General features: G+C 48.9%; 5 protein-coding genes across 17 annotated transcripts; 1 reads left to right on the forward strand and 4 right to left on the reverse strand.

Annotated features, from left to right (window-relative positions):
- Nucleotides 1-4,092: 4,092 nt before the first annotated feature.
- On the reverse strand, nucleotides 4,093-8,009 carry TIMM17B (translocase of inner mitochondrial membrane 17B). Of its 2 annotated transcripts, none has more exons than XM_005887667.3 (6): nucleotides 7,862-8,009; nucleotides 6,897-6,996; nucleotides 5,817-5,880; nucleotides 4,757-4,885; nucleotides 4,555-4,665; nucleotides 4,093-4,463 (listed from the first exon to the last, which is right to left on the reverse strand). In XM_005887667.3, the coding sequence occupies exons 1-6, from the start codon at nucleotides 7,885-7,887 to the stop codon at nucleotides 4,375-4,377; spliced, it is 519 nt and encodes a 172-aa protein (XP_005887729.1). In that variant the 5' UTR covers nucleotides 7,888-8,009; the 3' UTR covers nucleotides 4,093-4,374. The 2 variants fall into 2 exon arrangements, with proteins under 2 accessions (XP_005887729.1, XP_014334157.1); XM_014478671.2 differs by having other exon boundaries at nucleotides 7,880-7,902.
- Nucleotides 8,010-8,045: 36 nt separating this feature from the next.
- On the forward strand, nucleotides 8,046-13,858 carry PQBP1 (polyglutamine binding protein 1). Of its 5 annotated transcripts, none has more exons than XM_070365692.1 (7): nucleotides 8,046-8,175; nucleotides 8,635-8,719; nucleotides 10,777-10,888; nucleotides 12,646-12,758; nucleotides 12,929-13,207; nucleotides 13,397-13,460; nucleotides 13,633-13,858. In XM_070365692.1, exons 2-7 carry the CDS (start codon nucleotides 8,653-8,655, stop codon nucleotides 13,787-13,789), a joined length of 792 nt encoding a protein of 263 aa, XP_070221793.1. In that variant the 5' UTR covers nucleotides 8,046-8,175; nucleotides 8,635-8,652; the 3' UTR covers nucleotides 13,790-13,858. The 5 variants fall into 5 exon arrangements, with proteins under 5 accessions (XP_070221793.1, XP_070221794.1, XP_005887724.1 ...); XM_070365693.1 differs by having other exon boundaries at nucleotides 8,071-8,218; nucleotides 13,400-13,460; XM_005887662.3 differs by having other exon boundaries at nucleotides 8,073-8,218.
- Nucleotides 13,859-13,917: 59 nt separating this feature from the next.
- Nucleotides 13,918-21,389, reverse strand: SLC35A2 (solute carrier family 35 member A2). Of its 5 annotated transcripts, XM_070365687.1 has the most exons (6): nucleotides 21,154-21,276; nucleotides 20,548-20,629; nucleotides 19,573-19,755; nucleotides 17,177-17,328; nucleotides 15,473-16,209; nucleotides 14,029-14,203 (listed from the first exon to the last, which is right to left on the reverse strand). In XM_070365687.1, exons 2-6 carry the CDS (start codon nucleotides 20,606-20,608, stop codon nucleotides 14,176-14,178), a joined length of 1,161 nt encoding a protein of 386 aa, XP_070221788.1. In that variant the 5' UTR covers nucleotides 20,609-20,629; nucleotides 21,154-21,276; the 3' UTR covers nucleotides 14,029-14,175. The 5 variants fall into 5 exon arrangements, with proteins under 5 accessions (XP_070221791.1, XP_070221788.1, XP_005887723.2 ...); XM_070365690.1 differs by lacking the exon at nucleotides 20,548-20,629 and having other exon boundaries at nucleotides 13,918-14,203; nucleotides 15,473-15,619; nucleotides 21,154-21,389; XM_005887661.3 differs by lacking the exon at nucleotides 20,548-20,629 and having other exon boundaries at nucleotides 21,154-21,389.
- Nucleotides 21,390-23,077: 1,688 nt separating this feature from the next.
- Nucleotides 23,078-28,767, reverse strand: PIM2 (Pim-2 proto-oncogene, serine/threonine kinase). Its single transcript, XM_005887660.2, has 6 exons — nucleotides 28,427-28,767; nucleotides 28,167-28,276; nucleotides 27,402-27,452; nucleotides 24,852-25,224; nucleotides 24,234-24,410; nucleotides 23,078-24,137 (listed from the first exon to the last, which is right to left on the reverse strand). Exons 1-6 carry the CDS (start codon nucleotides 28,485-28,487, stop codon nucleotides 23,974-23,976), a joined length of 936 nt encoding a protein of 311 aa, XP_005887722.1. The 5' UTR covers nucleotides 28,488-28,767; the 3' UTR covers nucleotides 23,078-23,973.
- A 1,554-nt stretch (nucleotides 28,768-30,321) lies between these two features.
- On the reverse strand, nucleotides 30,322-59,625 carry OTUD5 (OTU deubiquitinase 5). Of its 4 annotated transcripts, none has more exons than XM_070365685.1 (10): nucleotides 58,504-59,625; nucleotides 58,262-58,335; nucleotides 48,934-49,024; nucleotides 39,799-39,863; nucleotides 39,556-39,712; nucleotides 39,312-39,460; nucleotides 34,874-35,077; nucleotides 33,174-33,375; nucleotides 32,972-33,085; nucleotides 30,322-32,664 (listed from the first exon to the last, which is right to left on the reverse strand). In XM_070365685.1, exons 1-10 carry the CDS (start codon nucleotides 58,853-58,855, stop codon nucleotides 32,540-32,542), a joined length of 1,533 nt encoding a protein of 510 aa, XP_070221786.1. In that variant the 5' UTR covers nucleotides 58,856-59,625; the 3' UTR covers nucleotides 30,322-32,539. The 4 variants fall into 4 exon arrangements, with proteins under 4 accessions (XP_070221786.1, XP_070221785.1, XP_005887720.2 ...); XM_070365684.1 differs by having other exon boundaries at nucleotides 48,934-49,027; nucleotides 58,504-59,624; XM_005887658.3 differs by having other exon boundaries at nucleotides 30,322-32,661; nucleotides 48,934-49,027; nucleotides 58,262-59,625.
- Nucleotides 59,626-61,007: the final 1,382 nt, after the last annotated feature.

Below are 61,007 nucleotides of genomic sequence, written 5' to 3' on the forward strand. Positions count from 1 at the left end.
ATTCATGTTGATGTATGGCAAAACCAATACAATATTGTAAAATAATTAGCCTCCAATTAAAATAAATAAATTTAAATTTTAAAAAATGGGCCAAAGAACTAAACAGACATTTCTCCAAAGACATACAGATGGCTAACAAACACATGAAAAGATGCTCAACATCACTCGTTATCAGAGAAATGCAAATCAAAACCACAATGAGGTAGCATCTCACGCCGATCAGAATGGCTGCTACCCAAAAATCTACAAGCAATAAATGCTGGAGAGGGTGTGGAGAAAAGGGAACCCTCTTACAGTGTTGGTGGGAATGCAAACTAGTACAGCATTCTGGAGAGACAGAATGGAGAACAGTGTGGAGATTCCTTAAAAAACTGGAAATAGAACTGCCTTATGACCCAGCAATCCCACTGCTGGGCATGCACACCAAGGAAACCAGAATTGAAAGAGACACATGTACCCCAATGTTCATCACAGCACTGTTTACAATAGCCAGGACATGGAAGCAACCTAGATGTCCATCAGCAGATGAATGGATTAAGAAAGCTGTGGTACATACACACAATGGAATTACTCAACCATTAAAAAGAACACATTTGAATAAGTTCTAATGAGGTGGATGAAACTGGAGCCTATGATACAAAGTAAGTCAGAAAGAAAAACACCAATACAGTATACTAATACATATATATGGAATTTAGAAAGATGGTAACAATAACCCTATGTGCGAGACAGCAAAAGAGACACAGATGTATAGAACAGTCTTTTGGACTCTGTGGGAGAAGGCGAGGGTGGGATGATCTGAGAGAATAGCATTGAAACATGTATATTATCATATGTGAAACAGATCGCCAGTCCAGGTTTGATGCATGAGACAGGGTGCTCAGGGCTGGTGCACTGGGATGACCCAGAGGGATGGAATGGGGAGGGAGGTGGGAGGGGGGTTCAGGATGGGGAATACATGTACACCCATGACTGATTCATGTCAAGGTATGGCAAAAACCACTACAATATTATGAAGTAATTAGCCTCAATTAAATAAATTTTTTAAAAAATTGAATTAAACGAAGAGTTATACAAAAAAGATCCTAATGACCCAGATAACCACAGTACTGTGATCACTCACCTAGAACCAGACATCCTGGAATGTGAAGTCACGTGGGCCTTAGGAAGCATCACTACGAACAAAGTTAGTGGAGGTGATGGAATTCCAGTTGAGCTATTTCAAATCCTAAAAGATGATGTTGTTAAAGTTTTACACTCAATACACCAGCAAATTTGGAAAGCTCAGCAATGGCCACAGGACTGGAAAAGATCAGTTTTTATTCCAATCCCAAAGGGCAATGCCAAAGAATGTTCAAACTACTGCACAATTGCACTCATCTCACACGCTAGTAAAGTAATCCTCAAAATTCTCCAAGTGAGGCTTTAACAATACGTGAAGTGAGAACTTCCAAATGTTCAAGCTGGATTTAGACCCCATGGACTATACAGTCCATGGAATTCCACAGGTCAGAATACTGGAGTGGATAGCCTTTCCCTTCTTCAGGGGATCTTCCCAACCTAGGGATCAAACCCAGGTCTCCTGCATTGCAGGTGGATTCTTTACCAGCTGACCCACAAAGGGAAGCCCAAAGGCAGAGGAACCAGAGATCAAATTGCTAACATCCATTGCATCATAGAAAAAGCAAGAGATTTCCAGAAAAACATCTATTTCTGGTTTATTGACTACGCTAAAGCCTTTGCCTGTGTGGATCACAACTGTGGAAGATTCTTGGAAGAGACCACCTTACCTGCCTCCTGAGAAATATGTATGCAGGTCAAGAAGCAAGTTAGAACTGGACATGGAACTATGGGCTGGTTCCAAATTGGGAAAGGAGTATGTCAATGCTATATATTGTCACACTGATTAAACTTATATGCAGAGTACATCATGCGAAATGCCGGCCTGGATGAAGCACAAGCTGGAATCAAGATTGTCAGGAGAAATATCAATAGCCTCAGATAGGCAGATGATACCACGCTTATGGCAGAAAGCAAAGATGAAAGTGAAAAAGGAGTGAAAGAGCTGGCTTAAAACTCAACATTCAAAAAACTAAGATCATGGCATCTGGTCCCCATCACTTCATGGCAAACAGATGGGGAAACAATGGAAACAGTTAGAGACTTTATTTTCTTGGGCTCCAAAATCACTGCAGATGGTGACTGCAGCCATGAAATTAAGATGCTTGCTCCTTGGAAGAAAAGCTATGACCCACCTACACAGCATATTAAAAAGCAGAGACATTACTTTGCTGACAGAGGTCTGTTTAGTCAAAGCAGTGGTTTTTCCAGTAGTCATGCACAGAAGTGAGAGGTGGACCATAAACAAAGCTGAGCACCAAAGAATTGATGCTTTTGAACTGTGGTGTTGGAGAAGACTCTTGAGAGTCCCTTGGACTGCAAGATCAAACTAGTCAATCCTAAAGGAAATCAGTCCTGCATATGCATTAGAAGGACTGATGCTAAAGGTGAAGCTCTAATACTTGGGCCACCTGATGCCAAGAACTGACTCATTGGAAAAGACCCTGATGCTGGGAAAGATTGAAGGCAAGAGAAGGGGACAGCAGAGGATGAGATGTTTGCATGGCATCACCAACTCGAGGGACACGAGTTTGAGCAAGCTCCCGGAGTTGGTGATGGACAGGGAAGCCTGGGGTCACAAAGAGTTGGATATGACTGAGTGACTGAACTGAAATGTACTAAGGGAGACACAGCAGGGGCAGGGTCTCGGGAGAGCTGGAGTTGATAGAGGGCCTGCAGGAGGCTAAGAGGGCTGGGTGGGAGAGAGGGTGGACCAGAGCGGGAAGATCCTGGAGACGTCTGTGGATGTTACAGAGGGCTGAGGATGGTGGAAACAGAGGGCTGACAGGAGAACAATGCTTAGAAGAGCTAGGGCATGCCTGTTTGATAGGAGGAGGGTGGGGTCTGGAAACAGTGGGGAATGGGGTCTGGAAGTCAGGAAGTGTGAGGCCTAGGTGCACTGAATGGGCGGGACCAACGGAAGTGGCCTATAAATACAAGGGCTGCAGACCGAGATACCCTGGGTCTGGCTGGAGACCAGGTCCTGAACTGGCAGCTGTGTTGCTGCTGGTGGCGTGATGGTGGAGTCTCTAAATTCAAGGCTAGAGCCCTGCTGTGACATTGAGAGCTACAGGCACTGGGCTGGCTGCCCATACCTGGCACTGAGTCCATCAAGGAGTGCTGCAGTTCTACCACCATCAAGGATCACTAGGTCCTTGTTGAGGCCTTGGGAGGCCTGAGAACTCAGCATTTGCACCCCCAGGGAGTGACTCTGTATAAGAGAGAGAGTATTTCCACCTCTGTGCAAGGGACAGTTTGTGTGTCTCCCATGAGGCCATCTGCACCCCAGTGGAGGCGTCTGCCCCACACATGTAGGTGTTTGCACACAAGAGACAGTGTTTGGGGCCAATGTCTATCCAGGAAGTTCTCTTTCCCATAATCCCCACCCCACCCTCAAATGAAAACTAATTTTCTGGTTTTTCTGTGGTACTCTTAAATACTGACAACACTGAGCATCGCAGAGCACAAATATGGCTGTGGTGCAGAAGAGGAAACTAAAGGTACCTTCTTCAAGGAAGCTGGGTCTCCTGGATCCCTACTTCCATCCCAGGTCCCTGATGAAGCCACATGGAGGGGGGAATTATCTTCACAAATGCGGGGACTGCTATCTAGGCAGACTGTTCATTGTGAGGTCAGATTTCTCAGCCTTGGCAATGGGGACGTAGGGGAGAGGGATCAGAGGTGCCACATGCTGAACCACCCCCTCCACCCCAGCAACCTGTGTTTACTCCTTTTCTAAGCCCGTTCCTCTTCTGTCTGCTTGTGATCACCACTTGGCCCCCACACATCCTTATTCATGTACTATTCCCATCTTGATTCATAGACCCCTTCCTACTCACTCATCCACAAACCTTTATTAGAGACGACTCTCTGTGTGACTCCAAATGCGATGGTTCCCACATCCCTGAAGAGGGCTCTGCCCCCTGTTCTAGGAGCGGCTCCTATGGGTGGCTCAAGGAGTACATACACAGGCATTTTCAAAACTGGCTTTAAATACTCATCAGAGCGCCATGCAAAGGGATTGGGGTGAGAGCATGTTACATATGAGTGGGGGTTGGGGTGCCCTGAGAGAAAAGGGACCCATCCATCAGGGCAGCTGGGGTGCCCCACCCCCAACCTGGGATAAGGGAACAGATAGAGGCCCTCTCGAGGGTCCCATGGGCCAACTGGGAGCCAGCCCTCCCTTCGAGGTAGATCATCGGGGAGGGGACCGAGGAGGAGCTCCCACAGTGGCGGTGATAGGTGGTCACTTCCTCAGTGGTACTGCTGATAGCTGGGGTAGCCTGGGCCTGGGGTACCCTCCTTAGAGGGCAGCTGGCCAGGGTCCTCCAGGAATGGGGGTGCTGGAAAGGAAATAAACAGGTAAACGTTGAGTGGAGGAGACAAGACAGAGCATTTCCCACCTCTCCCTGACCAGCTTCACTGGGTACTCACCATTGCGGAACTGCTGGGCAGTATAGCGAGTGAGAAGGATGCCAACACCCTCGATGAGGGCCAACAGGATGCCCCCCATCATTGCCGAGCCCACCATGGCCAATGGGCCACCTGGAGAAAGGAGGGGGCGGGGGAAGTGGAGAGCGGTGAGAACAGGCAGAGCAGGGTGGAAGGGGCTGGGGCCTAGGGTTGGGGCACTCACTGCGGGCAGCCAGCACAGCCCCGGTCAGTGCTCCACTGGTGATGGAGTTCCAGGGATCTTCCTTGCCCCGAAGCCGCACCAGACCGCAGTCGATGGTGGAAAATAGGCCCCCCCACACAGCGAAGCTACCTGTGGGGGAACCAAAGCCTAATCAGTGTCCGTGGGTAGTCCTGAGAAACCATGGCTCAGGGACTCCCAGGGCCTGAATACTGTGGCAAAGAATGGGGAGAATAACCAGACATAAAGGCAGATGGCAAACTCCTAGAGGACAATCTCCATCTGTCCCTGTGGTAGCTCCTTCAAGCTCTTTATAATCCCCATCAGCACTCCCTTCACCTTCATAGGGAGCAGATACATGGTTACAAGCAGACTTGTGTGCCTCAATGTGGCTTTTTTTTTTTTTTTGGGGGGGGCCCTGTCACGGGACTTTCAAGATCTCAGTTCCCCAACCTGGGACTGAACCCAGGTCACAGCAATGAAAGCCCAGAATCCTAACCACTAGGCAACCAGGGAACTCCTGTCTATACGGCTTTTAACAGAGCAACTCTGACCTTCATAACTACCACATAGAATTGGAATCTGACCTGGGTTTTGGAGAGAAGGAAATGGGTGAGGAGAGCCAGTTAACAATGATAGTTAAAATATTTACAGAAGTCTTACCATGTGCCATGACCTGATCTATACAGTGCATGTTACTGACTTCTGAAAATTTATATTAGTTAATATTAAAGTGCTTAACAAGCAACCAGCACTTAGTAAGTACTATGTAAGTTACATAAACTACAAAACTGATTGAGGTGCTTTTTATCATTCCCATGTTACAGGTGAGGTTCAGAGAGGTTCAGCCACTAGCCCAAAGTCACACAGACATCAGGGAAGAGCCAGGGCCTGGATTTAAACTCCAGAACTCACCTGTATGAAACTGCCGAGAAATATCACTCCCCCCAGGAAGCCCCAGGCAGAGTTGGGGCTAGAATCTGGACCCTCAAGTTACAGTCTAGACTCCAAGGAGCAAGCATTCCCAACTCTGTTATCACACTTGTCTCCCCAAACCTCTCACCTCCAATCTGAGGGGCTCTGATCCTTACAGCATTGACACTGCCTCTCAATCGGTGCCGCATTCCCTGAGGGAAAGTGAGGAGTAAGGGAGTTAGAGCAGGGTTCAGGTCACTGGCAGATAAGGTTTCTAGTTTTTAAGAGAGAAATGGAGGGAGGAAACCTGTTAGGAGCCTCAAGGGTACAGATGTGGAGAAGTGGCCAAGAACTAGGGCCCATTACAAGTGCTCTCAGAGCTAGGATAGGAAGTTATTCATTCATTCAGTACTTAGCACCGATGTGCCAGGCACCATGGTATATGCAGGGATACAGCAGTGAACAAGGTAGACCTGGCCCCTACCCTCTCAGAGCTCACATTATAGTGGGAGAGACAGATCCTGAATAAGGATACAGATAAACAAGATAGCTTCAGGCAGCAATCGGGACCCTAGAGGAAATGAGATAAAGCACTATGACAGTGGCTGAGAGGTCAGGAAAGGCCTCTTAAAGGAAGGGGGCATTTGCTCTGAGACCTTGAGGATGAGAGGGAGAAACGTGGACAAAGATTCAGGAAATAGAGTGCCAGGAGTTGAGAGGAAGTACAGGGCTAGATAGAGAAATTGCAGAGACCTTGGCAAGTGGATGGCATTTAAAGTCATGACATTTGATGAGATGTCCCAAGAAGGGAAAAGGGGAGAGTTGTCAGACAGAGAGAACTGATTATATTACATTAAAAGCATTTGCTCAACTTTAAGGCTGTCCTCCTCCTGCCAGTTAAACTCCTGTCACTTCCCTTTTCCCAGGCTTCCCACCCAGAATCTGACTCTAGGTAAAATCTGACTGACTTTGCACACAATTAAGTTTTGGTTTTATGACCCTTTTGACAGCACAGTATTTCCGAGGAGATCCAGCAGGGTGAGGGTCAGAGGTCATGTTTGCAGTTCCCCCAAACTCCCAGATCCTGGAGCTAGGCCTGGCACACAGTAGGTAAGCAGACACCAGAATGAATAAGTGCACGTGACTGGCAGTTCCAAGCAGTTTCAGAACAGTATCCCATGTGGTCAGGGCAGGACCTCAGCAGCACTCAGGGAAGGCTAGGACTCACGACAGGGGCATTGCGGAAGCCCTTAATGGCCTGGAAGACTCCACCGCCGATAACACCCATAGTGAAGGCTCCACCGCAATCATCCACAATTCTCCATGGGCTGCAAGTGGGAAGGGGAGGATGAGGTTAATGTGAGCGCTCCCTCATGCCAAGTCACAAGATCTCTTTCCAACTGGGAGCAATACGTCACCCAAATGAGAACTAGCACTTCAGATAATACTGGGATTATTTCCCCCCTCATTTAAGCAAAAAATAATGCGAAGAGTGGAAAACATCAGTCTTGGCCCTGTCCGCCCCTCCCCTTCACAGCCAACCAGGGAATCAACCAACTGCTTGACTACTATCAAAGATTAAATGAATTAATGAGAGGGAAAGAAGTGGCACGTTTGAATTACGCTACAGGTGTTGCAGGCACTGTTCCTTAAGCAGAATGGGGTAGCACCCCTTTTTCCGACAATGAGCACGTCCAACAAAGTCACGCCCTCTTCCCTTCTCACCCTCGCACAATTGGGAAAAATCAAGCGCATACAGTGCGGAGGACCCATCACCCCTCCGTGACCACAATCATGGTCAGGCTCATCCAGGCCCCGACGGCATTAACCAAAGCGACCTGGGAAAAACCATGCGTTTTTCCAGGGGATTTCCGCTCAACACCGCACCACCCCCTGGCTGGAATGGATTCGACCAGCGTGTCTTTAACAGAGGGACTGGGAAGTACGGAATCAAGGGAAACGTGGAGTGGTCCGTCCTGCACCGCACCTTCTTCTGCAGGCACACAATTTTGGCCCCTTTTAACGGAGCCCGAGTAAGAGAAACCAAGTGGAGAGGAGCAGAAGACAACAAAAGTCTAAATGTCTTCCGAGTCTGGGACGTGGCGCTGTGTGGCCCGTGCCTCCCCCACCCGCCTCCCACCGCTGGCCGTGGCGCCGCAGTAACAGTCCCGACACCTATGCCCCTCGCTGTACCAAGGTTCCCGAGCATACTCCTCCATGGCGCCGGCGTCCGGCCGCGCAGTATCGCTAAACCCTGGCCAGGCCACACCTCCACTGGAAACGTAAACAGGCGCCCGAGTATTCTACCTATCCCAGGGCAACGGTTCGGTTGTTTCGCCAGACTTCAGACCAAAGCGCACACTCATTGGCTAGGCAGGTTTGCGTCATCTTTTCACTGCGTGAGTGTCGTCCAGTTACCTCTAAGCTCGGGGAGAGAGAAACTCATTCTGTGCTTTGGGAGAAGAGAGTCGTGTGGTCCTGGCGCTCATAGAGACGACGAGAGAGAGGTGGCCAGTTGGACAGTCGTCCACTACTTGCGTGACTGTATTGGTAATGTCGGGGTGGGCGCATTTTTTGGAGCTGGAGGAGGTGGTACACTGTGCTCCCCCATCCCAACGCTTTGGTTCCTCCCACCCAGCAGTCTTTGGGGGACGTTGGGTGAAACCATTTTGGGTCGCGGGGGAGCCGCGCTTGGCCTCTTGGGCGATGGGCGGAGCCTGGGCCTAGGACGGGAACCCGGTGCTGGAGCCACTGGCCTGGAAGAGCAGAGTTGGTGAGAGTGTTGGTGATATTGCTGTTTACAACCCCTTCCACCTTTCAGCGGGTAGGGTCTGTCTCCCTTATAGTGTAGATGGGTAGGTGGGGGGTCCAGATTGAGTACATGCTGCGGGGAGGCGCTTGATTACTCTTGTAACCAGATTCAGTCCTCATCTGAGCTGTTTTTCAGTCTGTCTGTCCTTCCCTAGGCCTGTCTGCCATCGGCTATGCCGCTGCCCGTTGCGTTGCAGACCCGCTTGGCCAAGAGAGGCATCCTCAAACATTTGGAGCCTGGTGAGAGAACTAAGAGAAGAGAGGCCTACCATGTGCCAGGCTTGACAGGCACTTTGTTGTGGATACTGCACTTGATATCTAGCATGGGCCTATTGTGCACCAAGCATTGGGGTGGCAGGCATTTCCTTGTTAACAATACGTATTACTGACCCCTATTCCTATCCTCGGAGAAGGCAATGGCACCCTACTCCAGTACTCTTGCCTGGAAAATCCCATGGACGGAGGAGCCTGGTAGGCTGCAGTCCTTGGGGTTGCTAAGAGTTGGACACGACTGAGCGACTTCACTTTCTCTTTTCACTTTCATGCATTGGAGAAGGAAATGGCAACCCACTCCAGTGTTCTTGCCTGGAGAATCCCAGGGACGGGGAAGCCTGGTGGGCTGCCATCTATGGGGTCACACAGAGTCGGACACGACTGAAGTGACTTAGCATAGCATATTCCTATCCTATGAGGAGGAGGGGAGGTGGGGTGTGGAATAGACATTTCGTCCTTGATACTGACAGTTGATGTGTATTTTGGGGTCTTCTGTAGCCAAAGTTTAACCCATCAGTTAATTCCTGGAAGTGTAATAAGGATAGTAATAGTAAGCTGACACCTATGGCAGCCTCCTGTCGGCCAAGTATGGTCGCAGGGTGCTGATACTTTGTTCTGTACCATACTAGTAGATAACATTATTTCAGACCTGCTGTGGAACTAGGCACTGTGTGAGTTGTCCATACCTTATTGTTCACCATATCAGTAGTTGATATGTATTTTGAGTCTACTTAAGTGCTTATCATACACACTGTGGTTAACAGTATATAAAGTAATGATAGGATCTATCATTTAGGCCTACTGTGCTGCTGTTGCTAGTATTTATACCTTATTTATCAATAATAGTAAAAGCTGGCATCTATTTTGGGCTAAGGTGTGCCAGGTACTAGAAAACTCATCTTATTTTCACTTTATTGATAAGTGACATCTATTACAAGCCTGTTGTGTGCCAAACAAAGATCTTTGGTTAATAATACTGATAATGATATTGATACGGTATTTATTTTAAGGCTGTTTGCTACCAGGCCCTGTACTAACTGCATATATCTTACTAACAATGTTCATGATTGTAGCTGACATCTATTTGGGGCCTATTGTGTGACAGGCACTATGCTGTTGCTGACATATACATTTCATTGTTAACTATATCCATGGGTGAAATCTGTGATAGGACTACTGAGGTCCAAGTACTCATACACCTTTCTTTATTCTGTTGATAGTAGCTGACAATTATTGCAGGCATCAGGAACTGAACAGATTCAGAGAAGTGTTTGGATAAATCCCTTGCTGTCCAAACTTGCTAGTCAATATATAGGAGTCTGCTGCTGCTAAGTCGCTTCAGTCGTGTCTGACTCTGTGCGACCCCATAGACGGCAGCCCACCAGGCTCCCCCATCCCTGGGATTCTCCAGGCAAGAACACTGGAGTGGGTTGCCATTTCCTTCTCCAATGCATGAAAGTGAAAAGTGAAAGTGAAGTCGCTCAGTCGTGTCCGACCCTCAGTGACCCCATGGACTGCAGCCTTCCAGGCTCCTCCGTCCGTGGGATATTCCAGGCAAGAGTACTGGAGTGGGGTGCCATTGCCTTCTCCAATATAGGAGTCAGAAACCCCATATTTGCCAGCCGTGGAAGCTGAATAGATTTGGACATATTTTTAGGTAAACCCCTTGCTGTTGAAACTCATTTTATTCAAATTTGCATAATACATTGTCACATACTATTTGAACTCAGAAGCTGAATAAATATGGATACTTTTTTTAAAAAATGTATCCCTTTCTAAAGTCTGAAACCAGATAAGTTTGGGTAGCAGTACCTGTAAACAGATTTGAATAAATTTTTTGGTAAATCCTGATATTCAGATACTTGGATTTGGAACATGAGCATTATTTGCTCTGGCATGTGAGACCTGGAGTGCACACACACACACGCAGTCCACGTGAATGTGACTGTGTTTCTCCAGGCCCTGATTGAATGGGAATCTCCCTGGTTCTTACTGCTGTCTTCTTCCCTTCCTTGTCCTGCCAGAACCAGAGGAAGAGATCATTGCTGAGGACTATGACGATGATCCTGTGGACTATGAGGCTACCCGGTTGGAGGGCCTGCCACCAAGCTGGTACAAGGTGTTTGACCCTTCCTGGTGAGCCTGACGACACGGGGGTGGGGAGGGAGAGCTAACTTCTGACTTCACCCTTCTTGTGCTATCCCTCAGTTCAGTTCAGTCGCTCAGTCGTGTCCGACTCTTTGCGACCCCGTGAATCATAGCACGCCAGGCCTCCCTGTCCATCACCAACTCCCAGAGCTCACTCAAACTCATGTCCATCGAGTCGGTGATGCCATCCAGCCATCTCATCCTCTGTCGTCCCCTTCTCCTCCTGCCCCCAATCCCTCCCAGCATCAGGGTCTTTCCAATGAGTCAACTCTTCACGTGAGGTGGCCAAAGTATTGGAGTTTCAGCTTTAGCATCATTCCTTCCAGTGAACACCCAGGACTTATCTCCTTCAGAATGGACTGGTTGGATCTCCTTACAGTCCAAGGGACTCTCAAGAGTCTTCTCCAACACCACAGTTCAAAAGCATCAATTCTTTGGTGCCCAGCTTTCTTCACAGTCCGACTCTCACATCCATACATGACTACTGGAAAAACCATAGCCTTGACTAGACGGACCTTTGTTGGCAAAGTAATGTCTCTTCTTTTGAATATGCTATCTAGGTTGGTCATAACTTTCCTTCCAAGGAGTAAGCATCTTTTAATTTCATGGCTGCAGTCACCATATGCAGTGATTTTGGAGCCCCCAAAAATAAAGTCTGACACCGTTTCCAGTTTCCCCATCTATTTCCCGTGAAGTGATGGGACCAGATGCCATGATCTTCGTTTTCTGAATATTGAGCTTTAAGCCAACTTTTTCACTCTCCTCTTTCACCTTCATCAAGAGGCTTTTTAGTTCCTCTCACTTTCTGCCATAAGGGTGGTGTCATCTGCATATATGAGGTTATTGATGTTTCTCCCGGCAATACTGATTCCAGCTTGTGCTTCTTCCAGCCCAGCATTTCTCATGATGTACTCTGCATATAAGTTAAATAAGCAGGGTGACAATATACAGCCTTGATGTACTCCTTTTCCTATTTGGAGCCAGTCTGTTGTTCCATGTCCAGTTCGAACTGTTGCTTCCTGACCTGCATATAGGTTTCTCAAGAGGCAGGTCAGGTGGTCTGGTATTCCCATCTCTTTCAGAATTTTCCACAGTGTATTGTGATCCACACAGTCAAAGGCTTTGGCATAGTCAGTAAAGCAAAAATAGATGTTTTTTTGGAACTCTCTTGCTTTTTCCATGATCCAGCGGATGTTGGCAATTTGATCTCTGGTTCTTCTGCCTTTTCTAAAACCAGCTTGAACATCTGGAAGTTCATGGTTCATGTATTGCTGAAGCCTGGCTTGGAGAATATTGAGCATTACTTTACTAGCATGTGAGATGAGTGCAATTGTGCAGTAGTTTGAGCATTCTTTGGCATTGCCTTTCTTTGGGATTGGAATGAAAACTGACCTTTTCTAGTCCTGTGACCACTGCTGAGTCTTCCAAATTTGCTGGCATATTGAGTGCAGCACTTTCACAGCATCAACTTTCAGGATTTGAAATTGGAATTCCATCACCTCCACTAGCTTTGTTCGTAGTGATGCTTTCTAAGGCCCACTTGACTTCACATTCTAGGATGTCTGGTCCTGGGAAGGGGTAAATGGGGGCCACTGGAGAAGAGATCTAGGGGGGGTCTTCCCTGTGGGGTCCTGGAATGGGGCAGGTATAGGCAGAGATTGGGGAGACGGGTTGAGGCTACAAGGAGAGCATATCTGTGATGACATTCCTTCCCTCTCTTCCCCTTCCCCCCCACTGCCTCACAGCGGACTTCCTTACTACTGGAATGTGGACACGGACCTTGTGTCCTGGCTTTCCCCACATGACCCCAACTCTGTTGTTACCAAATCTGCCAAGAAGCTCAGGAGCAGTAATGCAGGTGAGTTGGCAGATACAAGGGTGCCTCAGGGCCTTCTAGTGGATCAAGGAGGGGCGGGTAAGACCAGAAGGCCCAGCCCAGGCAGGGGAGGCTGTTGGAGGCCAAGGCTGCTGGGTTCTGAGGTGGGAGGAGGATCATGGGAGAGGATCACAAGGTTTTCATGTCCCCAGACGCTGAGGAGAAGCTGGATCGGAGCCATGAGAAATCAGACCGTGGCCACGAGAAATCGGACCGAGGTCATGAGAAGTCAGACCGCAGCCATGAGAAGTCAGAGCGGAACCATGAGAAGTCTGACAGGGACCGGGAGCGTGGTTATGACAAGGTAGATAGAGAGAGAGAGCGAGACCGGGACCGGGACCGTGGGTATGACAAGGTCGACCGAGAAGAGAGCAAAGAACGGCGCCATCATCGCCGGGAGGAGCTGGCTCCCTACCCTAAGAGCAAGAAGGGTAAGCTGGGGTGAGGCGGGGCGGGGAGGCACCAGGGGCCCACAGTGTAAGGAAACCATCACTTGGCTTCTCGTGAGTGCCAGATCCTTGGGCCTGGCAACCACAGGCTCCACTTCTGGGGAAGAGCTCGGTGACACGGGACTCCTTGTGCCCCTGTGGAAGACCCCACTCTGCTATGTACTTCCACAGCAGCAAGCCGAAAGGATGAAGAATTAGACCCCATGGACCCCAGCTCATACTCAGATGCACCCCGGTAGGTGACCACCCCTCAAGACCCCTTCCTTTTTCCTTGACTCACTGTACCACTGATCATTCCTTTCTTCCTCACTATCTCTTTTCCCCCTTCATCATTTGTTGGGGGCAAGGGTGCCTGACACATTACACATACTAGACATTTCCACCCCTGACCCTCTATCACTCCCCAGGGGCACGTGGTCAACGGGACTCCCCAAGCGGAATGAGGCCAAGACAGGTGCAGACACGACAGCAGCTGGGCCCCTCTTCCAGCAGCGCCCTTACCCCTCCCCAGGGGCTGTTCTCCGGGCCAATGCCGAGGCCTCCCGAACCAAGCAGCAGGACTGAACCTCCCCCCACCCCCACCCCCACCCACCCTGGGGTTTTTAATAAAAGCTTTTCAGTGGATCATGCCGATGAGACCTGAGTGCTTCCTTCTCTCTCTCACACTTTTGAGACTTCCCAACCCAAACCAGCAAGATGCAAAGCATGTTTTATTTACAAAAACTCACCTAAGAAATACTGTAGGGATAGTAGGGGCTGGAGGCTGAGGTGGTTGGGTCCTGTCTGGGCCCTCATTTAGTCATGTCAGCCCTGCATGGGAGGGGGTGGTGGGGACAGGGGATTCAGTGTCTGCCTCTCCCCACCACTAATACTGATCAGAAAGTTTGGTCCTGGCTGGGCCAGGGCAACAAGGGAGAGCGAGGCCAGGCCAGCGTCTTCAGTCCCAGCAGCTAGGAGCCCTTCACCTTGGTGAGCAACCTGTGGTGGGAACGGGAAGGAAAGAAAAACACAAGAGAGCTGGGGTGGGCTGGCAGGTGGGCATCCTGAGCAAGCGAGGGTGACTAGTGAGGCTGGTAGTCCGAGGTTAGTAACAGCCCACGCGGAGAGAGCGGGTCCCCTGGGTCAGAAAGCTACACGTGGACTAAATAAATACAATATCTTTATTTGGCATTGGGTATCCTGACATTTGTTCATTACAGTCCCTTAAAAAACAAACCAAAAAATCAGAACAAATTAATCAAAAATAAAGATCCAATGGCCCTATGTACATATAGCAAAGACAGCCCAGGCATCTCTCATGTGCAAGCACACACACGCACGCACAAACAGATGCACACACATACTCCCCACACACCCTGGGAGACAGTTAAGGGGTTAATAAGCTTTGGGGAGTGCAGGGGGGCAGGTTCCACATGTCAGCAATTTAAAGACACCCTTCCACATGAAGTAAGGGTGCCTCATACAGCCAGTGGGGTATTACAGGTGTGGTTCGCAGCTTTATTTTCCTCTCCGGATGTCTCAGAAAATAACCCTGCATTCAGCAACTTACAGTGTCTTAGATTCCATGAGACTAGGCCACTTCAAGGACCTCCCTTCTCCTTTTTTCCCACACCCTGGATCATTCATCTGATTACACCACAAACCCCCAAACCACTTACAAACCAATGGTTCCTACTGCACCCTCCCCCTGAGTGGGCTGATGCAAAAATCTCAGCTCTCATCCCCCTTCCTCTGGCCCTAGGTGCTCATAAGAGGCCGTTTTTTAAGTCCCTGTGTCAGGGAAGCTGCCCCAAGGCCACAAAAAGACTGAGCTGCTAACATGATCCAGTGTAGTTACCACGGAGGAGAGAAGGCCTCGAGCTATGGGAATCAGAACCCCACAGGAAGGCATCAGTCACTACTAAAGAGCTGAAGAATTTTTGTCCAGTTTGTCCCTACAAAGGTGGAGGGATTGCTGGGACTCTCCCAGGCTTGAGAGACAGGACACCTCTGGCTGAGGGGTTAGACTAGGGCAGAGGAGGCAGCTCTAAAAACCCGTGGCTACAAGGAAGAGTTCATGTGATGCCCTGCCCTAGTCCCACACCCTTCTGGAAATTTCAGTGACCTGGAAGAAAAAACCCTTCCAACCCCAGAGGAGCCAGGCCCCAGTGGCAACTTGAATCCTGCAGATGCCCAACACCCTCCACCCAGAGTCCCTCCCTGTCTCCCCCCCTTGCTGCCACCAGCCCTCACTTCACCAGCACTGACTTTGGCAGAAAGGGCTCCGTGCTGAGGTCTCCATGGTGGGAAGACAGCTGTGGTGGCGGTGGCTGCCCGGGAGGCTGCTGGTGAGTGCAGGGCCCGGAGGTAGGGGCAGAGGCAGAAGCTATGGCTTTGGCTGCACCTCGGGGCAGGCTGTAGAGGTAGACGGCACCGATGACCAGCCCCGCGCCCAGGGCAAACAATGGGTCCACATGGAAGCCAAAGAGGCGGATGGAGGCAACAGTGGACAGCACAATGGACAAGGAGGTGGCAAAGCCCTTGAGGATATTGTCAGCATACTTGACGACAACAGCCACCAGGAGCCCACCAAAGGCCTGGTTGAGCACCACACCCCAGACGGCAGGTGTATACCCAAAAAAGAATCCGCGGTGGGCTACGGCTGTGCCCTCAGCCCACCAGAGCCCCACCAGGCCAAGGGCTGTGCCAAAGAGGCCCAGCTGCAGATTGCGCAGCCACACGGAGCCTGAGCTGCCTTTGAGGATCTTCTCAAAGTAGACACCGGCAAAGCCTGAGGAGAGACAGGAAGCCACCACAGCCGCTAGGCCCACCCCAGGGTTCTGATCCAGTGGCCGTGGACCCCCGCCACCAGCTTGCTGTGCCTGGACAATGGCGACGCCAGTGAAGAGGAGCAGCAGGGAGGCCCACTGCAGCCGGGAGAGGCTGCGGTTCAGCATGAGCACGGAGAACAGTGCTGTGGTCAGGATCTTCAGCTGGTACGTCACCTGTGAGCGGCATGCAGAAGGCACTGAGGGCTGATCCCGACCCCAACATGTGCACATGGGGGATGGCGCCCACTGTGGGCCCCCAGGCACAGTGGAGGCACAGGGCAGAGTAGATGGCCGTAAAAACAGCAAAGATATCCAGCTGCTGGCCACTGACTGGGATGCAACTACACAGCTCTGAGGTGCCTCCCAGAAAGTACACAGGAGGATGGCTGTGCAAGGATGCCCCGGACCACAGCCAAGTCCACATCCCAACCCCGTGTCCCAGCTATGTGAAAAGGGATGAAGCACTTACCCTGAGCCCTGACATAATCATCTGTAAATATGACTGACTTATTTGAAGTACCTCACACAACAGGTAATGAATTGTAAACGTCCTGATGAGGGAGGTCTTGATAAATATATATTGATACAAATGAATCTGTACATATTGATACAAATGAATCCGTTATGAAATAACATCAGTAAACATTTACATAGAGCTTACTGTGTGTGCCAGGTGTGGGTCTAAGCACTTCACATGAATTCATTTAATCCTCACAAAAGAAGTGTACTATTGCAATGTCCAATTTAAAGAGAGACAGAAAGGTTAAGTGACTTGCCCAATATCACACAGCTGGAAAGCAGCAGAGCTGGGATTTGAACCCAGGCAGCCTGGCGCCAGAATCCAGGCTCTTTAACCAATTAAAGAAGCCACCTGTAAATAGCCTAAAGCTTATCCATCACCAACCAAGGGCTCTTCACAGATATTATTTCTTTTAATCATTCCAGCATCCCAGTGAGTAGCTACTACTACCATTTCCCTTCCCAGTTCTCACAGATGAGGAAACTGAGGTTGAGGAAGAGCCAAGGGCATTCCATTCCACAGGAGACACAGCCCCTGCACTTTGCAGTATTTCCTCCCCAAACATCCTATATCCCCCACCCCAGCCAGTTCCTCTGGGGCCATGCTGGGCTTTGGGCTCACCTGGAAAGTGGCAGCTGGCAGGTTGGAGATGGCAACATACTGGAGATTATTCTGCAAGGTATAGATGAGAGAGGGCACTGCAAGCTTGAGTGTGTCCATGTACTGCACCAGGACAGCCTCATGGAGGAAAAGAACCAGGTGTTTCACGTTACCTAGGTGGAGGGAAGAGAGCCCGTTTTAGCACTGACTACCAAAAGATGGGGATCCTCTAAAGGACAGGAGTGAGCCTGGTCCTGTGTCTCCCCACCACACTGACTTCCTGAGGGCTAGAATGAGGTCTGTGCTCACAGTTTCTCTACGGTACAATGTCTCCAGCAAGCCTTTTGGATACTCAGTCTGGGGACCACAGACCATATTTCATCACTCATCTTAGAGCCCACCTCCCTGGCACAAAGCCCCAGGGCAAGCCCTCAGTGCAGTGTGTGCAATGAAACTATCAGCACTAACTAGGAGCTTGTGAAGTAGATGCTCTAGGATGGTGAGTGGAAGGCTGTTTACCAAGAGGGATTATTTCAGACTGAGCTTTTAGACTTTTCCTAGATCCTTCCTAGCCTGAGAGCCGCCTGAGAGCAGGGGCGGCTTCTTTCCGTCAGCTTCCCACACACCAAGCATTTGCCCCTGTCAAATGGAAGAATGCAGGCTTGACTATGAAGCAGAAAGTCTGGCTGGGATCTGCTCCAGTCGATTCATGAGAATACTTTCCTATATAATAAGACCTTTACAAATCTCACCCCACTTTTTTGCAGCTCAACTTTTAAGGCTCAGCTGAGTATCCTTTCTCAGGGAAAACCCCACAACCACTGTACCTGGTTATTGCAGGAATTCCTGATGTTCATTCACAAAACCCTGTCCTTGCCCTTCATGGCATTAAGTCCCAGGAGTAATTATTGATCTCTAACCCCTTACCCAAATCCCCTGCACCCAGGGGTTTGGGTGTTCAAAAATGTCCAAGTATTAGGAAGGTAACATGGTACACATGCTATATATTTCACAGAACACACACCACACATGTGGGGCTACACACCATAATCAAGCACATTCATATTTCTGCAGTGACTCATGGACACGTTCATGCCAGATGAGAAAACTAAAAAAAAAAAAAAATCGGGTGGGGGGCAGGCTGAAATCATAGATAAGAGATGAAAGCCTGTGATTAACCTGTAGCTGTTTCTCCCTGTCTAAAATATGAGCCCCCTGAGGGCAAGATGTATGTCTCCATCGCTAACACGTTCACCTCCACAAGCCAGAACAGAGCCTGCCACACAGTGTTCACTCAAACCTTCTCAGAATCAATCAAGAACACAGGAGGTTAGTACCTAAACTGTTGCCTCCCAGTGTCCTGGAGCTAACGAATGGGTGAGAATATTTTCTTCAGTGTAAATACCTAAGGGAGAACCACATTTATAGAGAAATGATTGGGCAACATTTTAAAGAAGAAGGCCTTTAGGGAGGTGTTTACATTAGTAAATAAATCCAACAACTTATAGGAAATACACAGGACAGAAAAACATGTGAAATGAGACCACTGGGAGGCACTCAGCAAAATTCAGGCTACCCAAAGTCTATAAGACAAATGACCCAGTTTCTTTAACAAATTAACTGCAGAGAGGGAAAAAAAGAGTTGAGAGGGAACCCAGAAATAGCAGACCCAGAAGACACCAACCAATTACAAAGCACTGACTTTATATAAATCTGATTCAAACAAAGTTTTTAAAACTTTTATGATATTTGAGAAATCATTACAAATTTGAACACCGACTGAGTGTATGATTATTTGTTAACTTTAAAAAGTATTAATTTTTTGATGTATGACTTCTAGATATTGCAGTTACTTTTTAAAATGTAACAAAATATTTACTCAAGATAGTAACAGGGAATTTATTTCAAAATAATTCTTCATGTGGAACATATTTCAATATAACATGGTGGGGGTTAGGTAAACAGACACATAGACTGGTAGTGAGTGGATAATCACTGATGATTATCTACTTAATTGCAGAGTGGCCATGAGATGATAATTGTTGAATCTGTGTGATAGGACATAGTTATTTTATTACTTTCTCTGATTTTGTATTTGAAATTCTCCACAAAGAAAAGTTTAAGAGAAATCAATAAACCATTATGTAAGGGTCACCTGCTACCTTATAGGGACAGACCATCTCCCTCCTTCAGTGTTTATGGGCCAGTTCCTGGGGAGTTAGGGGTATAAAAATGTGGATGCAGCTATTCATAGACGGAGTTACAAGGCAGCCAAGCTGCACTTCCACAGTTGCCAGGAATTTTCATAGACACAGAAATACTCCCCCAACAAACCCTCCATGTGGGTTCAGGCACACACACAAACACACAGAGTACCCTCCACAGACTCCAATGCAGCCCCTCTCCCTGGCTCATACCCCTCTTCTGTGCGAAGAGCAGCAGCAGGCAGGTGAGACCTTTGAGCACTTCAGCCATGACCACAGCAGTGGTGGCAAAGAAGCGGTCCCCAGGCAGTGTGCGGGCGTAGCGGATGCTGAGGATGAGGGAAGCATTCTGGACCACCAGCACGGCTAGGGATATGTATTTGAGGCGCCGGTGAGCTGTGGGGAATGGAAGGAGCAAGGAAGGGGTCATAAGCTGTTGTGGCATAACCACACCATCACTCTCCCCTCTCCTTTATCAACCAGGATCCTCCTAACCACCAGTACTTCCTCCTTCTGCCTGCCTATCCTGACCCATGTGGGTCCGATCCCTACGTCAGCTTCCATTGCTTCAGCCACAGGCAGGAAGAGCCAAAATGGGAGAAGTGGGCCTCACCCTGTCCAGCCTATACCTGGAATCCTTGCTGAGGTGTCAGGAAATAGGTGGGGCAGGTCCTAGACACCCACCTCAGCCCTCTCTCTTCCTCTCCTGGGTGAGAAGCAACCCTGCCCTGGGCAGAATACCAACTGCTTCCTCGACATTTATTGAGTGCTTACCGGGAGCCTATCACTGGGATAAGGGATTTATATGGATCACCTCAACAGACCCCTACACAGCTCTGATCTCCAAAGGAACTATCAGTATTCTCATTTTATGGATGAACAAGCCAAAGATTTAGGAACTGTCTTTCTTTTATCTAAATTATTCTATTCCCTCACATTCAGAATGGTCTCTCCAACCCCTCCCTCCTATGATGACTGATTCCTCCCTGACCCAGAATGGTCTAACAAATATAAGAAATTATTCTTCCACTGTCCAAAGGATTGAACACCATAGAGTAAATGGTTTCTCCACTAACAATGGTCTGGGTCCTTTAACAATATAAGGAAGTATGTCCCTATACACCAATCATCCTTCCACCACCGCATACCCCTACCTCCAGCCAAGGAATTAGCGCTTGTCCTACTCACAATCAATTCTCCTCGCTATAAGGAAGGGCCTGGCACCCTCGGAATGTCCTTTCTCCGCCATAGAAGGAAAACTGTATGTTCACTGCAATATACAATGAACTACCTCCATTAGGAAGGGACCCCCAGAACGTTCTTCTCCCCATATAATGGACATCCCTATCTTCAAAATGTACTAAGTCCTATAAGGGAGAAGCCGCCCCACCCTAACTCACAATAGCCCCTGTCCCTTTACAAGGAAGAAATCACTACCCTCTCTTCTGTAAGGAAAAACTCTCCCGCTCTCAGAAAAGTGTCTTCCATGTATAAGGACGGACCCCCCCACAAACACACCCTGAGAATGGTCTCAGTGGTCTTAGCCTCTTTAAAGTGAAATACCCCTCTCCAACTCAGAATGGTCTCTACACTCCATTTGCAGAAAGGACCTCCACACCTTCCCCGGAATGGTCTCTGCCCCGCCTCCAAAACACACTTCCTCCCCTCTACCCCCAACACACATAGGTCGGTCCATACGGGATGCTCCTCTCGCCTTAGTGAAGGATCTTCCTAATCCCCCAGAGATCCCGACCTCCGGCGCGCCGCTGACGGCTCAGCCACAACCTGTCTCACCCGCACTCGAGGTCCCAGGCTCCAACGCCCCTGCGGAGACAGCCCCTGGCCCGGCCGTAGCGGTGGAACCACCAGACCCAACAGCTGCCATGTTGGCATCTGCCTGGCCCGTCCCCTCGGCAACAGCCGGTCACTTCCGCATTCGTCATTTCCGCTTCCGGGCCTCCTAAATTGGGGTGGGACAAGCGAGAGGCTGATCGCGTTGTTGGTTCTCCTCGTCCGTCCTGACCGCTAGTTTTAAAAGCGGCCTCAGAATTTCCAAATTCCACCCGGATCCGGAGACTGGGCACGTAGCCGGCTCAGTTTCCCGCCGTCTTTACAGAACCTTTGGCCCATTCCCGTTACTAAACTCGCCCTCGTCTTCCCATATCACCAGCTCATTCTGTGTCCTCGTCTCATTGATTCCGCTATCCGTCTCCTATCTCGGCTCTTTATTGCCACCTTCTCATGGCACCGCCCTTTCTGCATCAAAACTCCTGGGTCTTTCCCGGTTGGCCTGAAGTTCTTTTCCCTTCTTCTGGCGAGCTCCCCACCCCCCACCGCACCCCGCGCCCTCTGGAGAGACCACAGGCCTCTGGAAGGGAAGTGAGAGGGGTCAGGGGCAGGTGAGGGTCTGGCAGATAAGCGAGCAGGGCAGTTGAGGATATACTAGTGAAAAGGCACAGGAGAGTTGAGACTGAGAAGGGAAGACAATTGAGTCACCATTTAGAATGGAAAAGTGAGAAGAGGATAGGTAAGCCAGGAGGTGAGGGGCTTACGGGTTAGCTTTATTTTTGGCCGCGCCTTTCCGGGATCTTAGCTCCCTGACCAGAGGCTGAACCTTGGCCAAGGCAGTGAAAGCACCAAGCCCTAACCACTGGACGCCAGGGAATTCTAGGTGCTTCCCAGGTGGCACATGGTCAACAATCTGCCTGCCAATGCAAGAAGCGTAAGAAACGGGTTCAGTCCCTGGGTCGGGAAGATCCTCTGGAGGAGAGCATGGCAACCCACTGTAGTATTCTTGCCTGGAGAATCTTATGGACAGAGGAGCCTTGCAGACTATGGTCCATAGGGTCGCAAAGAGTCAAGCGACTTAGCCCGCAGCACGCATCTTTTGAAAGCATGGCAAGAGGGTACAGCTGAGGTCAGGACAAGATTAGGGTAGGGCAAGCAAGTCAAGAGTTAAGAATTAGAGGGATGAGCAGGTAAGAAGACAAGGGAGAGGTGAAAAGGTTGGGGCAAAGCAGGTGACTACACCTTGGATGTTATTAGAAAACAAGGGCTAGGAGGATTCCTATCAGCGCTCAACCTCCACCACACCACACCAGTGCCCCAAAAGGGCTTTTCTTCTCCCATGGGGAAGGATTTCCTCCCCTGGGGTTGGGGAAAAGGGTTTTTTTCTGCCTCTGAACTGGCCATCATTGATTTGGGAGTGTGTTCCAGATGTCTTCAATGTCTACATATCTCCAGAGGAGCCCTTCTGCACATATTGGGTGCTACATATGAGTTGAGGGGAAACTCAAGTTTTTCTTTGTGGTTCTCCTTGCATGCTAGGTCACTTCAGTCGTATCCAATTCCTTGTGACCCTATGAACTGTAGCCCACCAGGCTCTTCTGTCCATGGGATTCTCCAGGCAAGAATACTAGAGTGGATTGCCCTGCCCTCCTCCAGGAGGTCTTCCCAACCCAGGGATCAAACCCACATCTCTTACATCTCCTGCATTGGCAGGTGGGTTCTTTACCCCTAGTGCCACCTGGAAAGTGGTCCTCCTTAAATGAACCCATAAAAGATCTTCAGGATGGTACCACAAGACTGAGGCTTCCTGCAGACAAAGGAGAGATCCAATTCATCTCCCTCTTGGTTCAGCATTCAGTAGATGCTCCACGAATGCCTCACTGCATCTACAAATGGCCAGTCACTTCCGATTCTATTACGTTTATTAAATAGTGGGTTTCCACGCATGGCTTTTTAAATAATCCAGGCAGGGGGAGAAGGAAGAGGAAGATAACAGTTGGAGCTCCCCTTCCCCAATACATAAGTATTTACATTTCAGCAACTGGACAACCCTGGCTCAGAAGGAGGCAGCAAGAATCTGAAAAAGATGGAGGGTGGGGCCCCAGGAGAACAAACAACAAGACTTATTTCCCCCACCCCATTCCCCCAAAAAACCATCCACCCCAACCTAGTGGACTCTAGTAGTGTCCATCTCCCATTCCCTCCCACATCATGATAGTGGGGTTTCTCCTCACCAGAATAAGGGCACTTGGGATAACAGAGTAGGGTCCCCTCACCAAAAAAAAAGCCCTGGGACAACAATAGGGCTTACCTCCCCCAGAATAAACAACCCTGGGCTGAGGCAGGCAAGCAGCTTGACTGAACAGGGGACCCGAGGCTAGGGGAAAGGGTCCCTTTGCTAAAATAAGAGCCACTGGGGTATTGGAAGGAAAGCACCCTTGCCCAAATCAGAGCATTTAAACTAAGTTTGTGTGGTAGTAGCAGGAGGTGCCAGTGTAGGGGTTACTACTCATCAGAATAAGAGTCCCGGGGGGTTCAGAATGTTAAGTAACCTCAACCAAATAAACATCCTTAGCAAAACGAGAAGCAAAGAAGGAGCCCCTCCAGAATAAGAGAGCATATATTCTACAAAGACAGCTCCTTAGAAGGACGGGAATGGGAACTGGGCAAACTTGGGTTATGTCTTCTTACCCCTGATCCCCAATTTCTGACCCTAGTTAACACTGGATTTTTAGAGACCTGTAAAACCAGATCAACAGATAACCATCTATCCCTGTGGCATGGCCACGGGATGACTATTTCAACTAATGGGAGCCCCAGCTAGCACTAGGGCAGTAGGGACCAGTCCAAAGGAGTGGGACCCCCTTTGGGAGTGTTGAGGGATGCATCCTCGGCTGGTGTCTGCATCCAGGGGTCCAGCAGGATCTCCTCCAGTGAGGGTCGGGCAGAAGGTTTGGGGGCCAGGCACCGGCGGATTAGGGCACAACAATCTGTAGATCAGAAGCACACAGGAGATTAGCAGTGAGTTGGGGGCACCAGTCCCTGGGAGGGATGAAGGCTGGTGGGCTAGAGGGGTTGAGTCTCACCTGGGGAGACATGGGCAGGGAAGTGGAGTTCAGCCTCCAGAATCTCCTGGTCTCTCTCAAAGGGAATGTCCCCACATACCATGTCATAGAGGAGGATACCCAGTGACCAGACAGTGGCTGGCAGGGCATGGTACTGGTGACGAGAGATCCACTCCGGGGGACTGTAAACCCTTGTCCCTGCATGCAAACCACAGGTTAGACCATTTTCTGATAATGCCCTTCTCCCGCCCCACCCTCTCCAGAAATATGGTCCCTTCACTAGAATTAAGAGAACTCACTATATGAGCAGGGTCCCCTCACCAGAATAGAAGCTCATTGGAATAAAAGCACTTAAGAGGTACAGTTGGACCTCCTTACCAGAAAAAGACTACTCAGGATAATAATAGGATCCCCTCATCAGAATAAGAGCCCAGAGCAAGACTAGGGTACTGTCAGAGGATGGACTTTATTAGAGGGCAAGGCTTGAAAGTACCTAATATTAAAAACCAAGAACATTATAAAGGTGCACTATAGATCAAGGGTTACAGAACACCCTAGCACTGGAGGTCAAAAGTCAAGAGGCCAAAAAGATAAAAGGTGAAAACTCCCTCCACAGAGATTTAGGGAAGCCTTACTTACCATCAAAGTCAGTATAGGGTTCATCATGAAGCAGGGCACCAGAACCAAAATCAATGAGTTTGGTACAGCCCCGGCGGAGGTCCATCAGGATGTTCTCATCCTTGATGTCACGATGGACAACTCCACGGGCGTGGCAGTGCCGAACAGCTGCCACTACCTGGGCAAAGAGACAGCGGCTTCGGCCTTCACCCAACGGGCCTTGCTCTGTGATGTAGTCAAAGAGATCCTGGGCAGGCAGAGGCCGCTCAAGGACCAGCATGAAGCCCTCTGGTGTCTCAAACCAGTCAAGCAGGCGGATCACACCAGGGTGCCCACCGCCTGCACCCACCTTCCATAGCAGTGCCACTTCCAGTGGGCATGCGACTGAGTCTGACTGTGGGGGGAAGCAGGGAGAGAAAAGAGAACACAGATATCAGGCTAGCAGCTTTGAGGCTGACTTCTCAGATCTATGATCTGAACTTAAATCATAGGTCCTCAGCCTCCTGACTATGTAGCCTTAAGCAACCCCCTTCCTTCTGGGCCCACAGTTCTCTCATCTTAAGGGCTTAAACTCATATAGCCATTGGGAAGTTGATTCAAGCCAAAGCCTATGGTGGGGGTGGGGGAGAGACAAATTGGAAGATTGGGATCAACACATACACACTACTATATATAAAGTAGATAACTAATAAGGATCTATTGTATAGCACAGGAAACAGTACTCAATACTCTTTAATGACCTATATGGGAAAAGAATCTTAAAAAAGTGGATATATGTATAACTGATTCACTTTGCTGTACACCAGAAACTAACATGCTGTGAATCAACTGACTTCAATAAAAATTAATTTAAAAATAAGCCAAAAAAATTTTAAAAGTCAAAGTCTATGCACATCTGGCATGTAATAGGAGCTCAGTAAATTTTTCTTTATTTTGGCCACACCCTGTGGCTTGTCGGATTCTAGTTGCCCAACCAGGGACTGAATCTGAGCCGTAGCAGTGGAAGTGCTGACTGTCAATCATTGGACCACCAGGGAATTTCCTCAGTAAATGTTTGAAGAATAAATGAAAGTGATTCTTAACAAAAGCCTTCAGCAGAAGCAACTGATGAACACTACTTTGCAGTAATTTATCTGTTTTGTCTATTGATATCTCCAAAGAAACTAGAATAGCACCTTACACACAGTAGGTGCTTGATAAATGTTTGTTAAATAGATAAAAAGCACTTTATAGCTTAGGATCCGGAGAAGGCAATGGCACCCCACTCCAGTACTCTTGCCTGGAAAATCCATGGACAGAGGAGCCTGGTAGGCTGCAGTCCATGGGGTCGCTAAGAGTCGGGAACGACTGAGCGACCACTTTCACTTTTCACTTTCATGCATTGGAGAAGGAAATGGCAACCCACTCCAGTGTTCTTGCCTGGAGAATCCCAGGGACAGGGGAGCCTGGTAGGCTGCTGTCCTTGGGGTCGCACAGAGTCGGACACGACTGAAGCGACTTAGCAGCAGCAGCAGCAGCAGCAGCAGCATAGGATCTGACACAGCGCTCAATAAATACTATTATTGTGTAACGGTTTATCTGCTTTGTTCACTGACACAGCTCAAACACTGAAACAGTGCCTGGTATAGTTGTTAAATAGGTGAAATCAATTAGAAAAGGATTCGTGCAAAAAGAACGCTCAATAAATGTAATATATTGCTAAGTATCTAGAACTGTGCCTGGCACATTCTAAGTGCTAAAATACATTCGTTAAATAGCTAAAAGTAATTAATTGCAAGGGAACTGGCATAAACAAGAACTCAATACTGTCAACATATGATATTTTGTCACTATCACTGAGCACTTAAAACTGTGTTGAATACAAGTACTTAGTGGAGCTTGGAACATAGTAAGCTTTTATGATGAAACAAAATCTGAGGCATACCGTCAGTGCTCAATAAAAGGCATACATGTTACTGGCCACAAAATCCACCCCACGCTAGAAGCTTTGCGGGGACACACGGACTACCAGAAGCAGTCTTCCTGCCCGAGGTGGGGCCCTCTCCCGGCCAATCTACTGACACGCACAGTCGCAGACAGGTTTTCTCACGGGGCTGAAAAAAAAATCCCGCTACTGCGCAGGCGCACCTTTTCCCTCTGCGTCGCACAGCCTGCACAGGCGCAGTTTCCCTATAGCCCACCAGGGGGCACTCCCACCCCTACAACTTGCCCAGACCCGCCCAGTTGTCCGTTAGAGCTCTAGCTGTGGAAAAGAAGCAGCCACCATCACCATGGCAACCAATGACCTCTGCCCCTCTTTTCTCACCAGCATGCCCTGCGGGCAGCCCCCGAGGCAATGTTTGGAGGAGGATGAAAAAGGAGGGTGGGAGGGGAGAATCCAGGGCTCTAGAGGAACAGGGGTGAGTCAGAGAACTGCATGGAGGTGTGGATGTCACCATAGGGGAGTAAACATGGACTGGTAGGAGTGTTCTCACCGTTACAGGGCCCAAAGAGTCATACAAACCATAGCAAGGTGAAATCCATCGTCAGAGATGGCGTCGCCAGGTCAAAAAGGACTCCAAAGATACTCACCAAGGGTGACCAGCCCAGCACGCGATTCCGGGGGATCACTTTGATGGCCACCTGAAGAAGCAGGCTGAGGTGAGGGGGCCAGCAGATGACCCCCAGACATCTCTCAGTCTGGACCCTCACCCTAGTCTTTCTGGTCCCACCCCCCTCACCCCCCAAACCACAATCCTAAATGAGCTGAAGCTTTTCCCAAGTCCCCAAAACCAAGTACAGCTCTCCCACCATCTTTGGCCCCGGGCTCTCCCTTCTCAGGCTTCAGGACCCCCCATGCCAGGTGCTGAGTTCTGAACTTCCTAACACCCTAAACCCTTGATCTTCCTATCTAGCCCCAGGATACCACAACCCTGTAGCGGGGTCCTGGACCTCACGACTCCTCCCTGGACACCTGCCTCCAAAATCCCCCAAAATCTCAGCTCTAGGTCCCCACCTTCCCACATACATACACCTCTCCCAGATCCCAAGGTCTAGAGTCCTCATGACCCCCCAACTCCCCAGTCTCACTCCCCTGGACCTCCAGAATTCTTGCCCTGAAAATTCTCCCTTCCCCCATATACCCACCAGGACTTACACACACACACACACACACACACGCGCGCGATATGCACGCGCGCGCGCACTCGGACACCCTCAACAACCGGATCCCGGCCCTCATGACCCTACCACTCACACAGTGTAGGCTCATTCCGTGGTCAATTAGCATCCCGGCCCCGGGGCTCCCGCCACCACCACACACACACCTGGCCCTCCCAAGACCCTCGTGGTGGGTACCTGGAGTCGGTCTGTGACGCGATGTCCTGCGAAGACGGTGCCAAAGCCCCCCTTACCGAGAAGGGGGCCGAGTTGGTACTCGGCCTCGAACGCTTCCCGATCCTTGCCTCCTACGCAGGCGGAGGCAAGGAAGTCAGGGTCGCGGCGTGCTAAGGCTGGCCGCGACCCGCGACCCTTTCCCCCTCCCCCGCCCCCTCCCCCGCCGCCCTCAACCACTGCAGCCCGCCTGGCCTGGTTGCACTAGGGGGAGCCTCTCTCACCTGGCAGCGGCGTAGGCGTCATGGGGGCCACCGGGAGCCCCTGCAGAGGCTTAGTCAACATGGAGGAGGAGCTGCGCAGATTGAGCCCGCTGAGCCCGCAGGGTGTGGACGCCCGGGGCAGTGAGTCCGGGGAACCTGGACTAGGGGGCGCCAGGATGGAAGGTAAGGAGACTGGTGGCCCAGAAGGGCCAGCAAAGAGCGCAATGTTAAGATTCGCCGCGCGCGCCAGCCCTGACGCTACTGAGACAGGGCACGCGCCTCCCGAGAGAGTCGCCCGGGGCGACGGCCCCTCCCACTTGTCTTTGATCAATCCGGACTCAGCACCTGCTGTACCCCAGCCAATCGGAACCAGCTCTTATTTGCATACCACCCTCAACGTTTCAAGTACCCCCTTATGCAAATACATGCCCGTATCTTCCGTGGGGCGGGGTCTGCATGCACATGAGGGGGACGCGTGTCGAGAGGAAACTGGTTTTAGGAATCCCTTTCGCAGCAACCGGGTTTGTTTTGGTTGCGCGGCGTTGTTTTTATGTGTCTGTATGTGCAGATATAAACTTAAAAAAATACACCGCCCCCTTTCCTAGGAAGTTGGTTGGCCGCCACTGCCTCGAGACTAGCGCAGAGATAATGCCAGGCCTTCTAAGGCTTCTAAGAATCAGCCTGTGGTTATCCATGACCCTTTCTCCGAAGGGTACTCTTCAAACCAGGTCCAGAGCCCTCTAGGCGACAGGTGGCCTCCGCCCGGGAAGTAAAGCCAGGGATCCTTGAAGAACCTGTTCAGCCGTTAGGGAGGACTAATCTGACCACCACTGCTGTGGAGCCCTTAATGTAGACAGACCTGGCTAGACCTGGCCATGAGCCCAGTCAGCAAGTACAGATTCTGGAATAGTGAGGAGGGGTGCTTCTTGCAGGTGGGAGCAAGCCAGAGCGGTGGTGGCTTGGGATGTGTTTCTGGATGAGACACACACAGGGACCGCGGGAGCTCAGAAGGGTGATAAAATACCCTTAGCCACAAATTTGGAAATAACAGGCCTCATGCTGCAGGCAGACAGACATGCACTCCAAAGACACACACACAGGGAAGTACCATGTGAGAAATACACAACATTGCCACATTCCCATGAGCTTGTCCTAAACACATACAGATATGTACTGTCACAGAGACTGAAATCCACTGTCAAGCAGGCATGCTGCCAGTTATGTCCCAGCATGACACCAGAGATGCAGTTACAGAAAGGCACTCCAGACAGATTCACATACACCTACACTGCCATATGACAAGGACACAAAAATGTCCTGTCAGACACACCACCAAAACTTGTCACAAAGATACTTGTACCATCAGACATGCAGTGTCACAGAAAGACTAGTACTATTCCAGAAATGAGACCCAAAGTCTGTCACAGGAAGACACACAGACGCTCAAGACACACATGCACTGCTCCAAAGACATACATATACTTATGTGATAGAGCCACAGATAGGCAGTATCACAAAAACAGACACGGATCCACCCAGTCAGTTGCTCGCGCTCTCTCTCTCTCTCTCTCACACACACACACACACACACCAGCAGACATGCAGCACTGTCAAACTATCCAGAAATAGCTACCCAGAATCTGTCACAGGAATACAAACGGACATTCATCCACCCTATCGGAAAGAAACCACAGATGCACTGTCACAGACAGACCCACACAGACATGCACTTGTCTCAGAAACAGACACAAACTGTCAGAGATTGAGTCCCACACGCAGTCCCCATCTGACACACCTGGAAACAAGCCCTCATCTCACACACAACTAGAGACACTCTGAGATGCACAAAGGCTTAGACTCACCAGTCTCTCTCACACACAAACACTCAAAAAGCAAATATACACAGGTACTCTCCCTTATTCATCCAACATTTATTAGGGGTCTACTGTAAGCCTACAAGGCCCTAGAGGGGGTGCAGATACTAAGAGATACACAGGTTAAGTCAGGCATCATAGCCCTGCCCAGGAATTTGATAGTACAGTTACTGGAGAAGAAGTAAAGACATATCTGTAGATAAAGGTGAGAATGTAAATGGGGTCACACAGGGCTTCTCAGGAGACCCTCTACCCATCTTGAAAGACAAAGTTGGAGGCTTGGGACAGAGGAAGGGCAAATTCCAGGCGGAGGCCAAGGAAAACTGGACAGAGAGGCAAGATGAAGTAGTCAGGGGCCAAATAGTACAGAAACTTCAACTTTAAGATAATAAATAATACCTGCTAACATTAGAGCTCTCAGAATGTGCCAGGCACCGTGCCGTCATTCATTATGTTGACCATATACACTCTCTCAATGCTCACAACAGAGAGGGCGTGAGGTAGTAGATATTTATCACTCCTGTCCTATACGTGGGACACTTGAAACTCAGAGAGCCTGCGACTTGACCAAAGCCACATAGTTAGAAAAAGCCGGTTTTAAACCAACTCTCCAGCACAGTGCTTAACCAGTGGATTCCAGAGACACCTGCAGATAGCCACATCCTCATCTGCAGAGCTGGACATACATCCTTCCACAGGGACCCCATTATTGAGGGACACTGAAAAAAACAACTGAAAAACCTGGGGCCAGCCATCCTTCTTTGCCTTGGCTTTCTCTCTAGGAAGGGCAGGGACAGAAGTGTCAAGAGAACTGGGAACATGAATAAAAAAGGTATAGCTATTCCTCAATTTCTAAAACCCAGTGTGCTTGTGTGGGGGGTCCACCCCCTGGTCACTTCCACTAAACTCAGGTTGCTATGAAGCGACTGTTGTGCCTGTCCAAAGCATTTCCTCATCAAATACTCACAATGAAACAGCAAATGTATTGGGGCTAGAGGCAGGCACAGAAGTTGGGACATTCAGTCCCTGCCATCAAGTTCAATTCTCTGTTCCCATCACACCCCAGGAAATAGGGTGGGCAGGCTACATCCTGTGCCAATACTGAGGCAGGGGCAGTGGGCAAAGACAGAGCTTTCTTGGTGGTAACAGGTCCAAAGGCTGATTCAGTAAGCAATGAATCAAGTATGAACAAACTCTGGGCCTCCAGAGAGACCCCAATGGAGAGCATATAGCCCTTAGAAGTCAAGCCAAGGTCTGTGCCATCACCGCCTCTGACCAAAAGGCTCACCCACCCCCTGCCCCACACAGAACAGAGGCGCTCAGGGGAAACTGACATTTGGTTTTATTGTGCCAAGGACATTACAGATGGTGGATCTTGTTGACACCTGCAAGGCATGGGTGCCCCATCTGCCGAGGTTGCTCCCACCCCCCACACTCAAATCCTGGGCGACAGCCATGATTCTCAAAAGTACCCCCCACCCTGAGATTCCAAAAAGACTGGTGGTGGTGGTGGAAGCATAAGGAATGCAGCGAGGTCAGAGTCTCATTGTCCAAAGCCCACTTGACACCTGCCCCTTCCTGCCCTCCCACCCCACCCTGGCTTATACTCTAGATCCTGCCCATCTCCACAGAGCTGGAGGCCAGGTTCCTCAACCACATCTTTGTGCCCCGTGGCCTACCTGCCTCCAAACCAGAGAGATGTCACCTTCATAGAGCCAATCTGTTGTCTACATCACTGATTGATTTTATAAGATAAAAGTATATTTTAATAAAGAAAAACCTCAATATTGAAGGCTCAGACCTTTTAAGGGTACTGGAAAGGGGATTTTTTCCCACTTCTTCCTCCCACCTCCCTGGTATCATTTGTGAAGGTAGGGTGACAAGTTTCTGATCTTGGAAGGAATAGGGGGCAGGGAGACTTTGCTGTCTCTCCTCCGGGGCTGCCTGGCTGCCAGTTGGTTTGTCTCTGTGTGCCCCTCGCCTACCTTCAGCACCCTTGCCCAAGTCCCCTGTGGAATGCAGGGATGGTGCTGTGCAGGGGAAACAGGGCACATCAGCTGGCGAAGAGACAGATGATGATGGTGGTGGTGGCAGCGATGAGAGGGTGCGCAGGGGTGGGCCAGCCAGAGGGAAGTGGGGAGGAGCGAAAGAAGCGGAAAGAAGGAAGAAGGCAAGAGGGAAGAAAGCCAAAGAAGGTGGGGTGGCACCAGAGGGCAGGAGTGGTGGGGATTGGGAAATGTCTCCAGTCTCTGGGTCTCCATCAACTCTTGTCTGGGGGTGGGTCTCTGTGCACTTTGTTTTTCTTCATACTGTCTAGGTATTCCTGTTGGGACACTGCCAGCACCGAGGCTAGGATCTCATCATCATCCCAGTCATTCAGACCTGCTGGGCAAGAGGAAGGGGAAAAGAATGACACAGCACTTTAAGCCTGCTTTCTCCTTGCCCTCTGCTGATTCTTGGCTCTGGAGAGATCCCGTTCAGACCCCTACCACTTTTTTCTCTAAGGAGAAGGCTCCTCTGAGCCTACAAAACCCCACTCATCCCCTCTGGGACAGACTCTTGGGCCTGAAAAACTCTCTTTTCCTGAGGAGATGTCCAGAGGCTCTAGAAGCCCCCTTTTCAGGACCAGCTGCTTCTTCCATCTCTCCCCAACTCCCAGCTGGCCCCTAGACCCTAGATAGAAGAGGCTTACCAAAGGCAGAGGGGGACATCTGCTGAATGAGGGCCCGGCACTCCAGAGCAGGGTAGAGGGACACGAGGGGGGAAGTAGCCCGGTCGGCCCCTGTCGAGAACTGGCTGCTTGTACCTGGGGCAGACAGACAGTCAAAGGCAGGGCTCAGGGCCTAGGCAGAACTTCCTGACCCGTGCATGCTCCCTATCAGCAAGTCACTGACCTGGTGCACAGGGTGAAGGAGGTTTGGCAAGAGCTAAGACAGTGCCTGGGGAAGGGGGCTTGATGCCCAGCTCAGCATGCAGCTCAGGGTGCTCAGGTGACGACGCTGAACTCCGCTGCCTTGGGGACCGGCTGGTCCACTCCTCAAGACCACTGGAGGCTGCTGCTGTGGCAGAGCTGCATGTGGCACTGGCTTTCCGGGGCTGTGGTGAGGAAGGTGGTGGTAAAGACCAATAGCAGTTGCAACTGTCCTCTGCCCCATTCCCAAAGGGCTCACTCCCTCCCAGAATCCTGGCTATGAAATACCTTCTACATAGGCTACCAATAATGGTCACATCATGGACCACAGGATCAAGGTAAGCACTTTTAAGCCCCTCTCAGACCTTTACAGCCAGTCTGACAGGAAACCTGTTACTCCACCTTCAAAATAGATCCAGACTCTATCCCCTTCTGACTGCCTCCCTAGCCAGTACTACCATCAATCATCAGAGCTACTATAGTCATCTTTTCCTTGGTGGTCTCCTGCTTCCACCTTTGCCCCTTCAACTCCATTTTACACTCAGCAGTCAGAAGGATCCTGTTAAATTCTAAATTCCCACTCTTTTCCTGCTCATAACCCTCTCATCATTTTCGCTTCACTCAGAAGAAAAGCCAAAGTCCTCACCACAGGCCACACTGGAAGGTCACAAGCCCCTTCCAATACGGCACACCCACCTTTCCGACTCCATCTACTACTACATTCTGTTCTGCCACACTGACCTCCAGGCTGCTTCCAAATCACACCAGCTGTGCACATACCTCAGGGTCTTTGCTCTAGCTGGTCCTCTGTCTTCCCTGGTATAGGCACGTAATTCCCTCACCTTTGCAAGTTTTCGCTCAAATCTCACCCGGTCTGAGGCCAACTCTGACCATGCTATTTAATACTGTGAACTCCCAGCCCTACTCAGTCCTACTCATCCCCTTTACCCTGCTCTACATCTTTCATCCATACCACCTCTCAACTGATTTATTCATTATGTTTATTTCATTCCACTCTGCATAAATGGAAGCACCACAAAGACAGACCTGGGACTGCCCAGCTCACCAATGTACTCCTATACACTAAGAACAGTGCCTGGCATAGACCTGAAATAAATACTTGTTCAACGAATGAGTCAGCTCTTGCCAACATCTATTAATCACTCTATAAACTCCTTGTGACTCCTCAAATACCTGGCTGCCCTGCCTCACTCCCTGCCCTAAAAATTCAACCTTTTTATGTGAAGACTGACCAGACCCCCCACCTCTACTGGTCTTCCAGTCAGAGTCAAGGGCTCCACTGATGCATGTGTCTCCCCATCAAAAGACAGGATCACTGAGGGTGGAATGTGCAGGACCTGATTTTACATCCTCAGCAGAGTCTGGCACACAAGAACATTCAGCAAAAGCTTGTCCCTCTGAAACTATTCGTGAATCTGGCATTTCACCACCAGTGGCTGCCCTCCCTCACTCCTTAAAAAAAAAAAAGAGCTTGTTCTGCACAGGTGTTGAGAGTTCTAAGGCACAATGCCAAGACTAAGGCCAAGATGAGGTACAGAAAAGGCTAGGATCTTCCTTCTCTCCCACATGTCAGAATCGCTTAGTCTGTTTCTGCCTGTTTGGGGACAGAACATGGGAAGTAACATGTTCTTCGCCGGGCTAGTGACAGACCCCAGGACCCACCTGGCTGGGGCCACGGACTTGGCGAGCCTGTTTTTCTTGATCCCGCAGCCACTGCAAGTAGGATTCCCGGGCCACCTGCTCCTCAATGGCCTCATTTGTGGCCTCCCAATCTGTGGCCCGCTTCTTGTCTTCCAGCATCTGCTGTTCAATCCATGATTCCTCTGATGTTTTTATGGCATTCTTCATCAGGGACTGCTCTGCAAACTACAAGGAGTGGGAGAGGAACAGGGATGTGAGGTGACACTCTGAACTCTGGCCAAGAGCCAGAAGTGGCTTAGGGAGGTGGGCTCACAGGCTCAGAAGAGAGGCAGGAAGGCGGATACTCTTACTAAGCACCCCCTAGACAGGCTGCCTATTCATCAGGGACTAGGGGAAGGCAGGCTTGGGTTGGGGGACTTGTCATTTCGAATTCCTATATTCAGAAGTCCTGCTGCCACCCCCAAGATACCTCAACTGATGTACTAAGTCTGGGGCAGTCAGGTGCCCTCCAGCCAGGGTTAGAATTTAAAGACACCTCACCGATTGATGACTCAGTTGTTGAGGCCTTCTTCACCTATGCCCAGATGGGACAAGGAGAAAAGATCACCTAAGAAGTTGAGTCCTGTGTGCACAGGGTAGATTTGAGTATTGGGGCATTTAAGTAGACAAGAGGACAGTGTCAGCATGGTGTGGGGTACTATGAGTTGTGGAACACCGTATGAGAGTGTCAGGCTGTGAGACATAACAGATTTTTTAAAAAGGAATAATGAAAAGTATCAGTGCCTATCCCACGGAATAAAAGTAAATTTCGTTCAGTGAAAACTTATTTTAATGCACATATACACACCATACACCAACGTGTGTGTACACTAATGGTGTAAAGTATAATTTTTTACCCAGGGATAACAGTCCAAAAAGAATGCAAAATGCTGTTAGAATAAGCCAATTAAAAATGGGCAAAAAAGTCTAGACACACAACTTCATCAAAGAAGATAGAGAGTAAATAGGCACATGAAAAGACACTCAACATCATTTGTCATTAGGAATTGCAAATTAAAACATGGTGCCCCTCAGTTAAAGGTATCAGTAAGAACCATGGTGTCATTCAGATACAGAAGGTTACAGAAATATTTCTAGACATGTGCATACACACAGGTTAGTTTATACATATATTTTCTTGCTCTATCAGCTGAAAGGGCCTAAATCAAGGATACCCCAATAGCAAAGAGCATACTCAGCACCCAGATCTTGGTTTCTAATATAACATTCTCCAATAAAAGGAACTAAGGCTCCTTGGAGAAATGGCTGGTTCTAGAAATGGGATAAGGAATATACAAGATGAGCCTCTAGCACCTTGTAGTGCCAGAAAGTTAAATATTCAAAATAAAAATGAAAATGAAAAATAAAATAAAAATGAAAACAAACAAGCCAAAAAACACCTCCTCACAAACACACAAACACTACCACAATGATGGGGATATTTCAAAGAGATGCAGGAACCAACTAAAAGAACTCCCAATAGCCAAAACTGGAAAAACTTGGGCATCAAAATAAAAATAGTACTGGATTATAACCCAAAGTATTAAATAAATATCCATCATCCACAATGATATAAATGACTAACTAAATAATGGAGAATGAGATAAATCTCCCTTGCAGAAGGATTTCAAATAATTTATGTAGATACTCTGCCCTCAAAGAGATGGAGTATAACCTTCACCTTTTATTTGTATTTTTTCACTGCACTGCACTGCACCCAGGCCTTTGGCAGTGAAAGTGTGGAGTCCTAATGACTAGTCCACCAGGAAATTCCCTAATCCCTACTTCTTTTTTTAATATTTATCTATTTATTTGGCTGCACTGGGTTTTTTTTTTAGTTGCACCATGTGGGATCTAGTTCCCTGACCAGGGATCAAACATGGGCCCCCTGCACTGGGAAGGTGGAGTCTTAGCCACTGGACCACTAGGGAAGTCCCCCTAACCCTACTTAAGTTTGGAGTATAAATGATTTCCTTCCACACAGTCTAACATGGAAAAGGGAGTCGGGTAGGCAAAGAGTAATTTTACAGTGGAGAAAACTTGATAAAACTACTTCTGCCAGATGATCAAGGTCAACATCAACAGTTACAAATCATGTTCACGTTACATACTGTTGATATGATGTGATAAGAATGCCACATTACCACTGTGACCCCCGTCTCTAAAACCCATAACCTCAAGTCTAATGAGAAATACATTAGACAAATTCCAAGAGAAACATCCTACAATATACATGACTGCTGCTAAGTCACTTCAGTCGAGTCTGACTCTGTGCGACCCCATAGACGGCAGCCCACCAGGCTCCCCCATCCTTGGGATTCTCCAGGCAAGAACACTGGAGTGGGTTGCCATTTCCTTCTCCAATGCATGAAAATGAAAAGTGAAAGGGAAGTCGCTCAGTTGTGTCCAACTCTTAGCAACCCCATGGACTGCAGCCTACCAGGCTCCTCCGTCCATGGGATTCTCCAGGCAAGAGTACTGGAGTGGGGTGCCATTGCCTTCTCCAAATATACATGACTAGTACTCTTCAAAACTGCCAAGGTCACCAAAAACATGAAAATGTGAGAAGCCATCAAAGACAAAGGAGAATAAAAAGGTATGACGACTTTTAGTTAATAACAATGTATCAATACTGGTTCATATAACAAATATATTACAGTCATCTGACGTGTGAATAATAGGGAAACTATGCAAAAGGGAGGAAGGTATGTGGGAATTGTGCAAAAGGGAGGAAGGTATGTGGGAACTCTGCACTATCTTAATTTTTCTGTAAATCTAAAACTATTCTAAATAATTAAATCTATTAAAAAAAAACTTAGGGCACTCAAGTTTAACAAAAGGAAAAAGAAAAGACACAAGTGGTCAAACCACTAAAAGTCAGGAGTGACTCTTAAATGCACAGTGTTACCTAAAAGAAGCCATTGAAAAAACTATATACTGTATGATTCCAATTATATGACATTCTAGAAAAGGTCATAGAGTCTGTAAACAGATTGAAAACAAAGAAATTCGGAGAAACTGTCACAGCCAGGAGGAGCCAAAGGAGACATGACAACTAAATGTAATACAGTATCCTGGATGGGATCCTGGAACAGATAAGATCACTGGGGAAAAACTGAGGTAATCTGTTTTTGTTTTATCCCTTTCTGAAGGTATCATCTACTGTTGTTGTTTGGTCACATTTGTGTCCGACTCTTTTGCGACCCCATGGACTGTAAGCCCTCCAGGCTCTTCTGTGCATGGAATTTCCCAGGCAAGAATACTGGAATGGGTTGCCATTTACTTCTCCAGGGCATCTTCTGCACCCAGGGATCAAACCTGTGTATCCTGCATTGGCAGGTGGATTCTTTACCACTGAGCCACCTGGGAAGCCCAAAAACTGAGGTAATTTGAACAAAGTATGGTCTTTAGTTAATATATCAATATTGGTTCATTAATTGTGACAAACATATTATGATAATATGTTAATCACAGTGGAGTATATAGGATTTCTCTAATCACAATAATTACATAAATCTAAAACTGTTCTTAGATTGAAGGTTTATTTAAAAAAATGAAACCAAAAAACCTCTATGGGGACTTTCGGTGGTCCAGGGGTTAAGACTTCACCTTCTAATGCAGGGGGTATAAGTTTGATCCCTGGTTGGGGAGCTAAGATCTCACATGCCTATCAGCCAAAAAAACTGAAACATAAAACAGAAGAAATATTCTAACAAATTCAATAAAGATTTTAAAAATGGTCCACATCAAAAACCTCTATGTTGGAGGGTGTGTTGGTGTTAGGGTGTGTTTCCTAAAATGAGGCAGGAGTACTTTTGTAGGAAGTGAAACCTCAACAGAAGATAGCAAAATCCCTAACAGACAAGTGTTTGAGACAGAGAATGAAAATCTGTCAGTGTGTGCTGAGAAAATCTACTGCCCTTTCCTGAGCACCTAATAGGTACCAGGCCCAGTGTTAGGCACTTTCTGTATCACCCAAGCTGCCAGTCAAATCACTTGTACAACCTGACTTAGATACCAAGGCCAGCAAGTGGTGGGGCCAGGCCTACATTCCAAGTCTCTGTGACCACAGCTGTCTGTCTGTGCTGGGGTTTGGAGGAGGATCCATGCGGGTACCAAGATACATAGACTGAGCCATGGTTCACGGTTCCCAAGTTTGACTCCATATCTCAAAATGCCAACTCTCAACAGGCACAAAAGATAGGTGAACCAGCTCAGACAGGCAAACTGAGACCACAAAGTGAGCCCTGAGGGATCACCTTGGATAACTTCCTAATTTCAGAAGTGAGACCTTAGAGGCGACTCAGAGAGGTTAACAGGACACTTTTGTGGGCAAGGGGCAAAATTGAGGCCCCAGCATGAGATTTCTGGTCTTCTGGTCTATCTCCAGTATCCATTCTAGGCACAGGGACATGCTTACCCCCGGTTTGAATGATGGCAGGCCCAGTCCCACGCCAATGGTGGCCTTGTTAGGATTCACTACTGAGTTGTAGTGGATATTCCTATGGTAGCTGACACGAATGGGTTCATCCTCATTTTGATGGATCCCATGGAATGTATTAATGGGTTCTGCAGAGAAAGAGGAGACAGGATTCACAGTGGGCTGGGTGGAACAGGCTCAGACCACAAGTGATCAACTGCTCACCTACCCACCACAGAAGTACCTGTGCTGTACTGGTACACCTCCACGGGCCGGTTGTACATCTCTGCCATGGCCTGCATCTCAATGTGGTTGCCATGGCAGTTGTTTTTCCGCTTCCGGTTGATGTAGGTGGTAAAGTCCTCTGTGACATAGTTGGAGAAGTAGTCAGCATTCTTCATCTGCAGAAAAGATCAGAGGATCAATGTCTATGTGGAGAAGAGATCCTCCATTCTGCCCTCGCCCCAAGGTCTCTGCAAGGTCTCACCAGATAGTCCATGCAGTGCTTTCGAACAACCTCATGCATGTCCTGGTCTCCATATACCTGGTCAGCTGTGGGGACAGAAGGAGAGGCTGGAGTCAGAGCTGCCACCAAAGAAGAGTTCTGAATCAGAACATCCTTGCGGGTGAAGGGCTGGGGGCCAGGGAAACTCCCTTACCTACCCCTACCCTAAGGAACGGAGAGTTCTTGGCTTTGTATGCTGGAATATGGTCATGAAAAAAGAGGCAGGCAAGGACCGTCTTTAAGAACAAGAGTACAGGTGAGAGGGACAGAACCACAGGCATCTTGTGTAGATAAGCGGCCTTAAGCACCATCGATTCCACATACACCACTCTTCGCTCTTCACATGAGGACACTGAGGCTCGGGAAGTTTGTGATTTGACCAAGGTCACCCAGAAGTCAGTCCATGACAGATTCAACTACAGAATTCAGTTTCCTGACTCTCAGGAGTCATTATGGCCTTTATGAGGTGAAAAAAGAGGGAAAGGGAAGGGAAAATAACTGGGCTCTAAGCCCAGTTCTGTTTAGTTCAGTTCAGTCGCTCAGTTGTGTCCAACTCTTTGCGACCCCATGAATCACAGCATGCCAGGCCTCCCTGTCCATCACCAACTCCCAGAGTTCACTCAAACTTATGTCCATCGAGTGGGTGATGCCATCCAGGTATCTCATCCTCTGTCGTCCCCTTCTCCTCCTGGCCCCAATCCCTCCCAGCATCAGAGTCTTTTCCGATGAGTCAACTCTTCTCATGAGGTGGCCAAAGTACTGGAGTTTCAGCTTTAGCATCAGTCCTTCCAAAGAACACCCAGGACTGAACTCCTTTAGAATGGACTGGTTGGATCTCCTTGCAGTCCAAGGGACTCTCAAGAGTCTTCTCCAACACCACAGTCCAAAAACATCAATTTCTTCGGTACTCAGCTTTCTTCACAGTCCAAATTTCTTCGGCACTCAGCTTTCTTCACAGTCCAACTCTCACATCCATACATGACCACTGGAAAAACCATAGCCTTGACTAGACGGACCTTTGTTGGCAAAGTAATGTCTCTGCTTTTGAATATGCTATCTAGGTTGGTCATAACTTTCCTTCCAAGGAGTAAGCGTCTTTTAATTTCATGGCTGAAGTCACCATCTGCAGTGATTTTGGAGCCCCAAAAAACAAAGTTTGACACTGTTTCCACTGTTTCCCCATCTATTTCCCATGAAGTGATGGGACCAGATGCCATGATCTTCGTTTTCTGAATATTGAGCTTTAAGCCAACTTTTTCACTCTCCTCTTTCACTTTCATCAAGAGGCTTTTGAGTTCCTCTTCACTTTCTGCTATAAGGGTGGTGTCATCTGCATATCTGAGGTTATTGATATTTCTCCTGGCGATCTTGATTCCAGCTTGTGCTTCTTCCAGCCCAGTGTTTCTCATGATGTACTCTGCATATAAGTTAAATAAGCAGATTGACAACATACAGCCTTGATGTACTCCTTTTCCTATTTGGAACCAGTCTGTTGTTCCATGTCCAGTTCGAACTGTTGCTTCCTGACCTGCATACACAGGTTTCTCAAGAGTCAGGTCAGGTGGTCTGGTATTCCCATCTCTTTCAGAATTTTCCAGTTTATTGTGATCCACACAGTCAAAGGCTTTGGCATAGTCAATAAAGCAGAAATAGATGTTTTTCTGGAACTCTCTTGCTTTTTTCATGATCCAGAGGATGTTGGCAATTTGATCTCTGGTTCCTCTGCCTTTTCTAAAACCAGCTTGAACATCGGGAAGTTCACAGTTCACGTGTTGCTGAAGCCTGGCTTGGAGAATTTTGAGCATTACTTTACTAGCATGTGAGATGAGTGCAATTGTGCGGTAGTTTGAGTATTCTTTGGCATTGCCTTTCTTTGGGATTGGAATGAAAACTGACCTTTTCCAGTCCTGTGGCCACTGCTGAGTTTTCCAAATTTGCTGGCATATTGAGTGCAGCACTTTCACAGCATCATCTTTCAGGATTTGAAATAGCTAAACTGGAATTCCATCACCTCCACTAGCTTTGTTCGTAGTAATGCTTTCTAAGGCCCACTTGACTTCACATTCCAGGATGTCTGGCTCTAGGTCAGTGATCATACCATCATGATTATCTTGGTCATGAAGATCATTTTTGTACAGTTCTTCTGTGTATTCTTGCCACCTCTTCTTAATACATACCATTTCTGTCCTTTATTGAGCCCATCTTCGCATGAAATGTTCCCTTGGTATCTCTAATTTTCTTGAAGAGATCTCTAGTCTTTCCCATTCTATTGTTTTCCTCTATTTCTTTGCATTGATCACTGAGGAAGGCTTTCTTATCTCTCCTTGCTATTCTTTGGAACTCTGCATTCACATGTTTATATCTTTCCTTTTCTCCTTTGCTTTTGGCCTCTCTTCTTTTCACAGCTATTTATAAGGCCTCCTCAGACAGCCATTTTGCTTTTTTGCATTTCTTTTCCATGGGGATGGTCTTGATCCCTGTCTCCTGTACAATGTCACGAACCTCCGTCCATAGTACATTAGGCACTCCATCTATCAGATCTAGTCCCTTACATCTATTTCTCACTTCCACTGTATAATCTTAAGGGATTTGATTTAGGTCATACCTGAATGGTCTAGTGGTTTTCCCTACTTTCTTCAATTTAAGTCTGAATTTGGCAATAAGGTATTCATGATCTGAGCCACAGACAGCTCCGGGTCTTGTTTTTGCTAACTGTATAGAGCTTCTCCATCTTTGGCTGCAAAGAATATAATCAATCTGATTTTGGTGTTGACCATCTGGTGATGTCCATGTGCAGAGTCTTCTCTTTTGTTGTTGGAATAGGGTGTTTGCTATGACCAGTGTGTTGTCTTGGTACTAGTAAACAAAATGACCCAAATGTTCTGAGCTTCATATGCCTCAAGTGTAAAATGGGATCAAGCTGGGTAACTTCCTGGCAATCCTGTTGTGGAATTAATGAGATAACAGGTGTGAAGGGACTAGCCCTAGTCTTGGGACAGAGCAGTCACTCAGAGACCCTGTCCTGTAGTGGGGCCTGAATGTGGGGTACTATGAAGGTGACAGGAGTGAGTAAAATTCTGACCCTATCCACAAAAAGTATGTGGTCTATAAGAGAGATAAGACACATATGCACCTAACTTAATTTAGGTCCAGGCATCACAGGGCTTTGGTCACAATAAGAACTAGGCTCCCTCTGCCTCAGCTGAGGATGTTCACACATGCTGTTTTCTCCTTTCAGGATGTTCTTTCCATCCTGTTTGGCTGCCTACTTGTCAAACACCCATGCACTCTTAAAACAGTTTCCCACTCCTCTAAGGCACCCCATCACCAGATTTATCAAAGATGCATACAGACTTCGCCTGATCACATTGGGCTCCCACTGAGGGCAAAGGGAAGTTCATATACAAGTCCACCCCCAGGCTCAGAGCCTGGTGCGGTACAAGAAATGCAAGTTTGCTGAGCGGATTCAGGAGGATAGGGGAGTCAGGGAGCCTTCTCCGTGAGAAATTAAAATGGGCTTGAAGATGAGGCATGCTTGATGTCCACTGGCTAAGACGAAGAGGGACTGTCACTTTGTCTCCTCAGAACACCGTTGCTCTGATGGGATCTCCCTGTGACACGGGCAGGGGCAGGTCCCGCAGCAAACACTGCAGAGTTCTTCCATGACACAGTCTACCTCTGCAAAGAGTCGCCAAAAGAGCGCCTTTGCTGCCCTCCCCCCTCCCCCCTCCATGAAGGGTTCTGTGAGATAAAGAGAAAAAGGCAGCTCTGAAATAGAAAACAGGGCCCATGCCTGTCTCATGTCCTCCTGGAAGTGCAGAGACCAGAGGGTGATGGGGAGTGGGGGTTGTGAGGTGGGAAGGGGTAGCCCCTTTACCGATGTAAACAAGGATGTGGGTTCTGCGGCCACACTCTCCCTCATCCCCCTCCCCCTCTGCAGCACTTCCAGCAAGTCACATGCCCTGTGCACAGGCTGGGGGCCCCCTGCCACTGCCTTTCTTAGAAGCCAGGACCACAAACCCACTGTGGCTGCCGGAGCTGCTTGAGGAGCTATTTCCGTAGAATAAACCTGGGGTACTGAAGAGAGGCAGTGCTGTTGGCAGCTGCAGTAAACAGGAACTGAGATGGGAGTGAAGGGGTTAAATAGGGGTTGGTCTGCCAGGCTCAGGAAGGTGGCTGAGATGTTCTCAGGCAAGCATCAACAGGCATTTCCAGTCCTGGGAGGTGGATCTATCCAGATGTAAGATGTAAGAAGTCAGGGGAAAGGGGAGACTATGGGACCAGAAAGGGAGTTGGGAGAGAACCTTCCCAAGAAGTTCCCATTTCCCTGCTATTGACTCCCTGCTTGACAAAAAGGCTCTCTGCCTCCTGTGTGGCACTGGACAAGGCCTTAACCTCTCTGGGCTGCAATGTCCTCATCTATAAAGTGGGGAAAATAACTCCTTTTCCTCTCATGGAACACTGTCAATACTAGAGGGGATGGTCTGCCAAATACCTAAGGCATACTAGATATTCAAGAGATGGGGTTCCGTTTGTCGTAAGGAGAACGATGACTTCTTCAGATAGCCAGTCACCCACAAGTCAGCTAGAATTTCACCAGAACCACTTAAGTCCTTCCTCATTTCTGTTGCACTTCATCAGCCAGAGGAAAGTCCCAAACTCAAAGTGTAGGTTCTCTCTCCTCATGCAGGCGTAACTGGTTCTCTACCTTTGCTGAATCCAAAGGTCCACTAGCCTACCTTGTGCCTGTAGTTCAAATCTTTAGCAACCAAATTAACATCAAATCAGTAACACAGGCCTCACAAAATAGGGTCCTTACGTGTGGGCAAGGGATGACCTTCTCAATTTACCTATAAAATACCACCTTCTCTCTTCAATTCTAAGATGCACCAATAGGTGGTACAGAACATGTATAATCACAGCTTTTGGGAGAGGGAAACCCATCTCACTGGTTGTAAGACATACCCTAGTTTAGGGATCATCAATGTGGAAGAAAATGTGCATCTCTGAACCAAAGAAAGAGAGCAACAATACCTTGCCAATGAAAGAGAGTAGAAGGACCTTCTCGATGACACAAAAACACCCAGTGCAGGACTAAGAACACAGGAAATTCTCACTGTGGAGATGCTTGTCTGAATTTGCCAGCCCCACCTCTGTCCTCCAGAAAGCCCTCCTCCCTCCCTAGAGATTGGCACATGGAACTAGGGACTGAGCTGGACTTCCCTATGGGGCTCAAGGTGGAGGAAAAGAGCCCAGTGGTCCTGCAGAGGTAGGGGAATTCAGAGCACTTGTTTTGATAGAAACTGAAACTCCTCCTCTTGCTGACACTGCACTTGTGGGCAATCTGCACCTGCTCTCCCCTCCCAGAGTCCAGTTGGAAGGGGGTCCCCCACTCCCTCACCTCTGTCCCCAGCTCAAAGAGGGCTCAGAAATCTTCAGTACATTACTACAATTGGTTCCGCTAAGGCCTTTTCACATCCCAGGTCATTCCATTCTTACCCTAAAAAACCCTACTTTACACAGGAGGGATACTAAGGTACAGAAATGTGGCACAGCTGGCCCAAGGCCACACATTGGGGAGGTTGAAGGAGAGGCCAGGCTTTCAAGGAATAACTGGTAACTTTGAGCACTGATGCCGCAGGAGACATTACCACCACCAATCTGGCTGTCAACTTAGCCACCTGACTCCCTAGGTCAGGCTTGTTTGCCTCAGTTTCCCCACCAACACAAGCAGGAATCAGCTGGAACCTAGGAAAGGCCTGCAAGTGGTCAGAGATTATAGATATATTAGGACCTGTACCCCTCACTAAGGCCACAGAGGTCAGCATGAACATTCCCTCCCCACACCCTATGTATGTCCTTTCTCTGAGTGTACAGAGACACCAGCACAGAAATGCACATGTGCATGCACACAGTCAGTAAAAGATGTTCCTTAAAGCCAAATACCCACACAACAATCACAACTACAGAGAACTGTCACATTCAAAAAGTAGATGCCCTTGCCACCCTCAGTTGGGGAGCCAGCAAAACTCAGCCCTCTCAATAGCCTGGTCTCTCAGATGCCTGCTCCTCTACTCAAGAATTCCCACCGCAAAGATGGAAAAACTGAAGGAGGCAGGGCAGAGAGATCAACAGAAGCCGGTGTACATGGTGGTCAATGGCTTCTTCTCCTTTTGGCCTGCTTCAGCCTCAAACACAAATGTCTGATACTGGCTGTGTGACCTAGATAATAAGGCCCTGACCTTCTCTTGAGGCCTGTTTCCCATTTATAAAACGACAAATTGATCTAAGATCCATTCCTCCAATGCTGATAGTCCATGTTCCAAGACCAAAAGGCCTTGAGCAGTGGACCTTGTTAATGTTTCTGGGCCCCATCACCGAAATATGCACAGCCCCAGCTGCATCCCCACAACTCATGCAGACACCCACACACAAGGCCACCACTCTGCCCACAGAGGCCAAGGCCAGGGCCAGAGGTTTTTGCTGAGTCAAAGCTGTACGCAGAGAGGGAGTGAAGAGAGATGCAGACTCACGTTTCCAGGAGAAGGTTATCTGAGCACAGCAGGGGCAGGGTGGACCACAGGATCCCTCTGGGACCCAAGCTCCCACTTTCACTCCACCCCAGCCTATGCTGATGCCCACGAGTCTCCAATAGGTGGTAGGCGAAAGAACTGTCCACAGGCATGAGATACTGGTTCACACTGGGGACACCCAGATCTCAGAGGCAAAACAGAGGGCAAAACCCACCTGCCTCAGGACTTCTAAGAGTAGAGGGCCACAGGCTCCTTGCTGTAAGAAGCAAGGCCCTAGAGATCACGGAATACAGCCACAGTCACCCAGCCAGTTGACTCCTAAGAAGGTAGGGCTTTCCTAGGGTCATAGAAAGAATGTGTCCTTTGGACACATCTGGGTTCTCATGCCAGTTCTGCCACTACTTACCCTGGGCATGTCACTTCCCCTTCCTGGCCTCAATGGGAGGCTCTTCTCACCTGGTCTCATGGGATAAGGACCCCAATTTTGCAGGTGAACCTGAAGTACCACGTGGAATGCCGAGCAATCAGTCAGGGTCAAGGAACAAGAGTGGTCTCTTTGTCTCTCCTCGTTTCAACTCCAACCCTCAGTTATGTGGTCCTTCTACTATTCAATGTGTGACAGGAAGTTAGAAATTGTCACCCTTCTCACCAGAGCCTAGAACAACTACCACCTGTCCCTGTCCCAGAGAGGCTGGAAGCAGAGGGGTAGCACAAAGCGTGAGGATAAAGTCCCCTTTGGGGTTACATGTCCTGTGCAGTCTGCCCCAGGGAAACCTCCACATGAGGCCTAGAGACCCAGGGGTCATGTACTTCTCAGGGAGAGGCCATGGGGCTTCTGAGGTTTTACAAAGAAAAGCCAAGTGCAGCCCAGTCAGAGGAAATGTGTAGCCATAGTGCTGATAGGGAAAGGCCTTCAACCTGTCATGGTCAGCTCTTCCTGTAAGCTTAGGCCCCTTACTGGAAGGTCTCAATGAGGGGGAAGGGTCAGAAGGTGTTTGGGAAGAACAGCCAGATGAACACACACTTAAATTTTGTTTCTTACATGGGTTACTGCCAAGCCTGGTCTTAACTAGGCCCAAGGCCCACCTCAAATAACACCCAAGACACAGATGCCCAGCTGCATTCTCTGACCCTCACTCCACCAGCAGCCTTGCTTACCCCACATTCAGACGAAGGTCTCGGCACAGGCCTAACACCTAACGGGTCCCCATCTATTCTTTCTTTGCATTCCTTTGGTCCAAGATGCCCCCAAACCTATCTCTTTCTCTAGGAAACATCCCTGGGAGAACATGGACTTGAGCCACAGGGATAAGGGAGTTGGCATTTTCCCAGCCCATCAAAGTCCACTGCCTGAACCATTTCTGCTTGGTAGAATAGGGAGACAACAACTCACCCCACCTAACTTTCTATCACCCACTCAAACATTTGTGATTCTGAGGCACCACTAAGAACTGCAGAATCAACACCATTTCAAATATGGGAAAACGGAAGTTATGAGTCAGGGGGAGAACTGGAATAAAGGGCTTCTGACTCTCAGGTCAAGGCTCTTATCAGAGGGGATGTTTCCTTGGGAGACATCAGAGCTCCAAAGGGAGTGAATCACACTCCCAGCTTCCCTTGGACACTAGCATAGAACTTCACAATTGCTTGTTGAATCACCGGAGCCAGAGGAGCTTCAAAGATCTAGCTCAGATTGGACAGCAGATGGTATTAAAGAATTATTAATTTTGTTATGTATGTAATGGTATTTTTGTTATGTTAAAAAAGAGTCCTTATTTGTCAGAGAAACATACAGAAATATTTACAAATGAGATGATCCATGTTGGGATTCTGTTTTAAAAATATTCTTGTTTCAGGGGAGTGAAAGAGTGGGTGGGGTAGTGATGAAACAAAGTTGGCAATATGTTAACAATTATTTTGAAGATGAGTGATGGGTACATAAAGGGTTCACTATTCTACTTTTGTGTAAGTTTAAAAAAAAGTTCTGTGACCCCAAGGTGACAGCTGTGTGATGCAGTTAAGAGCACAGGCCTCACACTAACCTAACCCAGGCTCTGCCTCCTGACTGCACTACGTATTCTCTGACCCTAGGTAAGTCACTCTATTTCTGAGCTGCTTTTCTCATCTGACAACTGGAAGCAATGGTCCTTCACTTATCTAGCTTGGAGGAGAATTAAAAGTTTTCCTCCAGCACCTGACAGAGCAGTTTGTCCCTGCTGCTGCTGTTAAGTCGCTTCAGTCATGTCCGACTCTGTGCGACCCCATAGACAGCAGCCCACCAGGCTCCTCTGTCCCTGGGATTCTCCAGGCAAGAATACTGGAGTGGGTTGCCATTTCCTTCTCCAATCTGTCCCTAAGTAATGTTATTTTCTCCATCTCTATTACTACCGTTACTATTACTTTCACACCACCACACTGCCTCATGACCAAAGGCTAGAGACCAACTACTAACTTAGGCTGAGGCCAGGAGTCCCTAAAAGACCAGCTAACTCTGTGCCCAACCCTGTCACACAAGTCACTCCTGACAACTGCAGCATAGTTCAGGGGCAGCCCTAGGCCCTTGAAGGCTAAGGCAAAGACTCACCTACAGCCCGGAAGAGACAGGCACCATCCTCCTTCATCTGCTTGATGATGAAGCCCTTCTTGTCTCGCAAGGCCTTTTCAAACCAGTGCTCCTGCTGGAGGGAAGAGGTAGGGATCATCAACAGGAAAGACCCATACCCTCACCCCCAAGGCCCTGTCCTTGAGCTCTTAAGGGACCCAGATGATTGGCTGAGAGGACAACAGACAAAGTCCAGTTCTCCGCCCTGCTAGACCACTCCATGCATGTGGAGCAGGAGACCCTTCTAGCGAATCAGTCTCTGTGTAAGCAGAAGGCTTGCTCCCAGAGGGGCCTCAGGTGCCCTGAGAGCAGAAGCCTCATCTATATTCTAACCGCTGCTAACCATCTTGGGAATCCCATGTTGGGCCTATCCCCTAGGCAGCCAGAGGCCCAGAACCAGCAAGTGCCTAGGGGGAGAACCTGACTTGACCTAGAGGAGATTCACCTGGGGACCCTCTAGTCACTTAGGGTAGGGGAGATATTGAGGAGGGAGTAGACTGGCAAGAGCCTAGATCCAGAGCCCCACATACAGCCAGAGAATTCCAAGATATACTGTATAAAGCAAAATACATGCAAAGTACAATCTCACTTGTGACATTTAACATATATATATATGTATACAAACACACATGCACACAAAGTTGGGAACACTTAACGCAACAAAATATTATCCCTAAGTGTTGGTATTACAGGTGATTCTACTTTACCATCTCATTTATAAGAGGTATACAATATGTTATCCAAAATTCGAAAAGCTTTAAAAACCAAGTCTTTATCTAACTCACTTAGCATCACAATCTGACCTGAGCTGACAAGAACCCATCTATTCCACTTAAAAGCGAATATTCAAACATTTCCTTGCAGAAACATCCAAGTGTTTGACTTTGAGGTGCTGCTATAGACCTCATGGAAAGTGTTACATAATACACAGTTTATATCCAAGTGACTTTCTTAAAATTCTGAAATATTTCTAAATTCCAAAGTACAGCTGGCCCTAAAGGTATGGGTTAAGTGAACCTGTACAAATGTGTATTTGCAAACGTTTTAATGCATAGGTGGAACATATAGAATGTTTAGGGCAGTGAAACTATGCTACATACTGTAATGGTGGTTACATGTCATTATACAATTATCCAAACCCATAGAAAATGTACAACACTAAGAGCAAACTCTAAGGCAAACTATGGACTTCGGGTGATTATGACGTGTCCATGTAGGTCCAATGACTGTAACAAATGTACCACTTAGTGGGGGACACTGATACTGGAGGAAGTTCTGCATGTGTGGGGTCAGGAGGTATATGGGAACTCCCTGTACCTTCTGCTCAGTTTTGCTATGAACCTATAATTGCTCAAAAAAAATAAAGTCTATTAAAAAAATGTCCACGTGTCACTTAAAACATTTTCCATCTCAACACTAAACAAACCAGAAGCAGCAGACCTTTCTTAGCCTCCTCACGCCATCTGCTGGTCACCAGAAGAAGTCAGCCTGAGCCCGCATCAGGCCCAGGGGCCAGAAATCTCAAGGCTGCTCCTTGGGCACACCACCCAGCCCAGGGATTTACAGGATTTGGGCTACTTATCAGACAGAGGGGATCACCTCTCCGCAGGCCATTTTTAACTATCTCAGATGAGAGCAATTCCTGGCAAAGTAGGAAGAATAAAGTCTAGAGGATAAAACCTCTGGGTCCAAGCTCAGCTCTGTCACTCATTTGCTGCGTGAGTTTAGGTAATCTACCTGAACTCTCCAAACCTCAGTTTCCTATCAAATGGGGGATATCTGAGCTGCCTGACAGAGCTGTCAAGAGGCTTAGAGAAGTTTCAGGAACTGAAAAAGCTTTCTAAACAACATACCATGCACTGGTGAGGTGGTCACCAGAAAGAGAAGGGACAAGACCAGCACACACACAGGTGACGTACAACTGAGAGGCCCTCAGAAAGTCCTAGGTGAGTGGCTAGACAGGAAATGAAGCACAGGGGACAAGAGAATACCCTACAGCGCCACCATCAGGGCCCACACCCCAAGAAGGTGTGGCTGGCTTTCCAGAGATGACAAAGGCACCTGGAAGCTCTTAATGGGCTTCCACAGGCAGCACAAACTCTTGTTTATGTGTAACATGCCAGCAATCCAGGTGTCCCTCCTTCCCCAGAGGCTGTCACACTGGACTAGCCTGCTCCAGCCAGTTCCCCTATCCCTGCCCTGCAGGTCAGCCATCTTCCAGTACCATGGCACCTGCAGAGAAGCTGCAACTATGACTACAATCCCAGACTGGACAGGAGACGTTCTAAAGCAGCAGCACACGTAACAACCTCTTGATTTCAGGTATGGGGGGTGGAGATCGACAGGGGAAAAGGGGGTCAAAGAGCATGAGAGGTGCTCCTACCTACTCATCCAACAAAGGTTTACCAGGCAGCTACTAAGTCAGACCCTAGGCTGGCAATGAGGACAGAAAAATGAATCAGATTTGGTCTCAACTGTGATAAATTCATAAACTGCTAGGGGGTGGGGAAATAGGCAATGTCCACACACAGGTGTGAGCAGGGCTTTAAAAGAGGTGAACACAGGGTCGCTGTGAAACAGAGCAAGGGACCTGCGTCAGTCATTAAAGCTGGCATCTGAGAGGAGGTGCCACCTGAGTAAAGAAGTAAAATACCAAGACCTCCAGAAATGCTTAGTAATCACTTCTGTCATTCCAGGGATGCCAGAGACCCAACAATGAGTCCAGTAGAGCTAAAGTCCTGGAGAGGACTAGGCAAGCAAGCAGGGCAGAGCCAGGAAAAAAAGACGAATTTCTATTAGCCAAATGCCTACCATGCCAGGCGCCAGATGCAAAAGGTAATCTCATTTAACTGTCCTTACCACAGCTCAGGTGGCAGGAAGCATTATCTTCATTTTATAAAGGCAGAAAGGAACTGGGATTCGGGCATCAGCAAAGCCTAGTGCAGAGGCAACAAGAGAAGGAAGCTTCATGAATCACAGCATGGAAACACACCTGGCAACCCATTTGTGAAAATCTTGATTTGTCCTTAAAAGTGGAGAAGGCCTGCGTGTTCCCCTTGCACAAGCAAGGCTTTGGTCCTGGGGCAGCCAGACTGGCATCTGGGCCTGGATACGGAGGCCAGACAACTAGTCATCCACTGCCTTTGGCACCAGCAGCCTTTGGAGCAGGCTCTGGCTGAAACCCCTTCTCTCCCACTGTGGGGAGAAAACAGGGAGGTCATGGTCCTGGGCTTCCAAGAGAGCTTAGAGTCCCAAGAGCTCAGAACAGTCTTTTCCTTTCTCCAGCTAGATAGGAGCCTCCAAAGAAGGTGCCAACTTGGATGCTGTTTAGGAAAACGGCCCAGGAAGGAAGGGTTGGTGGGAGTAAGAGGTGGGAGCAGGCCCAGCCATAAGCCACATCAATGCCCTGGCCTAAGAAAGTCAAGTCCAGACCCTGGGATTTCACTGGTGGTCCAGTGGTTAAAACTCCACAGGGAGCATGGGTTCAATCTCTTGTCAGGGAACTAAGCTCCTTCATGAGGCATGGCATGGCCAAAATAATAATAAATTGAAATTAAAAAGTCCAGACCCTGAATCTTGCAAGCCCACTGCTGAACCTGAGGGCGACTCCCTCCACATCTCTGAGCCTCCAAAACGGGGCTGGGTAAAGCTCTCTGACACAATGGCATCTGAGGTACAAAACTGCAACCTGCTACTTCAAAGGTTCAAGAGAAGTTGAAGCAGCCGGGGAGACCCAACTGACTTAGGTTCCAATCCAACAATTATTAGTCAGTGATTAACTGCTCTGAGCCATAGTTTTCCAATCTGTAAAATGGGCTAATAACCCTCCCAATAACAGGGATACTGGGCAGACTCAAATATTACAAGACTGTTCAGTATGAGAGCACTTAATGAGTTCCCTTCCTCTCCCTGAAGGGAAACAAGAACATCCCTGAATAATGACCACCCAAAAATATCAGGCCCTAATCCCTGGAACCTGTAAATATTACAAGGAAAAAGGGTCTTTGCAAATGTGGTTAAGGATCTTGCGATGGGAGATTATCTTGGAGTAGGGTAGGACCTAAATGCAATGCAATTTCAAGTGTCCTTAGGACAGCAAAGGAGGATCTGACAGACAGGAGAGACCACCCATACACAGAAAAGCCAGGCAGAGGTCAGAGTGATGCAGTCAAAAACTAAGGAATGGTAGCAGCCACCAGAATCTGGAAGAGGACTGCATTCTCCCCTAGAGACTCTGGAAGAAGTTTGGCCCTGCCAATGCCTTGATTTTGACCCAGTGGAACCGATTTTGAAATTCTGGCCTCCAGAACAAAGAAAGAATATATTTCTGCTATTTTAAACTGCCAAGTTTGTGGTGATTTGTCACAGCAGCCACAGGACACAAATGTAACACCCTTGTAGCACTCCCTAGTGTGAACTGTGAGGCAACATGGCATGGCTCCCACCCCACAGGATCCACCTCAGCTGAATCCCACGCCCAGGGAAAGGGTTAGAATTAAAGCTGAAAGGGCCTGGAAACCCCCCTCCCAGCCTGGGAAGCTGCTGACCCTGTCTATTGATGAATGAGTTGCCAATGAAACAAGGAGGCGGCAGGGGGAGATGGCAGCAGCAGTGGTAGCTCATGGACAGACCGATGTGTAGGAAGAGCCCACAGCCAAGAGGTTTTTAGTATTCTGGACTACACAGCTCTGTCCCAGCAAGTCTGGTGCCAAGACCACCCCTCTCTTCCCCAAAACACCCAGAACACTGGCTCTGCTCCACCGGCTAAACATATGCAACCCATCCAGTGAGAAATACAGATGACACACTGCTCTTTAAGGACTAACAGAAGCTCTCCAGGGTAGAGCAATCAGAAAAGAGCAAGGCCCCAAACCTACTACTAGGCCACTGAAGGAGGGAGGGAATAATTAAAAAACAAAGATGCAGGGGACTTTCCTGGTGGTCCAGTGGCTAAGACTGCCTCCCAATATAGGGGGCCCACGTTCAATCCCTGGCAAGGGAACCAGATCCCACATAACACAAGTAAGACCGGGTGCAGTCAAAAAAAAAAATATTTTTTTAAAAAATGAAGATGCTATTATTCTCTGACAAAAATAAATGAAGTCCTGATGCATGCTACATGGATGAACCTTGAAAACATTATGGTAAGTGAAAGAAATGAAGTCACAAAGGACTGCATGTGTATGATTCCATTTATATGCAATGTACAGAAAAAAACAATCAATCAAGACAGAAGTAAATGAGTGGTTGCCAGAGGCTGAGAAGGGATGAAGGGATAGGGGATGATGATGATGCAGGGTTTCTTCCTGAGATGAAGAAAATGTTCTAAAAGGGACTGATTGTGATGACAGATGCAAAACTCTGTGAATACACTAAAAGTCACTGAATTGTACACTTTAAACTGGTGAATTGTGTGATGTGTGAATGATGTCTCAATAAAGCTGTTACACACACACACACACACACACACACAGGCCTACAGCACTGGCTGGGCAGAGGGAAGCTGGTAACTGCTTAAAACTTCATAGCATACCCCCAAAAGCCAAGGAGCCCCACTCAAAACTTTCACAATGGATGAGGGAAGTAGGGAGCAGGGAATTAAAGAGATTACAACGAGTACAACCTCTTTCCTCATCACTACCCATTTTTAAGGATGGAGAAACTGAGACCCAGAAAAAGTAACTGCAGAAGATACAGGACTCAAACCCAGACCCCCAGGCCAAGTCCAACCACTTGCTGCTATACCACTCTGCCTCCTGATCAGAGGAATCAGCAGGTTCATAGGTGCCAAATGAAGTTGTTGCAAAGGCTCCTAGGAAGAACCCAGATGATCCTGGGGAAACTGCAGAAGAAAAATCAGCCAAGGTCCAAGGTGGGCCAGGTCAGATAACCAGTCAATAACCCTGGGCATGGATGTACTTTTGGCAGCTAAGCAGGAGTCCTGGGATTTGAAGTCAGACCCGTCAGGTCCAAAGCCTAAACTTTTTCTACACACAATCCTACCTCCACACCATCCAACAGGCCTCTTAACAAACCCCAAGCTAGCTGGCCACAAAAGTCACTGTGAGGCCAACCCTGAGCCTCACACTTACCAGACTGTTTGTCCTGACCACAAAGCTTGGATGGCTGAGAGGGAACAGAGGAGCAGGGGAGGAATCCAGTTCTTCCTTGAAAGACACCTACCATACCCTGTCACCTCCAGGCCCAAAGGGCTTTGGTGTGAGCTCCCTGAAATCCCAAAGTTAAACAATGCCCCACCAGCTTTTACCTGACCAATGAGAAAACTGTGGCCCAGGGAGCATAGGCAGAACAATTCTGGTTCATCCAGAAAAGCCCTAGCAGAGCCAAAATGGGAAACCTGGCGGCTTGGCTACAGTGCCAGGTCCACCTTCTTCCACCATCTCAGCACACAGGCCCCCTTCTCAAAATGCTCTGTGGGGTCCTCAAGCTCAGGACCCTCTCAAGTCATTCTTTTCACAGGGGAGACTCTGGCAAGGCAGCCATACCTAGGAAAGGAAATCCCTGACACCACCTAGCACTGGGACCTCTGGGGTGTCAAAAGGGCTCCTACAGGCAGTAGATACAGTAACAGCACCAGGTCAGACAGGAAATCTTGGTAGTCACAGGGACCAGAGTCACCATGTGGACTCCTTCTCAACAACTCTCCCCTTTCCCAAGGGTTTAAATGGCTCTCTAGGTCACAAATGGCCCCAGTGATGGTTCAGGACCAAGCCTAGGGCAGCAGGAAGAATCTCTATTTTCATCCCCTAGTTGAATTAGGTAAGGCAAGAAGCATCTTCTTTGCCCTTTTGTCCCAAGAAGTGAAGAGAACATGAAACCTCTCCTCTGTCACTGGGAAGGGAAGGTATCATGCAACCACACGGCTTTACTTCCATGTTCTTATGGGGACAATAGAAGGGAAGAACTCCTAGCCTAAGAGATGGCAAAGGGGATGTAAGGTGGTGTCTTTCTAGTCACCATGGTGGCACATGACTTTCTCTGTCCCTGAAATTCCTTATTTCTGTGGAAAATAAGGAAAAGGCAAGGCACACTTTATCACGACCAGAGAGAGAAGAAACAACTCCTGGTCCGGACCCTGGCAGATGATTCATCCTGCCAGAAGTAGTAATGGATGAAAAGGGAACAAGGATGGGGGCTCAAGACAAGGCCTTGGCCCTGTGAAGCATAGAAAGATTTACCTGAGCCAAGGGGGGGAGTGTGGGTGGAGAATCCCCTGAAGTGGGGATGTCCCAAACCCCTTCCCTCACTCTGGAAGAAAAAAGCTTGTTGAAAGCTATTCAGGAAACTCAGAATACTTCTCTGATCCAGAAAATTAGAGGCACAGCTGAATCCTCCTAGTTCTTGAGGATAGTTCTTTCTCAGTCCTCATGTCCCCAGTAGTACCTGACAACCTTCTCATAGAAAGTAAGGGGGACTTCCTAGCCTGAGCTAGCTCAGACAGGGAATTCTTATGATTGTGAAAAGCATCCAGGTCCTCTGTTCAATGAGGGGTGGCCTTAGGCTACACTGCGGTGACATCATATCCTTCTCCCAGATGAGAAAGGATTGTCTGGTTGGGGGGTTGGGGAGGGAGGGAGAGCCTCATAACCCGAGGTGAGCTCAAGCCCCTCCCTAATGGAAAGAATCTTTTGTCCCAGAGGGGAAGCTCAGGCCCCTGGGAGGAGATTCAGACTCCTTACCTCAGAATCCCATCTTACCCATGTCCCCAAGGGGAATGAGAGCCAGAATTCAGTTCAAAGTGGAAGGTGGGCTTAGGCAGGAAATTTTATGACCCCAAAAGGCCTCTTAAGACTAGGGTACACATATGCTGTTTTAAGTGAGGTGACAGTTCTTTCAGGGTAGGTTCAGTTATCAGGTCCTAAGGTGGGGGAGGTGTCTCATGAACCCGAGGCAAAGTCAAACTCATGATGGGAGATGCAGAACCCTATTCCAGAGGGACTCTACCCATGCCCCAAGGGAAAGGTCTCAGGGCTCAATTCTGGTCTGGGGAGACCTCCTGTTCCGAAGGAGTGCCTTAAGTTCCTTGAGGGGGAAGCGTGGACCTCATATCTAGAGACATACTGGTCAGTGAGGTATGTATGCATCTCTTATCCTTGAGGGAAAGCTCAAGAATCCTTGGCACAGTGGGTCTCAGATGCCCAAAGAGAATACTCAGACCAGTCCCTGAGTAGAAAAGTCCCCTAGAGACCTCTGTGGGGGGGACATCAATTTCCTGAAGAGGGCTTCAGACCTAAAAGCCCCAGTCTATAAGCAGGGGGAATCCTAGGCTCCAGTATACAAAGCAGTGAGTCTCATTTTCTTGAAGAAAGGTTCAGGCCTGGGGGAGGGGTGTCCAGCCCTTAAAAAAAGCTTAAGCTCCTAGAGAAAGATTCAGACTCTTGTCTCCAAGGAGGGCTCAGATCCCTTAGAGAAAGCACAGACCCCTGTCACTTAGAAAGGGATAAATCTCATGTACCCTAGTAGAGTTTCTGATCCCAGGGTGTTGGTTTTGATCCTAGTACCCAAGTGGAAAGAGATCATAGGAGGGAGGGAGGGGGAGGGGAGGGGGAGAGAGAGAGAGAGAGAGAGAGAGAGGGAGAGGAGGGAGGGGGAGGGGGGGGGGGGAGGAGAGAGAGAGAGAGAGAGAGAGTGTGTGTGTGTGTGTGTGTGTGTGTGTGTGTGTGTGTGTCAGGTCCTTGACTTCTAGAAAAGAGAGTCTCAGACTCCACTGCTGCATGGTCCTGTGCTGTATCCCCCTGAGGAGGAGAAAGGGTTGTCCTATATAGTGTCTCAGACCCCTGAAAAGGATTTAGGTATCCTGCGGACACTCGTATCTCTGAGGTCACCACCTTATTTGTATTCCCAGGAGGAGGAATCTTAAGAATCTCATTCCAGGGGAAAAGAAATCTCAAGTCACCAAACACAAACCAAGATCCTTTGGAGAGTCAGGAGACTCCCCTCTCAGGAAGCATTCCATTCTGCCTGTCTCTCCTGGGGAGTGCCTACCTACTGGCCCTACACGATGAGGCCCCAGGGCCCACAATCAACTACGGGTCCTAGAAGAGACCACAGACTCCATCTTTAAATCCTCCATCTTATCTGGGGCCTCTAATCCCAAATCCCTGGGGTTGGGGGGGTGGCGGGGTGGGAGAGTGTATCGCAACCCCATCACCAGGGAAAAGAGTGCCAGACTCAAGAGAAAAGACATAGGCCCCTTGGAGCAGGCTCAAACAGCCTTCCTTGGGTCCCTAGCCAGTCTAGGGATCCCATCCACCACACTCACTCACCTCCCCCATCCCAATGCCCATACCTGCTCGACGGTGGCGGGGTCCATGGCCTCTATGCGCGCTGCAGCCGCTTCATATTCATCCTCACTGTTGTAACCTGCGCCGACCTCCTCACGCTCAGGACTGCCCCCGCCAACCGCACCAACCCCGGGGGCCTGACGCCGCCGCTTGCTGTGACCCGGCCCTGAGCAGCAGCCGCCCACACCCACGGCACCGCCCACGCCCACCACCACACCCGCCGCGCCCACGCCCGTCGCTGCTGTACCCAACGCATCACCAGGACCGCCGCCGGGACCTCCGGGGCCCCCGCAAGGAGGTGGAGAGGCCTGCTGTGGCCGAGGACCCGCCACGGCGCCGGGCGGCACGGCCAGCGCCCAGCGGTGAAGCGCACCCGGTGGCCCTGGGAGAGGGCCTTGAGGCGGTGGCGAAGCCCGAGGACGGGCCCCCACGACGCCCGAGTCACGGTCGCGGTCGCCGCCGCCCACACCCGTGCCGCCGCCGCCCACGCCTACACCCCCGCCGCGGCGAGGCGCCGGGGGCAGCGGTCCGGGCGGCGGCGGCTCGTTGGCGGGGTCGCCGTCGGGAGGCGGCGGCTTCTTTTTGGGGAGAATAGTCATGGCGGCACCGCCGAGTAGCCCCCAGCAAACCCGCCGCGGGGGACGCTGGGAGAGGACCCGGATTTTGGGGGGGCTACAGTGGTGCGCGAAGGACGACGGGATCGCCGGGACCCGGATAAAGAGAGCGCGGCACCGGTTCTCGAACCGTCGGAAGAACGCGGGTCACGCAGCAGGAGAACTCGGATATGAAGTCCAAGATTAAGGCACCTCGGCGAGCTTGTCGTAGCCTCTCCAAGTCCAACAACTTTATTGCTACGCTCGTTCCGGCCTACGGCTTCAAAGGAAACAGAACCAAAACAAGCACCTCTTCGCCCCGCCCCCTCGCAGGTTCTTGAACTACCGGGTGGGGCCTGGAACGTTGCGCAGGCGCGCCGGGGCACAGCCCCGCCTCTTGTTCGGAAGTACGTGGGCAAAATCTTCGCTGCCGCCACAACAATTGCGAGCACCAACCAATCGAAGCGGTTGCGTGGGTGTTCGATGATGACCACGGGCCAATCAGAAGCAGACGTCGCCCTCCCCTGCCCTCCGTCTCAGATTTCAGCCAAAGTCGGCACCCTTGTTCCTTGCCTTTCCCTTCGCTGGTTCCGTCCGGCTCTTCTTCCCCCGAGGCTCTGACTCGCAGGCAGGGGCACTGCGACAGAATAGCGTGGCTTGCCCCACGCACAAGTTTAAAGTCGCCTCCCTTCCAGGCTTTTAAATTGGCCGAAGTCAGCCGGACTGACTGCAAAAATATCAACACTCCCAGGGCTTAGCTAGCCCCTGAAGCGTCAATTCCGGTTCCACCCACCTACAAATTCACATCCGGTGGAGAGGCGGGCGCCGCTTCACCCTGGCAACAGGCCGAGTTCCGCGGTGATTGGTTAAGAGATGCCACCACTCAAGTCGGACGGGCCAACCTTGGGACAGACATGCATCGTGGGGACAAGTGGGTGTTTGGAAAGCAGACACGCCCTTTCTGGCATCCGCGTACACTCGCCCTCGCGTTGACCTCCCCGCCTCTGTGGCTAGCGCGCAGGCGCGGCACATAATTTTTTTTCTTTTTTTCCCCCTCCTCTGAAACTGTTTACCTGAATCGAGCAATGTTTATAAACCAGCTCGGTCACCAGCGTCTAGCAGTAAAGTTGGTAAAATTCCTGCTACTGAACGGATGGAGAACTACAAGCTAATCCTAGCTGTGCCTCTTCTATCTGAGTGATCTCTGACAAGTCATTTAATACCCACCCTATCCTTAGTTTCTACTTCTCTGTAAATGGCAATGATAATCCCAATTTAAGGATCAAAGGTTAATCCTTGCAAAGGGTCTGGTGCTATGCCTGGCACATCACTAAATTAGTCTGTACTGTGATGCAATGGAAAGGACCCCAAGCTTTTGAGTCAGGAAGACCTCAGTTCCAGGCACACGTGGACCATTACCACTGTATGACCTTGAGGAAGCCAGTGTCTCAAATTTGAGGTTACCCATGTGTGAAACAGGAATGATAATGCCTACCCAGACTACCTCGAATAGTTATGGGGGTGAGTTGAGCTCATGAACGAAGAAAGTGTTGTGAGGTGAGGGCTCCTTGCCAGTCTTAGGAGCCAAGCCATATAACAGGCCATCATATAACTCTTCTCAGTGCCACCTAACCTTCTCCCTTCAGATGCCAATCCTAGTTAAAGGTCTTCCCTAAAAGGTGTCAGTAATAAATAGACTATAATGGTATTTTCTGCTTATGAGACTAAATTGGAGAAGACTCACGTCTACTGAGCTGTTTGTGTTTAGGGCACTGTGCCAAATGCCTATGCAAATTATCACACTGAATCTTCTCATGACCATCTCACTTACCCATATATCCCACTCCCTACTCAATATTTGTCCAGCACTATACATCTGGAAGTGAACTTATGATAATAATTGTAGTCAACCTTCACCAAGTACTATGTGCCTGTCACTGTGTGCTCAACAGCTTTGAGGTTCCTTTTGCCAATGAATGAATGGCACCCTCCTCTAGTCTTTGCCCAAGACAGAAACCTGGGAGTTAACCCTGTTTCCTCTTCCTCAAATCCCACATACCTGTCAACCCCAAGTTTTGCCAATCCTGTCTCTGCAATCTCTTGACTTTCTAACTCTTGCTGCCACCTACCTGGTCTAAACCACTATCATCTGCCAGCT

Source organism: Bos mutus, chromosome X (assembly GCF_027580195.1).
Source record: "Bos mutus isolate GX-2022 chromosome X, NWIPB_WYAK_1.1, whole genome shotgun sequence".
NCBI lineage: Eukaryota > Metazoa > Chordata > Mammalia > Artiodactyla > Bovidae > Bos > Bos mutus.

Excerpts from the sequence above, each read along its gene's own strand:
- TIMM17B (XM_005887667.3), bottom strand. The coding sequence starts at position 7,887 with ATGGAGGAGTATGCTCGGGAACCTTG. Across the intron at positions 6,997-7,861 it reads GAGTATGCTCGGGAACCTTG|CCCATGGAGAATTGTGGATG; the intron begins GTACAGCGAGGG and ends TCCCACTTGCAG. Across the intron at positions 5,881-6,896 it reads GCTTCCGCAATGCCCCTGTC|GGAATGCGGCACCGATTGAG; the intron begins GTGAGTCCTAGC and ends ACTTTCCCTCAG.
- PQBP1 (XM_070365692.1), top strand. The coding sequence starts at position 8,653 with ATGCCGCTGCCCGTTGCGTTGCAGACCCGCTTGGCCAAGAGAGGCATC. Across the intron at positions 12,759-12,928 it reads GCTCAGGAGCAGTAATGCAG|ACGCTGAGGAGAAGCTGGAT; the intron begins GTGAGTTGGCAG and ends TCATGTCCCCAG. Across the intron at positions 13,461-13,632 it reads TCATACTCAGATGCACCCCG|GGGCACGTGGTCAACGGGAC; the intron begins GTAGGTGACCAC and ends ATCACTCCCCAG.
- SLC35A2 (XM_005887661.3), bottom strand. The coding sequence starts at position 21,244 with ATGGCAGCTGTTGGGTCTGGTGGTTCCACCGCTACGGCCGGGCCAGGG. Across the intron at positions 19,756-21,153 it reads GCCTGGGACCTCGAGTGCGG|CTCACCGGCGCCTCAAATAC; the intron begins GTGAGACAGGTT and ends CATTCCCCACAG. Across the intron at positions 16,210-17,176 it reads TGCCAGCTGCCACTTTCCAG|GTGACGTACCAGCTGAAGAT; the intron begins GTGAGCCCAAAG and ends TGCCGCTCACAG.
- PIM2 (XM_005887660.2), bottom strand. The coding sequence starts at position 28,487 with ATGTTGACTAAGCCTCTGCAGGGGCTCCCGGTGGCCCCCATGACGCCT. Across the intron at positions 28,277-28,426 it reads GACGCCTACGCCGCTGCCAG|GAGGCAAGGATCGGGAAGCG; the intron begins GTGAGAGAGGCT and ends CCGCCTGCGTAG. Across the intron at positions 25,225-27,401 it reads TGCTGGGCTGGTCACCCTTG|TCAGACTCAGTCGCATGCCC; the intron begins GTGAGTATCTTT and ends TTCCCCCCACAG.
- OTUD5 (XM_070365683.1), bottom strand. The coding sequence starts at position 58,855 with ATGACTATTCTCCCCAAAAAGAAGCCGCCGCCTCCCGACGGCGACCCC. Across the intron at positions 49,028-58,261 it reads ACCCCGCCACCGTCGAGCAG|CAGGAGCACTGGTTTGAAAA; the intron begins GTATGGGCATTG and ends TCTTCCCTCCAG. Across the intron at positions 39,864-48,933 it reads CTGTCTCTTCCGGGCTGTAG|CTGACCAGGTATATGGAGAC; the intron begins GTGAGTCTTTGC and ends CTGTCCCCACAG.